Below are 72,089 nucleotides of genomic sequence, written 5' to 3'. Positions count from 1 at the left end.
ATCCACTCAGTGAATTAAAAATGACTGGTGACTTCTTTCCCTCTGATTATTAATAGGTCTGTATGATTAACTTCTACTATTCAATGAGGGAGCAATAACAGTTTAAAAGAAAAAAGTAAACTAGAGAGGTCTTTGTGTGATAACATATACATAATTCTAGACATTGTTACAATGTGAGTATACAATTAAGTCTCATTAAGTGCACTTGCATTGTGCATTTGCCTCCCCACTATCCACCTTCAGAAAATTTTCATCCCAAACTGAAGGTCTGTTCCCATTGAACAGTAACTCCTCATTCCCTCTTCTGTCAGGCCCTGGTAACCCCACTGTACTTCCCCCCCCTATTTTGGTTATGCTGGGTCTTCATCACTGCATGCCTGCTTTCTCTAGTTGTGGCAAATGGAGCTGGGCTACTCTCTAATTGCGGTGCATAACCTTCTCATTGCGATGGCTCCTCTTATGGCTCAGAGACTACAGGCGTGTACACTGCAGTTGTGGTCCCAGGGTTTAGTTGCCTCTGCATGTGGAATCTTCCTGGGCCAGGGATCAAACCCAAGTCCCCTGTATTGGTAAGCTGATTCTTTACCAATGAGCCGCCAGGGAGGCCCTCATTGTACTTTTCTTCTCTTTGCATTTGGCTGTTCTTGGTATCTCCTGTAAGTGGAATCATACAATAATTGTCTTTTGTATCTGTCTTAATGCACTTGGTATGTTTTAAAGGTATATTCATGTTGAAGCATAGATCAGAATTGAGTTGGTTTTTAATGCTAAATATTCGATAGTATGTCTATATCACACTGGTTTATCTATTCATTTTTCATGGGCATTAAGGCTATTTCCACTCTTTTGGCTATTGCAAATAATGTTCCTGTGAACATTGGTGTGTAAATATTTGTGGGGCCAGGTAAGTTGGGCTTCCCTTGTGGCTTATCTGGTAAAGAATCTGCCTGTAATGTGGGAGACCTGAGTTCAATCCCTGGGTTCGGAAGATCCCCTGGAGAAGGGAAAGGCTACCCACTCCAGTATTCTGGCCAGGAGAATTCCATGGACTGTATCGTCCATGGGGTTACAAAGAGTGGGACACGTCTGAGTAACTTCACTTTCAAGGTTAGTAGGAATGATACAAAGTTTGCTATTGTTTCCTGTGTCTCTTGCATTTGCAGGGAGATTCTTTACCACCAAGCCACCTGGGAGGCCCTAACTGTTATAGACCTCTGTGGCTCAGCTGGTAAAAAATCTGCCTGCAATGTGGGAGACCTGGGTTTGATCCTTGGGTTAGGAAGATCCCCTGAAGAAGGGAAAGGCAACACACTCCAATGTTCTGGCCTGGAGAACTGACAGTCCATGGGGTCACAAAGAGTTGGACAGGACTGATCGACTTTCACTTTTAACTGTTTTCCTGTAAGGTTAGTACAGTGAGGCTATGGTTATTTTTTGATGTTTCTGTGAGACAATTAGGGCTTGAATCTTCATATTCCATCATGTTCCCTTGCAAAAGAAACTTTTAACCAGGGTTGTTAAACTTTTGTTTTGTTTTTTTTTTTTTTTGTTCTTTTTGGCCTAGAAACAGTAAGGTTGTTACATTGTGATACAGAAAATAGTTTACCATACACCCTGTGGCTCAGCTGGTAAAGAATCCACCTACAATGCAGGAGTCCTGGATTTGATCCCTGGGTTGGGAAGATACCCTGGAGAAGAGAAAGGCTACCCACTCCAGTATTTTGGTCTAGAGAATTCCATAGACTATATAGTCCATGGCATCACAAAGAGTAGAACACAGCTGAGTGACGTTCACTTTAAAAAACATATTAAACTTTTATGATAATCATGGTACACAGATATAAATTTAAGAGCCTGTTTTCACAACAGAGATGCTCCCAGTATACTGAAATAATACCACACATTTTGCTTTTCAGCAATTGTGTGAAGTTGGTGGGTAAGGTATTATCTTGGTTATCACATATAAGGGAATTTAGGCTTGGCAACAAAATTGATCTACGTCACTCCTGAGTGGTGAACTGAAAACTTAAACCCATAATGTGTACAGATTTCTCCTTGTCAGCACATTTTCCACAGCCTCATCTAATTGGATTTGTCTGTTTGAATTTACAGACTCAGTGTTTAGTCAAAACTTTCCTGGCAATTCCAATGACAGCAGCCATAGGATATATTTAAGGACCATAGCCATTAATTATACAATTCTCTTAGTCTCTCTAGCCTGTTATACATTATGGAAACATAAATATTGGTGGTTCATAGTTTAAAATTAAATTCCAGTTCCTTACATGTGCTTAAAGTTAAGCATTTTCCTAAGTCTCTGCTCATTTTTAGCTATAAGTCAGCTCTCAAATTTAAACCAGGACTTGTACTATTGGCAGCTGGGTATAGTGGTTAGGTTTGGCTAAGAAAAAATGGATGTGGATGGATACAGCACAAGATGATTAAAATAAACTTAGTTAATAAAAGCCCCAATTAACCAATATGAGCTAGCATATACACTGTTGTGGTTTTTTTTTTTTTAACCTCACAATATGATTGTGTGTAAATATGCATCCAAATAAAATGATTTTTCTTTTATTTCAGTATTTTTTTACGTATTCAATGTATACTTTATTATTATTTTTTATTTATTTATTTTTTATTTTTTTTTTAAATTTTATTTTATTTTTAAACACATGTATACCTGTGGTGGATTCATTTTGATATTTGGCAAAACTAATACAATTATGTAAATTTTATTTCAGTATTTTAAGGCTGAGATCAAGTATACAAGGGCTAAACTCAGTGAGCTTGTATTCTCATGTTATTTGATGCCTCTTAGTTCCTGAAGCGTCGTTTACTTTGATTCTTCTTCTTTTTTTCTGGGTGCTCATTCTCAGAATCAATTGCTCTTATTCCTCTCACACAAAGAATTTGCTGATATTCTCCAGGTTCAATTTCGTTAGTCTTCTCATATTTCTTTTCATGATCTGCCTGATAATCTAATCTCATAGTCTCAACTCTGATCTTCATACTGAAGTTTATAAAATCTGTCCAGAAATCTAAAGCTATAGTTATTAATTTACTCATTTATTCATATCACATACTTATTTTTTTTGGCTTAAACAACTTATTTAAAAACTATTTATAATCCTTTTCAAACGTTTCCTTTTTAATATTTCCAACTAGATGTCCCTAAGAAATTTAAATTCAATATGTCCTACTGTGACTTCAGGGAGAAGTGGGTGGCAAAGGATAAGATAGTTGGATAGCATCACTGACTTAATGGACATGAGTTTTAGTAAACTCCTGGAGATAGTGGAGGACATGGAAGTCTTGCATGCTTCAGTCCATGGGGTTGCAAAGAGTCAGACACAATCTAGCCATGGAATAACAATTGTGATCTCATTTTGTGTGTGTGCTTAATCTTCCAGTCCTGTCTGACTCATTGCAACCCCAAGAACTGTAGCCCATTAGGCTCCTCTGTCCATGGGAGTGGGTGGCCATGTCTTCCTCCAGGGGATCTTCCCAACCCAGGGATCAAACCCAGGTGTCCTGCTGTACAGGTGGATTCTTTACTGTCTGAGCCACCAGGGAACAGTGACCTTATTCTCTGTACTTTTTTTTTTAATTTTATTTTATTTTTAAACTTTACAATATTGCATTGGTTTTGCCAAATATCAAAATGAATCCACCACAGGTATACATGTGTTCCCCATCCTGAACCCTCCTCCCTCGTCCCTCCCCACACCATCCCTCTGGGTCGTCCCAGTGCACCAGCCCCAAGCATCCAGTATCGTGCATCAAACCTGGACTGGGGACTCATTCCATATATGATATCATACATATTTCAATGCCATTCTCCCAAATCATCCCACCCTCTCCCTCTCCCACAGAGTCCAAAAGACTGTTCTATACATCAGTGTCTCTTTTGCTGTCTTGTATACAGGGGTATTGTTACCATCTTTCTAAATTCCATATATATGCATAAGTATACTGTATTGGTGTTTTTCTTTCTGGCTTACTTCACTCTGTATAATAGGCTCCAGTTTCATCCACCTCATTAGAACTGATTCAAATGTATTCTTTTTAATGGCTGAGTAATACTCCATTGTATATATGTACCACAGCTTTCTTATCCATTCATCTATTCTCTGTACTTTTAATTCACTTCTCTTGCAGTTTCCCTTATTTTTATTAAAGATAACCTCAAGAGCTGCTCAAACTAAAATCTTAAATTTCTATTTTCTTCCCACCCTCATTGAATTAATGATGTTATAACTCAAGCCTCCATTTCAGGGAATTTCATTCATAACTGGCCTTACTAGTAAAACAAAACAAAAACAACAATAATCCCCTTTATGGAAAAGATTTACTTAACATAACTAAACATTGAAATTAATTTGAATTTCCAAAGTACAAACAAGCTGAATCATGAAGGTGAATCCAAAATTCATACTTGAGTATTTAGAAGTTGTTTAGTGTCCAAAAGTTGTATTCAGTTCAGTTCAGTTCAGTTCAGTCGCTCAGTCCTGTCCGACTCTTTGCAACCCCATGGATGGCAGCACACCACACCTCCCTGTCCATCACCAACTCCCGGAGTTCACCCAAACCCATGTCCATTGTGTTGGCGATGCCATCTAGCCATCTCATCCTCTGTCGTCCCCTTCTCCTCCTGCCCCCAATCCCTCCCAGCATCAGAGTCTTCTCCAATGAGTCAACTCTTTTCATGAGGTGGCCATAGTATTGGAGTTTCAGCTTCAGCATTAGTCCTTCCAATGAACACCTAGGGCTGATCTCCTTTAGAATGGACTGGTTGGAACTCCTTGCAGTCCAAGGGACTCTCAAGAGGCTTCTCCAAGACCACAGTTCAAAAGCATCAATTCTTCGGCGCTCAGCTTTCTGCACAGTCCAACTCTCACATCCATACATGACCACTGGAAAAACCACAGCCTTGACTAGACGGGCCTTTGTTGGCAAAGTAATGTCTCTGCTTTTTAATGTGCTATCTAGGTTGGTCATAACTTTCCTTCCAATATCTTAAATCTTGGAGGTTTTATTCAGAAGTTCTCATAGAACATGTTAGGATAACTCAGTATAAACAAACAAATTAAACAAAACCCTATCTACCCAGAGGCAATGTGTTTGAACTTCCAGAACCAACTCTTAAGTGATTCTTCCTGAGGTCTCATTATATTGTTTTAAAATGGCACTGGAGAATGAATAAATGGGAACAATAAGATTTTACAAGAGTGAAAGCGTTTATGAAACCATATAACTGCCAAAGAACATATTTTAAAGCACCTTAAATGATTTGATTAATGAATAATTTAAAATGTCATTGTAGCTAACTACACCATGTTAAATGACCTTTACCCCTTGGATATCTGATAGAGATTCAGGTTTAAACAATATAAATTGAATTAAAAATTCCTATGCTCATCACAGAGTGATCCGTTTTATGAACTGATTAACTTTTTTCCCTTCTCCATAAATTTCTTTAAGTCTTTCCATAAAGAATGCATCATACAACAACTGTGAGAGATTAAGAAAGGAGTAACAAGATAAAACTTGTAATAACTCATACATGCCTATAGCAAAATTGCCTTGGTCCTTAAAGCTGGGTGTATAATTTCTGTATGTGTCAAACATTTTTGTATATGTTGCTTTACAGAGCTATTCTCTGTTCTCTGTATTTAGAATTTGATTTTCCTTTTCTATGTGTAAATTCTCTTTACTTTCCAACACCTAATTCATTGTGAAACATACCTGGATTCTCCTTTCATGGTGAATTCTTCAGCAATTCCATATGTTCTCTGCCATGAAATGACATGGCTGCTATTACTTGTATCAATATTCAAGTGCATTTACAACAGTTATAAACACTGATATTAACCTCATATTTTCACTAATATTCATTGCCAAAGAAAGATTCTGAATGTGCTTAATAAGTAGGAAGAGTGTGCAAAAGCTTAACTTGGGTTTCTGGATAGGTGGTATTAAACACTAGCTTTCTCTGTTCTTGTGACTAATATAGAGTCTGTAGTAAATAATAAATGATATTCATGTATATATTATAGTCATAAAATAAAGGGAAAATATGATGTACTTACATATAGTAGCCTTTCTTAACTGTTATTTTTAAATTGAAGGATATCTCACCCAATCTCACGATCTCACCAACAAATACTGTTTGTTCCTTGAGGTCAGAGACCATAACTTTAGCCATTTTATATTTCCTTCAAAATGCCTTGAATATAATAATTGCATAAAACTTGTGAGTCAGTTGAATAGAGTGTTCCACAATATTAATTTACTGCTCATAGAAACTGGTGTGGGAGTCATAAATTTTCATACTTTGAACTCTGTTTAGTTATAATTATGCTTTGATATTAGTCCATAAAGATATCTTTTGATTTAAAAATAACAGTTAAGAAAGGCTACTATACTTAAATATATCATATTATCTATTTATTTTATAAGACCATATATGTGTGCTGCTGCTAAGTCACTTCATTCGTGTCCAACTATGTGTGACTCCATAGATGTCAGCCCACCAGGCTCTGAGGCCCCTGGGATTCTCCAGGCAAGAACACTGGAGTGGGTTGCCATTTCCTTCTCCAATGCATGAACGTGAAAGTGAAGTCGCTCATCTGTGTCCCACTCTTAGCGACCCCATAGACCGCAGCCTACCAGGCTCCTCCATCCATGGGATTTTCCAGGCAAGAATACTGGAGTGGGGTGTGATTGCCTTCTCCCCATATATGTGTACTTATGTATAATTTCTTATTTATTACAGACACTATATTAGTTACAGGGACAAAGAAAACAAGTGTTGAATACCACCTACCCAGAAACCCTAGTTAACTTTTTTTACACTCTTTCTGGTTATCAAGTACATTCAGAACCTTCCTTTGGCAATGATTTCCCTAGATGAACATCTACTAGACTAGAAATGACTTCAGTTTAATTAAAGTCTCTATTGACAAAGTTGCTTCCCAAACAGGGTGATCCTTCTAGAACAAGCAATGATCAACCTGCTCATTTTAGTAGCTGGGGTTTTATTCCTTCTAGGGCTATCTATCAGTCATCTTACTTTTAACAAAGAAATCACCTCCAAATGGGCTACAACTCTCTTTTACAGTTCTAGAGGTTGAAAACATGGATATTTATTGCAGTTAAGGAACTGAGAATTTTAAAGAAGCAATTTGCCAAAGCTGGCTGATAAATGACCTCTTTCTCCTTCCAGTTTATTGTCAACATCGTGCTATGCTGGCTCTCCAAGACGCATGATGTGGTTCATATCTTCCTGCATGAGTTGCAGGGGCACAGCTCTCAATAAAGAGCGCTACTTGAATGACTGATTTTTATTTGTTTACCAAAGACTCTTCTATAATTCACCCAAGTGGGAAAAGACTATTTTAAACAGTTTCAAATAATAATAATTTAAAATACCTACCAATATATAAGCATTCTCCTTCTGGTCAAGGTAGATGGGCTTCATGGGTTTGCAACCTGTGCAAATTTTTAGAGGGCCTGCTCATGTTTTGGTGGCTTCCCAGGTGGTGCTAGTGATAAAGAACCTGACTGCCAGGGCAGAAGACACAAGAGATGCCAATTCAATTCTTGGGTTAGGAAGATCCCCTGGAGTAGGAAATGACATTCCACTCCAGTACTTTTACCTGAAGTATCCTATGGGCAGTAGAGCTTGGTGGGCTACAGTACACAGGGTCACAAAGAGTTAGACACGACTGAAGTGACTTAGCACAGCACACACAGCTCATGTTTTTATGTTATTTTTTTTTATTTTTTTTAAATTTTATTTTATTTTTAAACTTTACATAACTGTATTAGATTTGCCAAATATCAAAATGAATCTGCCACAGGTATACATGTGTTCCCCATCCTGAACCCTCTTCCCTCCTCCCTCCCCATTCCATCCCTCTGGGTCGTCCCAGTGCACCAGCCCCAAGCATCCAGTATCGTGCATGGAACCTGGACTGGCAACTGCCACTGTCTTGAAATTCTTAGCAATTTTTGAAAAAGGGTGCCTTGTAATTTCATTATGTAATGACTGTGGTTTCATGGTTGAGAGTAAGTCAAGAGGTTTTGACTCTTAATGATGACAAGTATAAACCAACTAATTAAATTTTCTATATTTCCAATTCCCTGAATTAGCAGTTGACATGCTATATTCTAGAAAATTGTATTGCAAACCTTGTTTTAGCAGTATAAACTCACATCCTTTTTTTGCCCCTTAATAAAGAGTTATGCAGAAGTCCAGTTCTCTCTTAAGCCAATAAAACTGGAACTGATTTTATACAAGTGAGGGCTGAAGCAGAGGGAAAGTCCAGTTTTCTCTGGCCATTGAGATGGGGAAGGTGGTTTGAAAACAGTGAAGCAACCCTAAAGAGCTCACATATCAACAAAACACAGTTTGAAAATCACAACAAAGGACAAAGTTATTGGAACAATTGCAGATAAATGAAAGTTTCTTAATATTCAAAAGAGGAACATTTTATTTAGAGGACTAAAGAAACACCTGAACTGAATGGAGCTTAAGAACTGTACTGTTCTGGGTCAATATTAAAAGATAAGTAAAACACAACAGGCTTTCAAGAAGTATACCATCTATTCGGTGTTAGAATTTTAAAATTCAAATAATCTTATCTTTATACATAAATATAGAATATAATAGAAAGTAAAATATAAAATTGGGGAAGCTACAGACTCTAAAATATTTGTATGGTAGTTTTGAATTTATTGAAGAAATATGACACATTTCTTAATATCAGTCTTTAAGCTATTGCTGTGACCTTATATACAGTTGTATAAAAAATGTTTTGTTACAACTGGGTGTATAATGCAGATCTATTTCACTTTATTGTAATTACAAATGGTTCAGACACAAGAATATTAACAGGAGCTCAACAAACTATTCCATCATGAACTGTCTTGGAATATTGATAAATAGTTCAGCATCCAAACTGAGCTTAGGAATCACTATTTCATTATATAAGTCCAAGGTGTGAATTTTATTAACAGAAACCACATCAGTTCAGTTCAGTTCAGTTCAGTTCAGTTCAGTTGCTTAGTCATGTCCGACTCTTTGTGACCCCATGAACTGCAGCACGCCAGGCCTCCCTGTCCATCACCAACTCCCGGAGTCCACCCAAACCCATGTCCTTGAGTTGCCCATTGAGTTGGTGATGCCATCCAACCATCTCATCCTCTCTCATCCCCTTATACTACTGCCCTCAATCTTTCCCAGCATCAGAGTCTTTTCAAATGAGTCAGCTCTTTGCATCAGGTGGCCAAAGTATTAGAGTTTCAGCTTCAACATCTGTCCTTCCAATAAATATTCAGAACTGACCTCCTTTAGGATGGATGGGTTGGATCTTCTTGCTGTCCAAGGGACTCTCAAGAGTCTTCTACAACACCACAGTTCAAAAGTATCAATTTTTCAGTGCTCAGCTTTCTTTATAGTCCAACTCTCACATCCATACATGACTACTGGAAAAACCATAGCCTTGACTGCTGCTGCTGCTAAGTAACTTCAGTCATGTCTGACTCTGTGCAACCCCATAGACGGCAGCCCATCAGGCTCCTCTATCCCTGGGATTCTCCAGGCAAGAATACTGGAGTGGGTTGCCATTTCCTTCTCCAATGCATTAATGCATGCTAAGTTGCTTCAGTTCTGTCCAAATCTGTTCGACCCTATGGACCGCAACCCTCCAGGCTCCACTGTCCACAGGATTCTGCAGGCAAGAATATTGGAGTAGGTTGCCATTTCCTTCTCCCATAGCCTTGACTAGATGAACCTTTGTTGGCAAAATAATGCCTCTGCTTTTGAATATATTGTCTAGGTTGGTCATAACTTTCCTTCCAAGGAGTAATTTTAATTTCATGGTTGCGTTCAAAATCTGCAGTGATTTTGGAGCCCAGAAAAATAAAGTCTGCCACTTTTTCCACTGTTTCCCCATCTATCTGCCATGAAGTGATGGGACCGGATGCCAAGATCTTAGTTTTCTGAATGTTGAGTTTTAAGCCAACTTTTTCACTCTCCTCTTTCATTTTCATCAAGAGGCTCTATAGTTCTTCTTCACTTTCTGCCATAAGGGTGGTGTCATTTGCATATCTGAGGTTATTGATATTTCTCCCTGCAATCTTGATTCCAGTTTGTGTTTCTTCCAGTCCAGCGTTTCTCATGTTGTACTCTGAATAAAAGTTAAATAAACAGGGTGACAATATACAGCCTTGACGTACTCCTTTTCCTATTTGGAACCAGTCTGTTGTTGCATGTCCAGTTCTAACTGTTGCTTCCTGACCTGCATACAAATTTCTCAAGAGGCAGATCAGGTGGTCTGGTATTCCCATGTCTTTCAGAATTTTCCACAGTTTATTGCAATCCACACAGTCAAAGGCTTTGGTATAGTCAATAAAGCAGAAATAGATGTTTTTCTGGAACTCTCTTGCTTTTTCCATGATCCAGCAGATGTTGGCAATTTGATCTCTGGTACCTCTGCCTTTTCTAAAACCAGCTTGAATATCTGGAAATTCACAGTTCACAAATTGTTGAAGCCTGGCTTGAAGAATTTTGAGCGTTACTTTACTAGCATGTGAGATAAGTGCACTATTGCAGTAGTTTAAACATTCTTCGGTATTGCCTTTCTTTGGGATTGGAATGAAAACTGACCTTTTCCAGTCCTGTGGCCACTGCTGAATTTTCCAATTTTGCTGACATATTGAGTGCAGCACTTTCACAGCATCATTTTTAGAATTTGAAATAGCTCAAATGTAATTCCATCACATCCACTAGTTTTGTTCATAGTGATGCTTCCTAAGGACCTCTTGACTTCACATTCCAGGATGTTTGGCTCTAGGTAAGTGATCACACCATCATGATTATCTGGGTCATGAAGATTTTTTTATACAGTTCTTCTGGGTATTCTTGCCATCTCTTCTTAATATCTTCTGTTACTGTTAGGTCCATACAATTTCTGTCCTTTATTGAGCCCATCTTTCCATGAACTGTTCCCTTGGTCTCTAATTTTCTTGATGAGATCTCTTGTCTTTACCATTCTGTTGTTTTCCTCTCTTTCTTTGCACTGATCAACTGAGGAAAGTTTTATTTTCTCTCCTTGCTATTCTTTGGAAGTCTGCATTCAGATGCTTATATCTTTCCTTTTCTCCTTTACTTTTTGCTTCCCGTCTTTTCACAGCTATTTGTAAGGCCTCCTCAGGCAGCCATTTTGCTTTCTTGCATTTCTTTTTCTTGGGGATGGCCTTGATCCCTGTCTCCTGTACAATGTCACGAACCTCCATGCATAGTTCATTAGGCACTCTGTCTATCAGATCTAGGCTCTTAAATCTATTTCTCACTTCCACTGTATAATCATAAGGGATTTGATTTAGGTCATACCTGAATGGTCTAGTGCTTTTCCCTACTTTCTTCAATTTAAGTCTGAATTTGGCAATAAGGAGTTCATGATCTGAGCCACAGTCCGGTCCTGGTCTTGTTTTTTCTGACTCATATGAAAGACTATAAAACTGACAAGGGTATATAGAAAAGGAATAACACAGACCTCTTGGAAACCCTCATCACTTTCAGTCAGGACCCTAGTGGTTGTAGTTTGAATAGACAGATGCACAGATTTTCACAAGCTGTCACTGATCAGTATTCTAAATACACATTTTTAAAGACAATACAATACATGGGGAGCACTTTTTCAATGTGCTTATCTTGGTTACCTAACCACTTATCTTGGTTACCTAAGTCGTGTTTCAACTTTGTTGAAACTCTTTACATTTATACTTGAGTCTAAATGATTGACTACACATTTTATGCGGAAAAATATTCAAAAGAATCTAAAGTGGATTCAAGGGTACACTTCAAAGTTCATGGTTTACTATTAAATTTCATTATTTACTAACTAGAGGTACAGCATTTTGATGATATCTGCAATTTATTTCCTCAAATACCCACTGCTCTTTTGTTGTTTGTTTCTTAATTGCTAACTCGTGTCCAATTCTTTGGGACCGTGTGGACTGCAGCACACCACGTTCCCCTGTCCTCCACTATCTCCTGGAGCTTGCACAGATTCAAATCCATTGGGTTGCTGCTACAATCTAACTATCTCTTCCTCTGCCGCCAGTTTTCCTGTTGGCCTCAGTCTTTCCCAGGATCAGGGTCTTTTCCAATGAGTTGGTTCTTCACATCAAGTGGCCAAGGTTTTTGAACTTCAACTTCAATATCAGTCTGTATTCAGTATCAGTCCAGTGAATGTTCAGTATTTACTATCTTTAGGATTTACTAGTGCTCTCCATGTTCTCCAAGGGACTCTCAAGAGTCTTCTCAGGCACCACAATTTGAAAGCATCAGTTCTTCAGCGCTCAGCCTTCTTTATGGTCCAGCTTTCATATCTGTTCAGGGTTACTAGAAAAACTATAGCTTTGACTATACAGACCTTTGTTGGCAAAATGATGTCTTTGCTTTTTAATACGTTTTCTAGGTTTGTCATACCTTTTCTTCCAAGGAGTGGACCTCTTTAAATTTCATGGCTGCAGTCACAGTCCACAGAGATTTTGGAGCCCAAGAAAATAATATCTGTCACTGCTTCCACTTTTTCTCCTTCTATTTGCCATGAAATGATGTGACCAGATGCCATGACCTTAGGTTTTTTTTTTTTTTTTCAAACAGTGATGGGTCCTAATACCTCAGTCATATATGGGGCTACAAGCTATTCAAAGGCTTTGGTGTAGTAAATAAAGCAGAAGTAGATGCTTTTCTGAACATCTCTTGCTTTTTCGGTGATCCAACAATGTTGGCCATTTGGTTCCTCTGCATCTTCTAAAACCAGCTTGAACATCTGGAAGTTCAAGGGTTCACATTCTGTTGAAGCCTGGCTTGGAGAATTTTGAGCATCACTTTGCTAGCATGTGAGATGAGTGCAATTGTGTGGTAGGTTGAGCATTCTTTGGCATTGTCTTTCTTTGGGATTGGAATGAAAACTGACCTTTTCCAGTCCTGTGGCCACTGCTGAGTTTTCCAAATTTGCTGGCATATTGAGTGCAGCACTTTCACAGCACCATTTTTTAGGATTTGAAACAGCTCTACAGGAAATCCATCCCCTCCACTAGCTTTGTTTGTAGTGATGCTTCCTAAGGCCCACTTGACTTTGCATTCCAGGATGTCTGGGTCTGGGTGAATGATCGCACCATGGTGGTTATCTGGGTCATGAAGATATTTTTTGTACAGTTCTTCTGTGTATTCTTGCCACCTCTTCTTAATATCTTCTACTTCTTTCAGGTCCATACAATTACTGTCCTTTATTGTGCCCATATTTGCATGAAATGTTCCCTTGGTATCTCTAATTTTCTTGAAAAGATCTCTACTCTTTCCCTTTCTATTGTTTTTCCTCTTTGCATTGATCATTGAGGTTGGCTTTCTTGTCTCTTCTGGCTATTCTTTGGAACTCTGCATCTAAATGGGTATATCTTTCCATTTCTTTTTTTTCTTTTACTTTTTTTTTTCATTTAATTTTATTTTATTTTTAAACTTTACATAATTGTATTAGTTTTGCCAAATATCAAAATGAATCCACCACAGGTATACATGTGTTCCCCATCCTGAACTCCTTTGCCTTTAACTTCTCTTCTTTTCTCAGCTATTTGTAAGGCCTCCTTAGACAACCATTTTGCCTTTTTGCGTTTCTTTATCTTGGGGATGGTCTTGATCACTCTCTTATACAATGTCATGAACCTCTGCCCATATTTCCTCAGGCACTCTATCAGATCCAATTATTTGAATCTATTTGTCACTTCCACTGTATAGTTGTAAGGGATTTGATTTAGGTTGTACCTGAATGGCCATGTGGGTTTCCCTACTTTCTTCAATTTAAGTCTGAATTTGGCAATAAGATGTTCATGATATGAGCCACAGTTAGTTCCTGGTCTTATTTTTGCTTACTGTATTGAGCTTCTCCATCTGTGACTTCAAAGAATATTATCAATCTGATTTCGGTATTGACCATCTGGTGATGTCCATGTGTAGAGTCTTCTCTTGTGTTGTTGGAAGAGAGTGTTTGCTCTGACCAGTGTGTTCTCTTGGGGAAACCATTAGCTTTTCCCCTGTTTCATTTTGTACTCCAAGGCCAACTTTGCCTGTTACTCCAGGTATCTCTTGACTTCCTACTTTTGCATTCCAGTCCTCTATGATGAAAATGACATCTGTTTCTGGATGCTAGCTCTAGAAGATCTTGTTGATAGATCTTAAACTTAGAACTTCAGCTTCTTCAGCATTACTGGTTTGGGCATAGATTTGGATTACTGTGATATTGAATGGTTTGCCTTGGAAACGAACAGAGATCATTCTGTCGTTTTTGAGGTTGCATCCAAGTACTCCATTTCAGACTCTATTGTTGACTATGAGGTCTACTCCATTTCTTCTAAGGGATTCTTGCTGACAGTAGTAGATATAAGTGTCATCTGAATGAAATGGCCCATTTCGGTCCATTTTAGTTCACTGATTCCTAAAATATTGATGTTCACTCTTGCCATCTTCTGTTTGCCCACTTCTAATTTACCTTGATTTATGGACCTAACATTCTAGTTTCCTAAGCAATATTGCTCTTACAGCATTTGACTTTACTTCCATCACCAGTTGCATCCACAACTGGGCATTGTTTTGGCTTTGGCTTAGTCTCGTCATTCTTTCTGTAGTTATTTCTCCACTCTTCTCCAGGAGCATAATGGGCACCTATGACCTGGGGAGTTCATCTTTCAGTGTCCTATCTTTTTGCCTTTTCATTCTGTTCATGGGGTTCTCAAGGCAAGAATACTGAAGTGGTTTGCCATTTCCTTCTCCAGTGGACCATGTCTTGTCAGAACTCTCCACCATGACCTGTCTGAATTGGGTGGCCCTGTCTGGCTCATAGTTTCATTGAGTTAGACAAGGCTGTGGCCTGTGTGATCAGTTTGTTTAGTTTTCTCTGATTGTGGTTTCCATTCTGTTGGTCCTCAATGGATAAGGATTAGAGGCTTATGGATGCTTTCTGTTGGGAGAGACTGACTGTATGGGAAACTGTGTCTTGTTCTGATGGGCAGAGCCATGCTCAGTAGTCTTTAATCCAATTTTCTTTTGATGGGCAGGATTGTTTTCCCTCCCTGTTTTTTGACCTGAGATCAGACTATGGTGGAGGTAATGAGAACAATGGCGATCTTCAAAAAGTCCCACTGCCATACTCAGTGCCCCCAACCCAGCAGGCCACCGTTGACCCACAACTCTGTCAGAGACTCCTGGACACTCATGGGCCAATCTGGATCAGTCTCTTTTGGGGTCACTGCTCCTTTCTCCCGGGTTCTGGTGTGCACAAGTTGTCTGGTCTGGATTCCAGGGCCACACTTAAGAGATAACCCCCTGTGTGGATTAAAATAAAGGAAAATCTGTATATTTGTAGTTGTAGCTGGGAAGAATGAAGTATTCAAATGAACTTGGACGATACTACCCAAGGATTATGGGCTTCAGCCAGAATTGATATATTATGGATTTCCAAAGAGATGTTGGCTTCCCTCATAGCTCAATCAGTAAAGAATCTCTCTGTAATGCAGGAGACCCGGGTTTGATTCCTGGGTTAGGGAAAATCCCCTGGAGAAGGAAATGACAACCCACTCCAGTATTCTTGCCTGGAGAATCCCATGGACAGAGGATCCTGGCAGGCTACAGTCCATGGGGTCGCAAGAGTCAGACACAACTTAGTGATGAAACCACCATCTCAGTCCCTTTGCCAGATTCCCAGGTTGGGAAATCTGTTGTGGGTCCTAGAACTTAACAGTGTGAGAATTTCACTGGTAAAATTGTTCTGCAGTTTGTGGGTCATCTGCTTGGTGGCTCTATGGTGGGGTTAATGGCAACCTCTTCCAAGGGGGTTATGCCACGGCTCTGCTGCACCTAGAGACCCTGCCCCTGCAGCAGGATACTGCTGAGCTGTACCTTTGCAGGAGACTCCAACACAGGTCTGGCTCAGTCTCTGTGGGGTCTCTGGGTGTACAAGGTTTTGTTTGGGGCCTCTGAGCATCTCTGGCAGGTACGGGGTTTCATGATTTCGCCACTCCTACCATCTTGCTGGGACTTCTCCTTTGCTCTTGGACTTGGGATATCTTTTCTTGGTGGGATCCAACATTCCCCTTTCGATGATTCTTCAGTAGCAAGTTGAAATTTTGGAGTTCTTGCAGGAGAGGATGAGTGCACATCCTTCGACTCTACCATCTTGTAGTTATAAGAGATTATCTCTTATTACAACATCTAGTAATTGTATATTAATATATAGTTTGTTTTATAATTAGTACGTCTTATTAATATATTATGATATATTCTATTAATGGGTTCTATCTATCTATCTATCTATCTACGTATGGGTCCCCTTTCAGATGTTAACTTTCCTGTATTTACAAACATTCATTGTTTTCAAATGCATATTTGAACTTTATTCAAATATATATTTAATTTTGTTTACTATTACTTTTCCCATTAAAAAAAAAAAATATATATATATATATACTCAAAGCATTCTTCAAATACGTAACATCTGTGATATTTTTTATAGCACCTGAATGGATTGATACAGGAAATTATTTTAGAGAGCATTTTAATGAGCCCAAGCTAGTCTGTTGGATGATGCGGACAAGTGACAGCCTCATCCTCATTAGTCCAGCTGACACTGAGGCAACTTACAAACATGTGGGGGAGGCTGTCATAGGTTGTCTAGTCTCAACCACTTCATTGCTGTTGTTGTTTTAATCACTAAGTTGTGTCTCTTTTGTAACTCCGTGGACTATGGCCCACCAGGCTCCTCTGTCCATGGAATTTCCAGGCAAGAATACTAAAGAGGATTGCCATTTCCTTCTCCAGGGCATCTTCCTGACCTAGGGACAGAGCCCACGTCTCTTGCATTGGCAGGCAGATTGTTTATCACTGAGCCACCTGGGAAGTCTGAGCTACTTCATTAGCTGACAGCAACTGTATGAGCACATCTCAAAGAAATTAGCTAAGTCCACCAAAGGCAGAATCTCAAGCTAAACAAAATAACTACTATTTTAAACTACTCTTTACTTAAGGTGACTTTCTATTATGTGGGAAAATCTAACTGATGTATGGTTATTCTCTGCAGATCATTCTGTTTTCAACTGAGAAAAACTATATCCAGAGTTGCTGATGTAATGGGTAAGTTCAGAGTAAAGCAAGGGTTCTGAAATTTTTGTTTCTGATATTAAAGTGAGTATATATTTCAGCCACAATGTTTTCAAAGTTACTATATTTTTCTTAAAAAGAATACCTTTCTTTGGTAAAATATTTGCAGTTCAAGATTTGACATGACTTCTTTTTATTTACATTTTTAATTTTAAAATTAAATTAGACAATATAAAATTCTACATCTTGTCAAATGTGTAACATTGCAAAATAAAACATAAATTTACCCAATTAAAAACATACATCCTATCCTAATTTTTTATATATGTTTAGGAAAGCCTGGAATTGGCTATAATTGGACTTAACTATTTAAGAACCGGCATTTAGTTGAAATAAAACATCATGCTTCATAAAATAAGTAAATCACAATCTGTAGTGGTGTATCAACATCTTCAGCTATAACATCTCAAAATAGCTAACTCATTTTGAAGAGATATTTGTGATTCTCTAGTAAATGTATGCTTTCCATTGTTGTTGTTTTGTTTTTTCATAGCCCATAGTTTCATCACTTGCCTATGGTGAACAGAAAATGTCAACAGATATTTGGTGCAAGTTAAAAATTTGCCTTTAACTTTTTTGAGACATGGAAATTCAGAAATCAAACTTTCATTGAACATCAACATTTGTATCAAGTATATGCATTGCTCTGTATATGCTCTATGTCAGGACTACTCAATCTCTATTTCCCACACTTTGTCATGCTTCTTACTGACCTCACTGACTGATGGCCTGGTACCTTGTTGCAGGTCAGCATCTGGGCCATGAGCAGCAGTAAAATTAGCCCTGAAGTGGCCAGATAAGGAAGTAGCAATGCAGACTTTTCCCTCTAGTGACACAGACCAAAGGGCATTGGCTGTTCCTGGTTACTCATGTCTAACTGCACCTTCATTTTGACCAACATGGAGTTAATGTTTGTGTCAGTTTGACTAATCTGTCCACAGGGTTTCTTCCTGACTTTAAGCCTTTGACCTACCTCTTCTTAGAGGATTTACTTTACTTTCTATTGTAATTCTATCCCAGCCTCTTTGAGATGTAAATCTTCTCATAGACTCTTGCCAGTTTTACAGCCCAGGAATATTTTTGTCAAAGACCTGGGAGCCATTTCTTTGAAATGTAATCATCAAGAAAGACAGCGCCCCTACCTCTCAGTCCCTGTGGGAGAATAGGATCCTAACTTCCAATAAGAGACAATTAGCAGCCACAGATGCCACCTGCTCCCTAATTCCCTCCAGTACTTTTTCACTAGTTTGTGAATGCTTAGAAACATTCCTGCCTAGTGTTTTCAGTGGAGTTGAGTTCAACCGCTCTTCCTTATTGCAATAATCCTGAAGAAAGTCTTCTTTGCCTATTTAAATCTGTATGGTGCAGTTTTTCATAGATAATTTATAAGCAATTGTGCAACTCTCTGCCTTAAAAAGGAAGCCTTATGTGTCTTGCCACTGGAAACTTCTGGGAAAAGTGATAGGTTATTGCTGGTCATGATGAAATTCAGCTATTGGTTAACTTTGTTCATTCACTGTACATTGACCTTATATCACTAAAGGAGAATTTGGAATGAATTGGAATACTAGTGACATTCTACCAAAACCTCCTTTGCTTATTTAATGCAACCACTAATAAAACTGCTTTATTAAAAGGCGAAAAGTCCAGGATAAATGCTGGGAGGAAAGGTATAAACCAGAAACTGTATGTGTGTATGTTTGTGTGCACTCAGTCATGTCAAACTGTTTGTGACCCCATGGAATATAGCCTGCCAGGCTCCTCTGTCCATGGGATTATCTCGGCAAGAATACTGGAGTGGGTTGCCATTTTCTCATTCAGGGGATCTTCCTGACCCAGGGATCAAACCTGTGTCTCTTGCATCTTCTCCACTGGCAGGTGGATGTTTTACCACTATGCCACCAGGAAAGCCCAAACCAGAATAGGCCCAAGCAAACTTCCTAGTGTGAGAAAGAAATCCTGGGAATGAGACATTGACAGTATATTTCTGTTTTATAAAAAGTTCTTATTTGTTCCATTTTAACATACCACGTCTGAGTAATTTCATATGATATTTGTCTTTGTCAAGCTTCCTTCACTTAGTATGATAATCACCAAACATATTGGTTGTTGTCCTTATTGTTGTCCATTCATGTTGCTACAAATGACATTATTTCATTCTTTTTATGGCTGACTAATATTCCATTGTTTATACATATCACATCTTTATTCATTCATCTAGCAATCGACATTTAGCATGTTCAAGCTCTTTCTTTAAGTTACTTTATCTCAAGTTCCTCCTTGATTACTAATAAAATCATAAAAACCTTACATTAAGTGATTGGCAGAAGTTTTGAAACTGTAATTTCATTTCCTAAGTATGTTCATATATGTTGTCATTGTCCAGTCCCCCAGTCATGCCCAACTCTTTGCAACCTCATGGACCACAGCATGCCAGGCCTCTCTGTCCCTCACCATCTCCTGAAGTTTTCTCAAGTTCATGTCCATTGCATCAATGATGCTATCCAGCTATTTCATCCTCTGATGCCTTCTTCTCCTTCTGCCCTCAATCTTTTCTAGCATCAGGGACTTATCCAATGAGTCAGCTGTTTGCATCAGATTGCCAAAATACTGAAGTTTCAGCTTCAGCATCAGTCCTTCAAATTAATATTCAGGGTTGATTTCCCTTAAGATTGATTGGTTTGATCTCCTTGATGTCCAAAGAACTCTCAAGAGTCTTCTCCAGCACCACAGTTAAAAGATGTCAATTCTTCAGTGCTCCACTTTCATTATGGTCCAGCTCTCACAACCATACATGACTACTGGGAAGACCATTGTCTTGAGTACTTGGACCTTTGTCAGAAGAATAGTGTCTCTACTTTTTAACACATTGTCTAGGCTTGTCATAGCTTTCCTGCCAAGAGGCAAATGTCATCTCATTTCATGGCTGCAGTCACCATCTGCAGTGAATTTGCATATATATTGCACATGAAACTGTAGAGTTTAGTGACATTGGTTTAGTGACATTTGTAAGGAATATCTCTTATCCTGTTCTTGTGATACAATTATAGGGTTTTCTAGTCTATTCCAACTGGACAAGGGAGTAATTTCTGAAATTGTCATTAAGCTCTGAGCTTGAGTAAGTTTGTCCTGTATTGTACATATGTGTATTGGGGATGGGGGTGGGAGTTAAAGGTATATATAAATATACCTTTTTTTGTTTTGTTTTTCCTTTAAAATCTGAGGCCAGTTAACCAACTACCAATGCTGGATTCAAGTCCTACATTAGCCATTTAATAGCTTGTTAAATTGGGTAAGTTAAGTTTTCATTTAACAACAAGAACTCTATTTCATTGCTGGTGAGGACACAAAGTGGCACAGCTACTTTAGAAGACAGTTCAGCAGTTTCTTACAAAGCCAAGTGTACTCTTATCATATGATCCAGCAATCAAGCTCCTTGGTGTTTACCTACCCAAATGAATTGAAAGCTTATGTCCACAAAAAAGCCTAAACAGGGATATTTATAGCAGCTTTATTCATAATTGTCAAAACTTGGAAGCAACCAAGATGTCCTTCTGTTGAGGGGTGGACAAATACCCTGTACTACATTCAGACAATGGAATTTTATGCAGTGTTGAAAAGAAATTAGCTGTTAAGTCATGAATACACTTGGAGGAAACTTAAATGAATTTTACTCATTGAAAGAAGCCAATCTGTAAAGGCCACATACTGTATGATTCCAGTTATATGACATTCTAAAAAGGCAAAACTATGGAGGAGGTAAAAAGATCAATGGTTGCTAGGGACCAGAGAAGAGGGAGGGATGAATAAGCAGAATACAGAGGATTTTCAGTGTAGTGAAGCTGTGCTATTCTATAATACTTCAATGGTGTGTACATGGTTTTATACAGTTTTCAAAATTCTTATAATTTACAATACCAAGGGTGAATTATGGACATTTAGTGTCTGGGGATATATGGGAACTCTATACTTCTTGCCAAATTTTTCTGTGACTCTAAAATTGCTCAAAAAAGTTTATTTGTTTTTAAAGTTACTTAACCTCTTCCAATTTCAATTTCATTAAGTGTGAAATGTGTGTTATCATATTTACTTCATAAAGTAAGGCTGAATCAGTTTGCAGGCATCATTTGCCAACACTAGTATCTGTCATATAAAGAGTATCAATATGCTAGCTGCTGTTAGTGGTGGTGTACCCTTAAGATTTATCATTACTAAAGCTTTTTTTTTTAATTTCTATAATCTTAATGGTTTATCCATATTTAATCTATGAGATCAACTGAACAGAGATTCTTAGATCCTATCCACTTGAAGAAACACGGGAGCATTCAAATAACTTCTATAGAATCATAGGGTCAGAACTATTTCCTAGAAACATCTATTTTTTGGTACAGATTTTGTCTAAGGACACATTTACACATTCAAAATTACAAGCATTATATGAAGAATCTAAAAAAAGGTACACATGAACTTATCTACAAAACAGAGTAAAGTTAAAGGTATAAAAAACAAACAAATTTGCCAGAGGATAAGGGAGGCATAAATTGGGAGATTGGAATTGACATCTAAACACTCCTACATATAAAATCACTGATTCAGTGGACATGAACTTGGGCAAACTGCTGGCATGCTGCAGTTCATGGGGTGTCGAAGAGTCAGATGTGGCGACTGAACAACAACAAGAATGTATAAAAATTATTAGCAATAAGGACTTATTGTATAGCACAGGGAACTCTATTCAATGCTCTGTAACAGCCTTCATGCAAGAAAAATCTTGGAAAAAAATGAGTGAATTTATGTATATGTGTCACTGATTCATTTTGCTGTACACCTGAAACTAACACAAGATTGTAAATCAACTATACTCCAACAAAAACTGAAAGAAATGACAAACAACTCTCACTTTGAACAGTACAGTGTGACTAGAAAACTCATGAATACCAGAAACATATAAACTAGAAATACCCAAACTGAGGAACCCAAAGAGCTTGAGTTTATGTTGTTTATATCTTTGGATGTGTGCTCTATTAGATGTTTGAACTGAGAAAATTTTTTTTATTTATTTTTAATTTTAGGCAATTATTGGGGTTCTCTGGTGGCTCAGTGGTAAAGACTCTGCCTCCTAGTCCAGGAGGCATGGACTTAATCCCTGGGTTGGGAAGATCCCCTGCAGTAGCAAATGGCAACCCATTCCAGGATGCTTGCCTAGAAAATCCCATGAACAGAGAGCCTGGAGGGCTACAGTCCATGGGGTTGCATAGAGTTGTACATGATTTAGCAACTAAAGAATAACAAAAGCAATTATATTAATAAGTATTCCTATGTTAATGTTTTATATGACTTTTAAATTGAAATATAGCTGATTACCAATGTGGGAATAGTTTTAAGTGGACTGCCAAAGGACTCAGTCATTCATATACATGTATCCATCCTCCCCAAACTCTCTTCCCATCTATACTGCCACATAACATTGAGCAGAATTCCCTGTTCTATACAGGAGGACCTTGTTGGTAATCCATTTTCAAAATAGCAGTGTGTACAATGTTGATCGTGTGAAATGGAAGTATCTCCTGCCATATCAGTAAACAATAAATGTCACACCCACCAGCAATTTCTGGCCTCCAAACATGAATAAGGTCTCCCCAAACTGGGATCCAATGGGTGCTACCACCCCCCCACCCACACACCCCCCACCCGCCCCTTGCCCATGGTGATTGCTGAGGAGCTGGGGAAATGCAAGGAGCAGCCATCTACCACTCCTTAAGGTGAACAAGGAAACTGGATTTGGCCACAGATAGCTGAGGTATATATGAAAGTAATGAATTCACTGAGTCTAGAGGCTTGCGTCTTCTCATATAGAGAATGCTAAATTCCTTAACTTGATACCCGATTTATAATGCTCAGATTGCCGGCTCCCTTTGTTGCAAATTTATATAAAGCCCAACTTCCCCTCCTGCCTCCTTAGAACAGTTTTCTCAGAGCTACTGAGATGCTGTCTTCCAGGCTTGGAGTCCTAAACATTCTCACCAAATAAAATAACTCTCTACTTTTAGGTTGTGACTGTATTTTTTAGTTGACAATGGCAAACTCCCTATCTATCTCTTCCCCCCTGGCAATCATAAGTTCATTCTCTAAGGCTACGAGTTGAACTGAGAAAATTTTAAAACCCAAAACACATAAGCACACAATCCATTAGTTTTAAAACATATAATATCATCATGCCATGAGTCTCAAGAAAAGTACATTGTATGTTCCTGCGAGATTGAGTGAAAAGGGCAAATATCTTAGTATTATTATGGAGATACATAGGCTTGGATGCTTAGATACCAAGGTAAGGGTCTTGGAACACCCAGCATCCCCAGATGACACTTTGCAAACATCCACAGCATAGTGAATACCACGAGGCCACTTCATGAATGGTGGTCCCAGTTCCTCTACTCGATGGCTGCACAGTCTCCCTGCTCTTTTGGTCTCTTTCCCACTTTATGCCAATCATTTATCAGTTTGATTATCAATCTCATGTGTGATAGCTTCTGAATTTCTGTCTCCTGCAAGTCTATTGGTACCTTTCCTGCAGGTCTATCTTCCCTTGGATTTAAATGGAAGAGAACAAGCTATAGAATCTAAGAGCTTTCAGCCTATGCCCAACTCCTGGTTCAGGTTCAGAGCAGAATCTCGGATGAAGAGCAACTTGGGTCTCAGCTAAAGGCAGAGTCCGAGAACCTTGAGCTGTGAGCAGGCTTCAGAAGTCACAGAGGTGGTTAAGGCCAAACAGTAGGAAGAAGGTGGCTGCTTTGATGTGACCAAGTGAAAGCAGGCCACCGAACTGGGTGCGGAGTTGAGAAGGGCAGGGCAATGTATGAGCCAGCTGAGACTTATCCAGAGGCTTCATGAATAATCAACAATGTGGAGAAACATGGGTTGGCTGCTTAATACATTTTATATAATGTAATTTCCTTTGTTTTTAGAACATCATGAATGTTGGTGAAATGCCCTTTCACTTCACATTTAAGCTATAAAATGTCACCACCATTTCCCGTTTATTAGATGATATGTTTCTTCAAAACTTTTGGTTTCACAAATACCATGCGCTATGGTTGCATAAGGTCAGAATTATTTTCTACCTGTGTATGTGCAGTGTGACAAACTAAATCCATTTTTGGTCCTTAGGAAAATAGAGCCACAGCCTAATAGGTTAGACTTTCTGTACATAACATTTCTTCAAACCGATCCTTATACTGAGTGATGTGATATGTATTAAAAACCTCCCCATCATAGGCTTTCACACACAAGTTGGCATAACATATACTCATTAATTACTAGACATCCTTCACTATAATTCTGCATTACTCACAAATGTTTATTGAACCCTTATTAGGCACAGATCACTGGATTGGTTGCTGAATATTTAAAAAAAAAGGCTATAAAATGTAGCCTACTGCTTTAGGTGAGAAAACACAAGCATTCGTAAACATATGTGGGTGGATACAAAGTAATTACAGCGATATAAGGTATATGCTAACTGTCAGAGGCTACTGACCAGAAATACAGCAGCCTGGAGGACCTCATCAGGTAAAGAGTCTGCCTGCAATGCAGGAGATACAGGAAACTCGGTTTGATCCCTGGGTTGGGAAGATCCCCTGGAGGAGGAAATGGTACTCTGCTCCAGTATTTTTGCCCGGGAAATCTCCATGGACAGAGAAGCCTGAAGGACTACATTCCACAGGGTCCCAAAGACTTGGACACAAGTGGGCACATGGCATCTACATCTACACCTAAAGGACCTATGGTAGAAATCTGTTTTTTGCAGTTTTCCTTGGGGAATGCACCTCTTCCCCACTCAGTTCGTGTGAAAATCGGCTTCCTGATGCAACAATGCAAATGGAATTGTTTTTGTGCGGGTTATAGGCTGGTATGATGAACTTGTGGAGATCTTTCTGCCCATCATTGCCTCTCAGTTAAGGAGAGCCTTCTAAGAATAGAATTAAGAGTAAGGAATCCAGGGTTGAAAGGTACAGAGAGAGGTATTCCTGGATCCAACTGGGCCTAGAGTCTCTTCCACTCATGGACTTTTCCAGGGATGTCAGCTGATAAATCAGTCCCTTTTATCCTTAAACTGGTTTGAATCGGATTTATGATACAAGCCACTGAAAGAGCACTGATTTCCATAGGAGGAATAGTCACTTGAGGATTGAACTGGTCCAAGAGGACTTTTTGGAATGATTAGAACAGAAACCTGAGTGCTGTTTAAGATGCAATGAAGATGAAACATTTTAAAAGGACATTTGAGATGGCACATGGTAAGGGAAAAATATGTAGTGGGACGTTTTAAGTCCAAATTTATGTAACAGAGACCTAATGTAGGAAAACAGTTTTACAAGAGAAAGGACTTAATTTACCGGTGGTAGCAGCTGGAAAATGTTTTAGGGGCACTCAAAGCCAAACAATGGAATTCAGAACTGAAATTGAAAGAAGCGTAAAATGGAGGATGTGTGTGTGCATGCCATTTCTCAGTCATTTCTTTGTGACCCTCTTGACTGTAGCCTGCCAGGCTCTCCTGTCCATGGAGTTTTTCAGGCAAGAATATTGAAGTAGGTTGCCGTTTCCTCCAGGTTGAGATTCCTCCAGGATATCTTCCCAACCCAGGGTTTGAACCTGTGTCTTCTGCTTGGCAGACAGAGTCTTTTACCACTGAGTCAACAGAGAAGCCCTAAATGGAGGACATATATAGAGAGATAGATAGATAGATAGATGAAGACTAGGTTATTGTCCTGCCACTGGGCCTATACAATTGTATCAGTGATACCATGAATCATGAATTGCAGGCAATTGCCCAAATCCCCATCCTGACATTATTGGTTTTGTTTCATCCTTATTTTAACATAGTAACACATTCAAATTTTATAGTAAAAATGCTGTGTTTTTTTTCCTCTTGTGTGTTCTGTTTTTGCTTCTTTTCATCCCAGGCTTCTAGCAGTTAAAAAAAAAATAAAATCTTTAAAATGTTTCATCTTACTTTTCTATATTACGTCCACATTTCTGCATAATATGTTTCTGGTGTTAAAGTATATTAATCGCTTAGTACTGTCCAGCTCTTTGTGACGCTGTGGGCCATAACCTTCCAGGCTCCTCTGTCCATGGAATTCTCCAGAGAAGAATACTGGAGTGGTTAGCCATTCTCCTCTCCAGGGGATCTTCCCCACCCAGGAATCAATCCCAGGTCTCTTGCATTTCAGGGGAGTTCTTTACCATCTGAGCCACCAGGGAAGCCCATGTTTCTGGTGTCTCATCTTAAATGGTAAGTGTCAGATATTGTTGTCCTCCTTTTAAGTTATTTGAGGATAGCTCCTTACTACCTACCTCTATCCAAAATTCAGGTAGAATTTTAATCTGTGGTCTAATTATGAGCCAGTATTTCCTTGGACTACGTAAATATTTAGACTCTGTCAGTGTTATTCCCCAATAAGTCACATAGGCTTATAATTAAAATTAAATTTTTCTAATAATATAAGTTTCACTTATATGTTCATTCCAACCTGTCAAATACTTTTTTGGTGGTTTAGTCACTAAGTAGCATTCAACTCTTTTGTAACCCCATGAACTGTAGCCCACCAGGGTCCTCTATCCATGAGATTTTCCAGGCAAGAATACTGGAGTGGACTGCCATTTTCTTCTTCAGGGGATCTTCCTGGCTCAGAGATTGAACCCAGGTCTTCTGCACTGTAGGCAGATTCTTTACCAACTGAGCTACCAGGGAATGAATATTATTTTCCAAATGCTCAAATATATCTGACAACTTTTCAGTTTCCTTTCTTGATCTTTCTAGTACAGGGGTCACCAACCTTCAGGATCTAATGTCTGATGATCTGAGGTGGAGCTGATGTAATAATAATAGAAATAAAGGGCACAATAAATGTAATGCCCTTGAATCATCCTGAAACCATTCCCCCCACTTCATCCATTCCAGTCCATGGAAAAATTGTCTTCCACAAAATCAGTCCCTCATGCCAAAAATGTTTGGGGACCACAGTTCTAGAGCTTTCTATCTTTCTTTTTAATCTCAACTTGAAGGAAGGTCCCTGTCTTCTATCCTGTTTTCAGACTACCTGATACCTACAATTGTTGAATTTTTGGGGGCTTTGATGGAATCAGTTCACTCTGAGATTGTCCCTTTCTTTTCTCTAAGTCAGTTGACGTCAAAAAAGAAAACAATTTGAAATTCCATTGGGGTTTGTACATATTGACTTTCACTTTTTGGAAAATTCCTTTCTGTATTTCAGCACTGAATAGGATAGGAGGTCACCACATGTGGTCAAAACTACCTTGATTATCTGGAAACTCCCCCATTCACTTTCATCTCCTTTGTTCCGGCCACCATATCTATGAATTTTATGTTCCATAGTCTCTTTGGAATATTAAAAGATATTTTTCAAAGAATCTTTGAACATTTTTAAAAAGGTTCTTTTTTCTTTTACAGTCACTTCTTTGTATTTAATGTTATCCCCAAATGGAATTTTTTTTTGCCCCTTAAATTCACCACTTACAATCCCCCATGTTCCTTCATTTCCTAAATTTTTATTAAGGATTATAAATAACTCAGAAATGATTTTCATGTCCCCAAGATTCTGCTAAAAGATTTTAGTGATATCCCTGACTTGCTTTATAGTCATATTTAAGGGTGCATCAGTCACTTTGAAAACTGATTATAGAATGATACTTAGACTTTAAGAATATCTTTAAAATCAGTGGTCTGTGAATATACACAGGTATCTTAATAAGTTAATAGGCACTTGCTTAGGAAACTTTCCTACCAGAGGACTCTAGTATACTATGACTTTAGCTCTTGCCAGTTTGAAAAAGGAAAATTTTGTGCAATTATGGGTTCAAAAGTATTTTTTGCAGTCTCCTTGGTGGTCTCTACCAAATAGATTTACTACCAGTCAGGTAGAAATGGCAGCCCCAATTTAATACCATAATTATTGATTTCACCCACAGACCTGCTATGGGCCAGAAGTACAAGTTTTAGGTCAGTTGTTCCATAATCCTTCCATTTTCGGTCCTCTAATAAAAACAAAAACAAAAAGAAATATATATATATATATATATATATATATATAACTTCCTATCTAATTTAGATATGAAAAACATTCATAGATATATATCTTAGTTTTTCTTGCTAATGGCTTTTAAACTTTATCAATGATATTACTGTTGTTTTCTAGTCCCTAAATTGTGTCCAACTCTTTGCCATCCCATGGACTATAACCCTCCAGGCTCCTCTGTCCCTGGGATTTCCCATGTTTTTTTCACTTTCTAAAACTGTGAAATCTTGCTAGTGCTTTGAAATTTACATAAACTCTGTCTGGCTAGTATCATTGTGGAACTGAGCCGGGACCCCAAGGGAAACTTCCTGGAACAGACACCTCCCCTTCCACCCACACCATGCCCTCCACTTGCCTCTTGTTTGTAGAAAAACTACTCTCCCAGGACTCCCCTGTGTCACAAATGATTAGAATAATGTGAACATGTAGTAACAAAAATTAGCATTTGGGCCAAGAGAACTGGTAACATTTTAACAATAGATCAGTCATATAGTAGAGGCACAGACTCTTTTGTTCCTCTCTGTAAGACATAAAAAACTGTGTCAGGAGCATGTTCTTGAGTTGTTTTGCAAATATTGAAACCTCCACCAGATGGAGAAGTAACTGAATAATGACCACATACTCATAGCCCCTAGACCAACTAGATCCTGATTGTTGGTGATGTTAACCCCTAAGACATCACCATCAACCAGTCAGAGATTCCTGCCCAAGATGAGCACACAACCTGCAGCTTTTCCCCTCACATTGCCTTTAAAAACATGTCTCTGAAATCCATCCAGGAGTCTGAGTCTTTTGAGCATTAGTCAACCATGCTCCTTGCTTGACCTTGAAATAACCACTGCACTGTCTTTCACTACCACCCCATGATGTCAGGAGGTTGGCTTTACTCCAGAAGTGGGTGGGCAGACCTATTTGGTTCAGCGACATTTGGAGCGCTACTATCAGGGACTGGTGGTATAGAGGGGGAGATATAGTTAATCCTCATTATCTATAAATTGTGTATTTACAATTTTCCCTACTTGCTAAAATTGATATGTAACCTCCAAACCCATATTTTGAGCACTTTCAGATATGTTCAGGGCAGTTAAAAAACAACAAAAAAAGAGTTGCTAAAATCCACCTTCCCAGCTGATGTGGAAGAAGGGTACTTGCTGGTTTCTAGTTTCAACTCTCATACTTTAAAGAAGTGTCTTTTTGAGGTCTATTTAGTGCTGCATTTTATGCATCTTTTGTTTGTGTCATTGATTTATCTGTTTAAAATCACCCCCAAGCATAGTATTAAAGTGCTGTCTAATTTTCCTAAGTGCAAGAAGACTGTGATGTGCCTTCTTGAGAAAATATGTGTGTTAGATAAGCTTTATTCTGGCATGAGGTATGTGGCTCTTGGCCCTGAGTTCAATGTTAATGAGTCAGCAATATTTATTAAATGAAGTGTCTTTAAACAGAAATATGCATAAAACAAGGTTATACACAAGGTTGATGAAAATGTTGTGACAGAGTCTCACAGCAACCTAAATCTGCTTTTTCCCTAGAAGCAATGAGCAGTATTTGCTAAATAGTAACTTTATAAGTGACACAGACAGTAATGAAACTGCCTGCAATGCAACAGACTTGGGTTTGATCCCTGAGTCAGGAAGATCCCCTGGAGAAGGGAATGGCTACCCATCCCAATATTTTTGCCTAGAGGATTCAGTGTATAGAGGAACCTGGTGGATTACAGTATTTCATGGGATCACAAAGAGTAGAACATGACTGAGTAATTAAGTATGCACATACGCAATTTCATAAAATATTTCTGTCATGAATAAAGAGAATAGTCTATATGAACATACTCATCTCATGGATGCTTTGCTTTGTATCTAATTTGGTCCTTCCCCCTCCACCCCCAAAGCCTTAATACCTGTTAGATTTTGGCAGCCTTCTTTCTCATTCCCACCACTGCTCATGGTTTTTTCCCCCGGAATTTTCAATTAGCTAATACTACCCTAATGACTCTCCCACAATAAAAAAAAAAAAAAAAAAAAAGAATCGTTGGTATTTTTACTGGAATCATATTAAATGTATAAACTAATTTAGGGAGAATAAGCATAGTGGGAATCCTAGCTCTCTTCCTCTAAGCATGCCACTTGCTCTTTGGTTGAAATATCATATGTGAGATCTTTTCTCTGTTTCCCTCACATGGGGAAATAGGTTCTTGGTTTACAGAACCCACTTCCCTGTCGGTGAGACAATCTATTGGGAATGAAGAATTTGTGTTTATTTCCTGTCCCTACTCCATCCACATTTAGCATGGACTTCAAGATTCTTCTCTCGGGTAGAGTAGCGGGGTGGGGGAATGGGGGTCATGGTTCAAAGCCAGTGAATCCTAGACTCTGAAGAAAAGGACTTCTCCCTGCCCAAAGGGAATCCTGGCTGTGTGGTCTCTCTGACTCTAACTAGAATGATGGGGGCCGTGTATGATCTCCAGCTTGTTCAGGCATTTGGGTGTTTGAAATTCCTTCTCTCTGTGAGAAGGTAGTTAGAGCAGATTCAGGGATGTGGAAAAGGAGCTAAGATGCTGATAACCAGCTCAGGGGAAACCTTGCTGAATTCAAGTGGCCCGAACCAGGGTCCAAATCTCAGGTCAGCCTCTGATCTTGATCTAGTCATTTCCCTTCCTCTGAGATTTATCTTCTTCATCTGTACAATGAAATAATGGTGTATGTCCTTACAGAGTTGTGAGGCTCAAGTAGAGGAGATATGTGAGAGCTTGTGGTAAATTTATAAACATTGGAGGGGATGAAATTTACTTGAGATGATTAGTCACCTACTAAATGCATAGGGTCATTGTAAAAGACACTGATGCTGGGGAAGATTGAGGAGGGCAGTAGGAGAAGAAGGAGACAGAATGAGATGGTTAGATAGCATCACCAACTCAACAGATACAAGTTTGAACAAAACTCTGCTCAAAATTTAATCTTTGGGTAAAAGCTATAGCAAAGATTTACCATTTCAAGTCAAGGGAGGAGAAATAGGCTGCCTTCATCTAATGTTTACTGTTATCTTAAGATTCAGAATACATGACTTAAACATTATATTATCTTTTATCCTTGTCTACATTTATGGACAGAGTACATCAGCTTATTTAACTTATATGCAGAGTGCATCATGCAAAATGTGGGGCTGGATGAAGCACAAGCTGGAATAAAGATTCCTGGGAAAAATATCAATAACTTCAGATATTCAGATGACACCAACTTTATGGCAGAAAGCAAAGAGGAACTGAAGAGCCTCTTGATGAAAGGTAAAGAAGAAAGTAAAAAAGTTGGCCTAAAACTCAACCTTCAGAAAACTAAGATCATAGCATCTGGTCCCATCACTTCATGGCAAATAGATAGGGAAACAATGGAAACAGTGAGAAACTTTATTTTGGGGGGCTCTAAAATCACTGTAGATGGTGACCACAGCCACAAAATTAAAAGTCACTTGCTCTTTGGAAGAGAAGTTATGACCAACCTAGACAGCATATTAAAAAGCAGAGACATTAGTTTGCCAACAAAGGTCCATCTAGTCAAAGCTATGGTTTTGCCAGTAGGCAAATGGATGTAATGTTTGGACCATAAAGAGAGCTGATGAGCAAAGAATTAATGCTTTTGAAATGTGGTGTTGGATACAACTCCTGGGAGTCCCTTTGAATGCAAGGAGAGAAAACCGGTCCATCCTAAATGAAATCAGTCCTGAATAGTCATTGGAAGGACTGATGCTGAAGCTGAAGGTCCAATACTTTGGCCACCTGATATGAAGAACTGACTCATTGGAAAAGACCTTGATGCTGGGAAAGATTGAAGGCAGGAGGAGAAGGGGACAACAGAGGATGAGATGGTTGGATGGCATCACTGACTCAATGGACATGAGTTTGAACAACCTCCAGGAGTTGGTGATGGACTGGGAAGCCTGGAGGGCTGCAGTTTATGGGATCGCAAGGAGTTGTACGTAACTGAGAAACTGAACTGAACGTTTATGAACATAAAAAACAGGAGACAAGACTTTTTTTTGTTAAATCTGTATTTGATTCTTATTTATGACATTAATGTATTCATAATCTTAAAATCATCTTTATTATTAGCTTTAAAACTTTCTCTTGTTTTCATGCTCCTAGTAAATATAGCAATATGTTAACTCCTAAACCCCAGATTCCATGTTGTTTACCTGCTTCAATGAAAGATTCTATTATTTACTTGGTAAAACCAATTGAATCTTTATAATATTTCTGTCATTTAAAAAATTATTTATTTTAATTAGAGGCTAATTACTTTACAATATTGTATTGGTTTTGCCATACATCAACAGGAAACCGCCACGGGTGTACACGTGTTCCCCATTCTGAACCCCCTCCCACCTCCCTACCCATCCCATCCCTCTGGGTCATCCTAGTGCACCAGCCCCAGGCTTCCTGTATCCTGCATCAAACCTGGACTGGCGATTCATTTCTTATATGATATTATACATGTTTCAATGCCATTCTCCCAAATCATCCCCCCCTCCCTCTCCCACAGAGTCCAAAAGACTGTTCTATACAACTGTGTCTCTTTTGCGGTCTCGCATACAGGGTTATAGTTTAGTTTTAGATATATATAATACCATAGTGAATTCAAATACAATATGAGTTGATGTTAGTCCTTCACAAACCAAAATGCATCTTACTACCATAATTCATCAACAATATCAAAACGATAATTTCAGTTAAAATAAAAGGTTATAACTTACGGTTTCACATTATTTTACTAACCTCTGATTTTTTTCTCTCTAAAAAAATAAAAATACAACTGCAGCAAAAAATAAAAAATAAAAAATACTACAGGCTAATACATGAATAATAAGTTTGTGATTCAAAAAACCATCTGGTATTTTTTTATATTTAACTTTAAATATATATCTCAACACATTCAAAACAGTCTTTAAACAAAACTTAAAAAAAAGTTTATGTATAAATATTGATTAAATGGCTTGCAAACTATCTAGGCCTTGGAAAATTAACCTCTCAGGCCCATTATCAATAATTAAAAGACAAACCCTATCTTGCCTCTGCATTTCTACTTTGGTTGCAAAAATTACTCTTCTCCCCTTAAATAAAAATATGCCTAGTTTTTGAAGCAGAAAAATTACTTTATTTCCACTTCAGTGCAGCTTCTTTTTTAGAGGTTGAAACACCTGCTATGCATACATTATATAAAGAACATACCAATCATTTAGAAAGAAAGTTTGAATATAAATGTCTGACATTACTGAAATCTCTTTCATAATGTGCTTATGTATCACTTTCATTGTTTTACTATTTTACTACTGTAGAAGCAAGCAGGCGTGTGTGTGTGTGTGTAATTATTGGGCCAGAGTCAAAACCCGTGGTTAACATAAATAACTGAGGTTATTTAAATCACACCATTTATTTATCTGTGTTAACACTATGGATCTTCTCCTATTTATAATAGGGTTGCTGCTGTGCTGTGTTAGCCTCTCAGGTGTGTCTGACTCTGCTACCCCATGGACTAAGGTCTGATAAACCTATGCTAAATCATTACTGTCATGTCGGACTCTTTCTGACCTTATGGAGTGTAGTTTGCCAGGCTCCTCTATCCATGAGATTCTCCAGGCAAGAATACAGGAGTGGGTTGCCATTTCCTCCTCAAGAGGATCTTCCCAATGCAGGGAATGAACCCATATCTCTTATGTCTACTTGCATTAGCAGATGGTTTTATTACCACTACTGCCACCTGGGAAGCCCCTGATAAACTCATGTGCTAAGTTGCTTCAGTCATGTCTGACTCTTTGCAATGACATGAACTGTAGCCCTCTAGGCTCCTCTGTCCATGGCATTCTCCAGGTAAGAATACTGGAGTGGGTTGCCATTTCCTTCTCCAGGCGATCTTCCTGACCCAGGGATCGAACATATGTATCTTATGTCTCTCGAACTGGCAAGCGGGTTCTTTACCACTAGTGCCACCTAGGAAGCCCCTGATAGACCCACAGTAATTTAAAATTATTAGTAAATAAAAAATATACCTAACCTACTCCACATCATAGCTTAGCCTGCTGCTGCTGCTAAGTTGCTTCAGTCGTGTCCGACTCTGTGCGACCCCAGAGACAGCAGCCCACGAGGATCCCCTGTTCCTGGGATTCTCCAGGCAAGAACACTGGAGTAGGTTGCCATTTCCTTCTCCAATGCATGAAAGTGAAAAATGAAAGTGAAGTCGCTCACTCATGTTCGACTCTTCGCAACCCCACGGAGTGCAGCCCACCAAGCTCCTCCATCCATGGGATTTTCCAGTCAAGAGTACTAGAGTGGGGTGTCATCACCTACTCCGATAGCTTAGGCTATCCTACCTTAAACAAGCTCAGAATACTGAGATTAGCATATAGTTGGGTATCAACACCTAACACAAAGCGTATTTTATAACAAAATGTTAAGTATTGTGGGCTTCTGTAGTGGCTCAGTGGTAAGGAATTGCCCGCCAGGGAGACAGGTGTTCCATCCTGGGTGGGAAAGATCACCTGGAGAAGAAAATGGTAATCCACTTCAGTATTCTTGCCTGGAAAATCCCATGAACAGAGGAGCCTGGTGGGCTACAGTCCATGGGGTTGCAAAAGAGTAGGACATGACTTAGTGACTAAATAACAGTTAAGTAGTTCATGTAATTTATTGAGTACTGTGCTGAAAGTGAAAAACAGAATGGTTGTCTGACTGCAAAGTAGTGGTAAGTTGTGGTAAGTGGCAAGTATTAGTTGTGTACTCTCATGACTACGTGGCTGAGTGTGAACCATGACTCCTGCGGATGCCCAAAATCACAAGAGAGGACTGGACTCCACACAGCTAACCAGGGTAAAGATAAAAATGCAAAATTTGGAACATAGTTTATACTGAATGCATATTGCTTTTGCTCCATCATAAAGTAAAAAAAAAAAGAAAAAAAAAGTAGTAAATAGAATCATAGTTAAGGACAGTCTGTGTTTGACAACAATTCTACAGAAATAAAAATAAGTATTTACAGCCTTTGTGTTTCTACTGCATTTTATTTGCTTTGGAGTATCTACATTTATACACCAGTACTTTTCAAATTGCCTTTCCTCCTTAGAGCAGGAGGCAGAGATTGCTCTAGGCACTTTAAGGATATGCAGATGTATTCTATAAACTTCAACTAAAATAGAAAGATTGGCTAGAAAGAAATAAGTTGTAGAGAAGGCAAATTTTCATTCATTGCTAAATGTTTGTTAATTACTGTTGTGATCACGAGGTCTCCAACAGTTTATTCATCCTAACCAGTTCTTTATAATTCATATTTATATATGTCCTGGTCTTTCTCATCTTTTTTGTCTTTTCATTTTTTAAAAATCAAACACATTTGAGAGTGTAAATGCATAAATATATTCCCCAGTGGCTGACCAGTAAAGAATCCATCTGCCAATGCAGGAGACTTGCAGGAGACAAAGGTTTGATCCCTGGGTTTGGAAGATCTCCTGGAAAAGGAAATGTCAACTCATTTCAGTATTCTTCCCTGGGAAATCCCATTGACAGAGGAGTCTGGCATCCCTCTAGTGATGCCTTGTAGATGTGTGATATTCTGGAACAATCAGCACTGCAACTTTAAAGCTGAATGAGAAGGTGTTTTTTTGTTTTTGTTTTTGTTTTACAAGTTGGAACAGTTACGGAGTGGTAGAAAATTAGGACCCAAAGCTCCATCAAAGGCTCTCAGTATAAAAGATGGGACTCTTTACTTTGGAAATCAATTCTCGTAAACTGTCTGTTCTCAAATACCCTTGAACATCTCCAGATATCTCAACAGCACCCAAAAGCTAGGTGGCAGATGACTGATCAGAAGATCAACAAGCTCGCAGGTAGTTTCACAACGGATCTCTTGGCTGCTTCTTCCAGATTTCCATTCTGAGGAATTTTTAAGTAAAAATTTTGAAGATTCACTGGGGAACTCAAAAAAAAAAAAAAAAAAAAAAAAAAAAAGAGAGAGAGAGAGAAAGTCTTTAAATTTAGCTGATATATAACATTTTTTTTTTAAAGCTTATCTGAAATTTGTTGTGGCTGCTCTTTACCAAGGCTGGTTATGCTCTTGGGGATGCAGTCTCTTTTGTGTACAGAACAGTTTCTTATTTTAATTTCCTACATAATTTAAAACTTGATGAATTGATTTCATTAGCACATTAAATCTGCATAGCACTTACATTGCCCATTTCTCTTAACACAAACTAAAGTAAAAAAAAAAAAAAAAAATATATATATATATATATATATATATATATATATATCCTCTGTTGTTTGAGATTTCATTTGGGTAGATTGGGTTCTGACTGATTGCCTGCTTTTCATTACCTCATCACAAGTTGCATTGATTAAGATTAAAGTAGCTGCACTTCTTACATCTTCTCAACATCTTATTTAAAGCTTATTTCAAACTTTTATTCATTTTAGAAATTGTGCATTATACATACTTGAAGATAGTTTCCAAAAATTCTTTCAGCCTATAATGTATTCACAAGCTCTTGATTTTCACCTTGGCCACCCTGATGCTTTTCATCTAGGGCAATTTTTAAACATCAGCTGTTTTTTTTTTTTTTTTTTTTTACCATCAAGTGATAGTTGCAAAAGAGCTGATGAAAGGAAAGATCCAAAGTCCATCTCTAAAATAAAGAGGTAGTTTCCCTGCTGCATGACCTATATTGTACTTGTAGACAAATTAGGTCTCCATTTAAATGTGTATCTGTCAAAGGGGGCAAGTAATAAGTGAATTATCATAGTCAAAGATCTCCTCTTCAAATTAAAGTTAAGGGACTTCCCTGGTGGCCCAGTGGTTAAGACTCTGCCTTGCCATGAGGAGGACACAGGTTTGATCCCTCATCAGGAAACTAAGTTCCAGCATGCCTTGGAGCAAGTAAGCCAGCACTCCACAACTACTGAAGCCCATGCACCTCTGAGCCTGTGTGCCAGAACTAGGGTCTGAGCTTTCTCAGTGAAAGACCCACATGATACAATGAAGATCCCATGTGCCACAACTAAGACTCTTAATGCAGCCAAATAAATCATTTTTTTTTAATTAAAGTTAAGATATGACTTCATTACTGATTTGGGGGACTAGATTCTGATGTTTTGAACAAACATTGTGTTTAAAATATCTAAGGGACTATGATTTTTATTATGGTTATTGGAAAGAAAAGGAGAAATTGTAAGCAATCATATAATAACATTAAAATCATGATATGAAATAATCATGAAAAATCCAGGCTATGATGTCATATATTAAAGAAAACAGCCATGTCACAGCAATCTGAATAATTTCAATTTCTAATTTTCATGTGTCTTGTGAACTAATTATTAACGATAAATTGGATTTATCTTGCATTTATATTGTGCTGGGCTAAGAACTTAACCTAATTTGAACTATTTAGTCATCAAAACCTCGTAAAGCATTGGATTTTTATTAGCATTTGACAGAGGTGTTCTGGTAGCAGAACATAAGGGGTCTGGGAAGCAGTTCCTTTTTTACAAATTTAATGTTGTGGTGACATTTGGAGACACACATTTGATTCTGTATTCCATATTATTGTAACATCAATAAGATGTTAGATTTTTGAAGGTTTAGATCAGTTTTAGTGAAAATGCATTTTCTTTGAGAAGAGAACTAACAATAGAGTAAATGTTGACTATATCTATTCTTTGAGAATTGCTCCTCCCCATCCCCAAATGCTCTGTTGACTTGAAGGAGGGACAGTTGTGTTAGATGTGTTTTTGAATGTTAGTCAAATTTTTATCCACTATGTTGGGTTAGGATTGGGGTGTTTCTCTTACTGGGCTTCCCAGGTGGCACTAGTGGGAGAGTCATTTCCTAGGCAGGTTGATAAGAAGTCCAGGGTCCCCAAGGAGGAGAAAGGGGTCTGGGGCTCTCAAGGAGGAGATAGGGGTCTGGAATTCTCAAGGAGGAAGAAAGGACAAACGTCTTTATTTTCCTCTACATTCCTTAGTCACTTAAAATGTTTTTTCTTTAACTGATGATTACACAACAGACAACTCAGTTTAAACTCTGGAGCTGAATCATTTGAAAAGACTATGATGCTGGGAAAGAGGAGAAGGGCAAGAGGAGAAGGGGACAACAAAGAATGAGATGGTTGGATGGCATCACCGACTCAATGGACATGAGTTTGAGTAAACTCTGGGAGTTAGTGGTTGACAGAGAGGCCTGGCATGCTGCAGTCCATGGGGTCACTAAGAGTTAGACATGACTGAGTGACTGAAATTAACTGAACTGAACTGAAGGATTACATAACAACTATATATCTTGCTTGAGGACAGTTTCTCCTTCCTGAAACTTTCTGGCTAATCCTCTTATCTTAAAATGTTAATTATGGGAGTGGGTGTAGGTAAGATCTTTACAACCTTGAGACATTCTTTTGATTTAGTGTAAAAGCCAATTAGAAAAGTATTTAATTCCCTCACTAACTGGACATGGAACAACAGACTGGTTTCAAATAGGAAAAGGAGTACATCAAGGCTGTATATTGTCACCCAGCTTATTTAACTTATATGCAGAGTACATCATGAGAAACGCTGTGCTGGAAGAAGCACCAGCTGGAATCAAGATTACAGGGAGAAATATCAATAACCTCAGATATGCAGATGACACCACCCATATGGCAGAAAGGGAAGAGGAACTAAAAAGCCTCTTGATGAAAGTGAAAGAAGAGAGTGAAAAAGTTGGCTTAAAGCTCAACATTCAGAAAATGAAGATCATGGCATCTGGTCCCATCACTTTATGGGAAATAGATGGGGAAACAGTGGAAACAGCATCAGACTTTAATTTTGGGGGCTCCAAAATCACTGCAGATGGTGATTGCAGCCATGAAATTAAAAGACACTTACTCCTTGGAAGAAAAGTTATGACCAACCTAGATAGCATATTGAAAAGCAGAGACATTGCTTTGCCAACAAAGGTCTGTCTAGTCAAGGCTATGGTTTTTCCTGTGGTCATGTATGGATGTGAGAGTTGGACTGTGAAGAAGGCTGAGCACCAAAGAATTGATGCTTTTGAACTGTGGTGTTGGAGAAGACTCTTGAGAGTCCCTTGGACTAACCAGTCCATCCTAAAGGAGATCAGTCCTGGGTGTTCATTGGAAGGAAGGATGCTGAAGCTGAAACTCCAGTACTTTGGCCACCTCATGTGAAGAGTTGACTCATTGGAAAAGACCCTGATGCTGGGAGAGATTGGGAGCAGGAGGAGAAGGGGACCACAGAGGATGAGATGGCTGGATGGCATCACTGACTCGATGGACATGAGTCTGAGTGAACTCTGGTAGTTGGTGATGGACAGGCAGGCCTGGCGTGCTGCGATTCATGGGGTCGCAAAGAATCGGACACAACTGAGCGACTGAACTGAACTGAAAGACTAGCGAGTGGGTCACTCTCTGCCCCCCTTCTGATGTCTATGTCAGAAGCATTCTCTGTCCCTTTTCGTACTTTAATAAAACTCTGGTACACACAAGGTCTTGAGTGATCAAGCCTGGTCCCTGGTCCCGAAGCTAAATGTCCTTCAGAGATCAAGAATCCGACATCATCTACTGTAAGCTGTCAATCTACCTGGCAATTCAGGAGACATAAAAGATGTGGGTTCAGTCCCTGGATTGGGAAAATCCCCTGGAGGAGGGCATGGCAACTCATTCCAGTATTCTTGCCTGGAGAATCCCATGAACAGAGGAGTCTGGGGGCTCCACTGGGGGCTACTGGAGAATCCCAGTCCACAGGGTCACATAGAGTCAGACACAACTTAAGCAACTTAGCATGCACACATGCTTCTTTTTCATCCAAAGATCCTTAATCTTCAGTTCAGTTCAGTTCAGTCGCTCAGTCGTGTCCAACTCTTTGTGACCCCATGGACTGCAGCATGACAGGCTTCCATGTCTATCAACTCCTGGAGCTTGCTCAAACTCGTGTCCATTGAGTTGGTGATGCTATCCAACCATCTCATCTTCTCTCGTCCCCTTCTCCTCCTGCCTTCAATCTTTCCCAGCATCAGGATTTTTCCAATGAGTCAGTTCTTTGCATCAGGTGGCCAAAGTATTGGAGCTTCAGCTTCAGCATCAGTCTTTCCAATGAATATTCAGAACTGGTTTCCTTTAGGATGGACTGGTTTGATCTCCTTGCAGTCCAAGGGACTCTCAAGAGTCTTCTCCAACACTATAGTTTAAAAGCATCAATTCTTTGGTGCTCAGCTTTCTTTATAGTCCAACTCTCACATCCATACATGACAACTGGAAAAACCATAGCCTTGAATAGATGGACCTGTATTGACTAAGTAATGTCTCTGCTTTTTAATATGCTGTCTAGGTTGGTCATTAGAGAACACTCCAGTGTTCTTGCCTGGAGAATCCCAGGGATGGCGGAGCCTGGTGGGCTGCTGTCTATGGGGTCACTCAGAGTCGGACACGACTGAAGCGACTTAGCAGCAGGTTGGTCATACTTTTCTTCCAAGAAGTAAGTGTCTTTTAATTTCATAGCCTCAGTCACCCTCTGCAGTGATTTTGGAGCCCAAAGAAATAAAATCTATCACTGTTTCCACTGTTTTCCCATAAATTTGCCATGAAATATTGGAACCAGAGGCCATGATCTTAGTTTTCTGAATGTTGAGCTTTAATCCAACTTTTTCACTCTCCTCCTTCACTTTCATCAAGAGGCACTTTAATTCTTCTTCACTTTCTGTCATAAGGGTGGTGTCATCTGCATATCTACCGCTAAGTCACTTCAGTCGTGTCCTACTCTGTGTGACCCCATAGACGGCAGCCCACCAGGCTCCCCCATCCCTTGGATTCTCCAGGCAAGAACACTGAAGTGGGTTGCCATTTCCTTCTCCAATGCATGAAAGGAAAAATGAAAGTGAAGTCGCTCAGTCGTGTCCGACCCTCAGCGACCCCATGGATTGCAGCCTACCAGGCTCCTCCGTCCGTGGGATTTTCCAGGCAAGAGTACTGGAGTGGGGTGCCATTACCTTCTCCATATCTGAGATCTGCATATCTGAGATTATTGATATTTCTCCCGGCAATCTTGATTCCAGCTTTTGCTTCATCCAGGCCAGCATTTCTCATGATGTTCTCTGCATATAAATTAAATAAGCAGGGTGACAATATGCAACCTTGACATACTCTTTTTCCTATTTGGAACCAGTCTGTTGTTCCATGTCCAGTTTTAACTGTTGCTTCCTGACCTTCATACAAATTTCTCCAAGTTGGAACAATTGATATGTCAGTAGAATCATGATGGATGCAGGTTCAGGAGTTTATAGGCATATGTGAGAAGCACCAAGCACAGGAGAGATGAGTTTACAAGGCTTTAATACAGGTGTTGTGTCTGATAGTGAAAAGACTAACAGAGCCACTCACTGTGGAAATTCATTAATACTAAAAACACCATCAGAAAAACATTATGCCAGAACCTCTTTTTCTTCAAAAGCAATCATCTCCATTTTGATTCTTGACCCAGGATTGTCAATCGCACATTTGCTGAGTATCACACCAGGCAATATGTAAGCAAATCGTCTGCTCACAAGCATAATCAGTTTACTTTAGTAATGAAGACATATTTTTATACACTATTTTATTGTCCTTCAAAATCTTTTAGACAAAATTTTCTGCATAAAGGTGTTTAATACAAGTCATGTGATAAGTATGTCTAGTGCAAAGGTAGCCAGTGTTTTGTTTTGTTTTCTAGAACACTTTGTTCTTTGCTTGTTATCCCATTTAAGAGATGGTCAGATCACAAAATATTTGCAACTGCTTTATTGTGAGCTTCAGTGCCAAAGATCATGTCATGTGAACATTTAATTTAAGACCAGGCACACAGTAGGGATTGCTGGTGTCCAGGATCAGAGTGTACATTTATGTCATTTAAAGGAGACCCTCAGTAGGACTCTGCAACTAATATATATATTTTTTTATTTAAGATTTTTTTTAATGTGGACCAATTTTAAAGTTTTTATTAATTTGTTACAACACTACTTCTATTTATATACTGGCATTTTGGCTGCAAGGCATGTGGGATCTTAGCTTCCTGACCAGGGATCAAACCCACAGATGCTGCATTGGAAGGAAGTCTTAACCACTGAACCACCAGGGAAATCCCTGGGCCTGAGCCTGGAATGAATCATTAGCCAAGCTGCTTTAATGGTGACAATTGTTATTCCTCAAAGGAAAGTTAATCAGGAAAGACACCCAAATTACGTTGAAAACTTACACTGTTTTCCAGGATGTATGTGGATTACATTTTAACTATATCTTTGACATTTTAGTTCAGAGATCCTTAAGAAGTTATATAAAATGCTAATGTTGATGAATCAAGTAATTGCAGCATGAATCACAACCATGTTTGACTTCAGAACCCATTCTGTTTCACTGATCCATATTTTACTATTTTATTAACTCATTTCTAATAGAGAAATAGAATATTGGAAATGTTATTATACAAATATTCTCTCTGTATATGATAAATAACAACACATATTCATGTAGGTTTCATTATACCTGAATCCTATGCTTAATAATTTCATCATGCAACCATTATGTAAAATCTACATTCATTCATCTATCTTACCTTTCTATTATTATTTTTATTTTTTAATTAAATTTATTTATTTTAATTAGAGACTAATTACTTTACAATATTGTATTGGATTTGCCATACATCAACATGAATCCACCACGGGTGTACACGTGTTCCCCATCCTGAACCCCCCCTCCCACCTCCCTCCCCATACCATCCCTCTGGGTCATCCCAGTGCACCAGCCCCAAGCATCCTGTATCCTGCACAGAACCTGGACTGGTGATTCGTTTCTTATATGATATTATACATGTTTCAATGCCATTCTCCCAAATCATCACCCCCCCCTCCCTCTCCCACAGAGTCCAAAAGACTATTCTATACATCTGTGTCTCTTTTGCTGTCTCCCATACAGGGTTATCATTACCATCTTTCTAAATTTCCTATATATGCGTTAGTATACTGTATTGGTGTTTTTCTTTCTGGCTTACTTCACTCTGTATAATCGGCTCCAGTTTCATCCACCTCATTAGAACTGGATTACTTTTTAAATAATCATGTATATGTCAAGCTAGTACTGAAAAGGAAAAAAAAAAGAAAAGTTATTTTAATTCTGAACACTGCATTAACCCAGCATGCCATTGCGCCCCCTGTAATCCTCTTTCGTGCACCCCATATGCCTTTTCTGATCTTTGAATACCCATTTAAGTTAAAAGGTAATTTCATGCATAGATGAGATGGATGCCTCTTCAGAGAAGTTAAAAATTAGGGTGATTATTAATTCTGGCCTAAATACTCACACTGTATTTCTTGGAGAAATCTGAGCCAATACCTTAGTTCTCATAAGGTTGAAGTTCAATCAGGGCAAAAAATTGATCATATACATATTCAATCACTAAATCTACATCTTGACAGAATAATGATTTAGATTTCACATTTCACACATGGCATTGCATTCCAAGTATACTAAATTTATTTGAGAAACCTTGTGCTCTGTAATTTAACATCAGTGTTAGCTAGTAATTGGAACTAAAAAAGATTTAACATGCTATCTTTTAGTTTTACTTTTTCAGGGCAAATTATTTACACCTCTTGTCTCCAATTATGTAGGCTGACTTCTAAGGGCACAGTAGTTTTTCAGGAGCTGCCTCTGGGAAAAGGGAATAAATGAAAAGATAAACTTGGTTTGGAAACTATCTTGTTGGAACACATGGCTAATACAAAAATTAAACTCCGATTTTAAAAAATATTTTATGTCATTAAGGAAAACAAACATTTTGTGAAATAAACATTCTTATGAAGACCTAAAATCCTTGTGTTTTATATTCCATTGTCATGTTGAACTTGTAGAAACCTGAAGATTAAACTTGTCTTACATAGCTGGAAAACAAACACAATCCTTCAGGGTTTTTCTTTTACCCTTGAAATAGGAAGCTGATTTTTCAAACAGAGGTATGAAGAAATTAAACATGACCCAATGCAGGAGAGTGATAAAAAGATAAACAAAATCCTTTTTGCTGTACCAATTTTGCATTGAGTGATTCAAAGGAGAAACATTAGAAAGCAGAACTTGGTTGCTATGAAATTACAATCATTTTAGCAAGAGAAAGAGATGCTGTGAGTTTATAATTATAATTTAAAAAAACTTAAATGTTTTTTATTGACGTGCTTAAATCTTTACATAATTAAGATTAATGATGGCATGACTTTTTTCCTTGGGAAAAAAAAAGATCTAAACATATGTGATTATTAGCATTTACTAATTGTCTTAGAAATTTAAGTATGTATTTACTGATGATGTGTTACAGTATAGAGTTTTCCGTAGTATTGATGTATTTATAAAATTACCATTTTTGTCCAATTGATGTAGCTACTGATGTAGCCAGAACAGCTGGGTTGCAAAAGAAATGAGATAAAACAAGGTGCTGGCACACTCAGATAAACATTTTTTTGGTCAAGAAGAGCATAAAAAGAAAAGGAAATTATATGGAATTTGTGCAAAGATAATCTTTTTTTGGACAGTTAAGGATAATTGTAAAACTATCTGCTTTCTAGAGCACATATTTGTTTTCAGTGTCCAATAAAGCTGAAATTCAATCTTGTTGATGACTTTACTTACCCACTGTTGTTGCTGTTGTCTGGTCACTCAGTTGTGTCTAACTCCTTGTAACCCCATGGACTGCAGCATGCAAAACTTCCCTGTCCTTCACCATCTCTTGGAGCTTGCTCAAACTCATGTCCATTGAGTCAGTGATGCCATCTAGCCATCTCATCCTCTGTCATCCCCTTCTCCTCCTGCCTTCAATCTTTCCCATCATCAGGGTCTGTTCTAATGCATTGGCTCTTCACATCAAGTGGTCAATGTATTGGAGCTTCAGCTTCAGCATCAGTCCTTCCAATGAATATTCAGGATTGATTTCCCTTAGGGCTGAGTGGTTTGATCTCCTCGTAGTTCAAGGGACTTTCAGGAGTATTCTCCAGCATCACAGTTTAAAGGCATCAATTCTTTGGCACTCAGCCTTTTTTATGGTCCAACTCTCACCTCCATACACAACTACTGGAAAAACCATACCTTGACTATATGGACCTTCATCGCAAATTGATGCCTCTAATTTTTAATACACTGTCTAGGTTTGTCATAGCTTTTGTTTCAAGGTGCAAGTGTCTTTTAATTTCATGGCTGCAGTCATCATCTGCAGTGATTTTAGACTCCTATAAAATAATGCCTAAAAATATAAACATACTTCGTATAATTTTCAAATAATGTCAAGACCATCATAAGGAACTTGGGAAACATTTAAAGCCAGCACTCCATCTACTTGCTATTTCCTGTATTTATGCACCTGGGAAAAGTTTTATCCTGACTAAAGATTATTGGACAGTAGTAAAAATGTTAATATAATAAAATGGAAACTGGAATCCCCAAACATTTATATCCATATAGAGATATGTTGTCAGTGAATATGTGAAATAGGCAAGAATGGATAATTCTGAAAATAGTGTTCAGGGAGACTGAAGTGAAAGAGAAAATCACTTAGTCATGTCCAACCCTTGGAAACTCCATGGACTATATAGTCCATGGAATACTCTAGGCCAGAATACTGAAGTAGGTAGCCTTTCCCTTCTCCAGGGTATCTTTCCAATTCAGGAATCAAACCAGGGTCCCCTGCATTGCAGGCGGGTTCTTTACCAGCTGAGCTACAAGGGAAGCCCAAGAATACTGGAGTGGGTAGCCTATTCCTTCTCCAGGGGATCTTCCCAACTCAGGAATTGAACCAGGGTTTCCTGCATTGCAGGTGGATTCTTTACCAACTGAGCTATCAGGGTGACTAGTGATGAAAATTAGCAGCCTGTTTTAAAGCAGGTAACAAATACTCTACTCTCATACTCAGTTTTCGTTGGTTTGCTTTAGGGTATGTCTGTTTTCTCCCTTGTTTTTATTGGCTATATGCAAATTACCAAACCATTTTGTCAGCATGGGATATGGAAAGTGGAAAGCTGGGCCTGCTATGATAATAATCTCTGTAGGCTTTTATTAGCAGGAAAATTAGGCAAGCATAAGTTATAAACGCTGAAGGATATGACAGCTCTCCCTGGGATAAGTGATAGACAGACTAAGATTTGAAGGATCATAAACCATGTTCCCATACTTAAAAAATCAAAATCGACAAAAATGAGAGTTTCTAGTACTATTAATTAAGGATGTTTTTTCCATTTAGGTGTATGCTTAAATATTTCACAAGAGTATGTGGAGACTATTCTTTGAGAAAAAAATAAAAGATTAAAATATTATTCAAGTTTTATATCTTTGATTTTAATTCTAGGGCTTTGCTTCAAACAAACAAAAAGAAAGATGAAAGTTAGGAAATTAATGTGTGAGGTAGTGAATTTTATTTTGCATTTATATGACACTGAAACAATATATACAACAACTTGAAGCAACTGGGAATAGAGAATTGGTTTGGAGGAAACATTGATGCAGATACAGAAATGGGTGTAAATGCTCAAGACTTTAGACTTGAAGACTGGATCCTGCATCCTCTCTTGCAATGGACATGGAAAGAAACAGAAAGCCAAGGCTACAACTTCACTTGGGCCTCACCATGCATTGCCCCTACTCTGTACAAGTTTCCAAAGCCAACATTCTTTTTTGCTAATTTAGCCTCAGCTGTATACTCAGAGCTTTTGACTTTCTGTGAAATAAAGCACTTCACATAAACATAACCAGAACATTGAAAAGGTTTACAGAAGGACACATGGAAAATCTTTAAGGCTTAACTCTATTTGTAATAACTACAGCTTATCAAGCACATGCTGTTATGGTAGATATGAAGAGAAGCAGGTCTTGGATTTGATGAATCCATAAATCTTCAGTATTTAGCATTCCATATTATACATATTAATACAAAGAAACGTGGAAAAAGACATCGTCTTAGTGAAGCTATCTTTCTATTTGGAAGAGTAAGTATATATGATTCTAAAAATATGACACATATAAAAAAGGATAAGTTAAACTCAGGGTTTAATATGAATTACAGGATTTCAGGGGGCTTCCAGGTGGAACAATTGGTAAGAATCCACCTGCCACTGCAGGAGATGTAACAGGGTTCTATCGCTGAATTGGGAAGATCCATGGAAAAGGGCATGGCACAGCACTCCAGTATTCTTGCAAGGAGAATCCCATGGACAGAGGAGCCTGAAAGACTACAGTCCACAGAGTTGCAAAAAGTTGGATATGATTTAGTATGCATGTATGCATAGGACTTCAGAGGACAGGTGTTTGCACATTAAAATCATTGAAAGAGGCTCTATAGAAAAAATTAAGTGGACCTTCAAAAATAAGCTGTTTTAAAGAAATGATAGAGGTAAACACAGTTCAGTTCAGTTGCTCAGTCATGTCCTACTGTTTGTGACCCCATGGACTGCAGCACACCAGTCTTCCCTGTCCATCACCAACTCTTAGAGCTTACTCAAACTCATGTCCATAGAGTCAGTGATTCCATGCAACCATCTCATCCTCTGTCATCACCTTCTCCTCCTGTCTTCAACTGTTCCCAGCATCAGGGTCTTTTCTAGTGAATCAGTTCATCACATCAAGTGGCAAAAGTATTGGAGTTTCAGCTTCAGCATCAGTCTTTCCAATGAATATTCAGGACTGATTTCCTTTGGGATGGACTGGTTGATCTCCTTACAGTCCAAGGATCTCCCAAGACTATTCTCCAACACCACAGTCCAAAAGCATCAATTTTTCTGTGCTCAGCATTCTTTATAGTCCAACTCTCATATCCATACAAGACTACTGGAAAAACCATAGCTTTGACTAGACAGACACTTTGTTGGCAAAGTAATGTCTCTGCTTTTTAATATGTTGTCTAGGTTGATCATAACTTTTCTTCCAAAGAGCAAGTGTCTTTTAACTTCATGGCTACAATCACCATCTGCACTGATTTTGAAGCCCTCCAAAATTAAGTCATCCACTGTTGCTACTGTTTCCCTATCTATTTGCCATGAAGTGATAGGACCGGATGCCATGATCTTAGTTTTCTGAATGTTGAGTTTTAAGCCAACTTTTTCACTCTCCTCTTTCACTTTCATCAGTAGGGTCTTTAGTTCTTCTTGGCTTTCTGCCATAAGGGTGGTGTCATCTACATATTTGAGATTATTGATATTTCTCCTGGCAATCTTGATTCCAGCTTGTGCTTCATCCAGCCCGGCATTTAAAATGATGTACTCTGCATATAAGTTAAATAAGCAGGGTGACAATATGCAACCTCTAAGTACTCCTTTCCCAATTAGGAACCAGAGATTGTTCCATGTCCAGTTCTAACTGTTACTTCTCAACCTGCATACAGATTTCTCAGGAGGCAGGTCAGGAGGTCTAGTATTCCCATCTCTTTCAGAATTTTCCACAGTTTATTGTGATCCACATGGTCAAAGGCTTTGGCATAGTCAATAAAGCAGAAGTAGATGTTTTCTTGGAACTCTTTGCTTTTTCCATGACCCAACAGATGTTGGCAATTTGATCTCTGGTTCCTCTTCCTTTTCTAAAAACAGCCTGTATATATGGAAGTTCACGTTTCATGTACTGTTGAAGCCTGGCTTGGAGAATTTTGAGCATTATTTTGGTAGCATGTGAGATGAGCACAGTTTTGAGGTAGTTTGAGCATTCTTTGGCATTGCCTTTCTTTGGGATTGGAATGAAAACTGACCTTTTCTAGTCCTGTGGCCACTGCTGAGTTATCCAAGTTTGCTGGCATATTGAGTGCAGCACTTTCACAGCATCATCTTTTAGGATTTGAAATAGGTCCACTGCAATTCCATCACATCCTCTAGGTTTATTGATAGTGATGATTCCTAAGGCCCACTTGACTTCCCATTCCAGGATGTTTGGCTCTAGGTGAGTGATCTGGGTGATAAAGATCATTTTTGTATAATTCTTGTGTGTATTCTTGCCACCTCTTCTTAATATCTTCTTCTGTTAGGTCCATATAATTTCTGTCCTTTATTGTGCACATCTTTGCATGAAATGCTCCCTTAGTATCTCTAATTTTCTTGAGAGATCTCTTCTCTTTCTCATTATTTTGTTTTCCTCTATTTCTTTGCACTGATCTCTGAGGAAGGTTTTCTTATCTCTCCTTGCTATTCTTTGTAATTCCGCATTTAAATAGGTATATCTTTCCTTTTCTACTTTCCCTTTAACTTCTCTTATTTTCTCAGCTATTTGTAAGGCCCCCTCAGACAACCATTTTTCCTTTTTGCATTTATTTTTCTTGAGGATGGTCTTGATCACTGCCTTCTGTACAATGTCACAAACCTCCATCCATAATTCTTCAAGCACTCTGTATCTCAGATATAATGCTTAGACTCTATTTCTGACTTCTACTGTATAATCATAAGAGATTTGACTTAGGTCATACCAGAATGTTCTGGTGGTTTTCCCTACTTTCTTCAATTTACGTCTGAATGTGGCAATAAGGTGTTCATGATCTGAGCCATAATCAGCTTCCAGTCTATTTTTTGCTGACTGTATAGAGCTTCTCCATCTTAGGCTTCAAAGAATATAATCAATCTGATTTCTGTATTGACCATCTGGTGATGTCCATGTGTAGAGTTTTCTCTTGTGTTATTGGAAGAAGGTATTTACTATGACCAGTGTGTTCTTTTGGAATACTCTGTTAGCCTTTGCCCTGCTTCATTTTGCACCCCAAGACCAAATTTTCCTGTTACTCCAGGTATCTCTTGACTTCCTACTTTTGCATTCCAATCCCCTATAATGAAAAGGACATCTTTTCTGGATGTTAGTTCTAAAGGGTTTTTAGATCTTCATAGATCTAAATAGACCAGTAATACATTTGTCAGGGCATAGACTTGGATTACTGTAATATTGAATGGTTTGCCTTGGAAATGAACAGAGAGCTTTCTGTCGTTTTTGAGATTGCATCCAATACTGCATTTTGGACTCTTTTGTTGACTGTGATGACTATTCCATTTCTTCTAAGGGATTCTTGCCCATAGTAGTAGATATAATGGTCATCTGAGTTAAATTCACCCATTATAGTTCATTTAATTCACTGATTTTTAAAATGTTGATGTTCACTCTTGTCATCTCTTGTTTAACCACTTCCAATTTGCCTTGATTCATGGACCTGCCATTCTAGGTTCCTATGCAATATTGCTCTTTACAGCATCAAACTTTACTTCCATCACCAGTCACATCGACAACTAGGTGTTGTTTTTGCTTTGGCGAGGTGAGCACAGGGAGCATCAAAAAGGTGTTTCAGAGCTTAGTATAATCTTGTGATTGGATCAAGGTACCAAATAGTAATCAATTAAATTATGAGAGAGGAAGAATGAGGCTGGTGCCCAACAGCCACTTTCCATATTCACACCTGTCCACCCACTGAGTCTCCTCTTTTTCCTTTGACCTCCCATCTTATGCCTCATACAGTTTTAGCATTTCAGCTTACCATGGGTACATATTTCAGAATCACCACTTTGTTGTTTCCAAGTTTGTAAGCAATTTTGGTTTAGTGTTTCTAAAGTGTTACCTGGCAGTTTACTGCTGATTTGGTCTTTTGTGAACATCCACAGATATGAAGAGGGTGGTCTTTGAAAACCATTTTGATATCAGATAGTTAGGTTAGAGGTTTCATAGAATATTTATGGAATAAAAGAGTGATTTGTAGACTCTTTTCTTAATAGCAAAGCCAACTCAAGCTACAAGAAGAGTCTATTTTAATTGAGCTGGTTATATCAGTAATTACAGGCTTCCCATGAAGGTCAGTGGTAAAGAATCCCCCTGCTCTTGCAAGAGATGCAAGTTCAGTCCCTAGGTTGATAAGATTCCCTGGAGAAGTAAATGGAAACCCACTCTAGTATTCTTGCTTGGGAAATCCAATGGACAGATTAAACTGGCAGGCTACAGTCCATGGGGTTGTAAGGAATTGGACACTACTTAGTGACTAAACAACAACAGCAACAAACAACATGCAAATAATTAAAGCTTATTCTGAAAGAGTTTTCTGCCTTCTTGTAGTAAGACAACCTCAAATAAGAAACACTACAGATTTTCAAACAGAGGCAAAGGAAGCAGGGCACATGATAGCTTAAATAAAAAGGTTCTTAACTGGAAATAGCGAGTAGGCTTACTTCAGCAAATCTCTAGGGAACACTAGAATGGAGGTAGAAGAAATATTTAACATCCTTCTTTCAACATTTGGTTTGATATTTAGAACTCTGAAAGTGTGCCAACCAGCTAAATATTGGAGAAAGCAGTGGAGGACACAAATATATTTTGATAAGAATTAGCTGAACAGAAAAAAATAAAATAATCTTTGTGTTCAGAGATTTTCAAGTTTAACTGTTTGTTGAGGCCCAAAGACAAGTTTTATTTTGCTTTAAGTCAATGGTGCTCAGAGTTCTATCCCTGAAAATTGTGGTCTACCTTCTCTCAGAAGACATAGCAAAAGCCAGGAGGAGCAAGACGTGTATCCGCTGTATAATATTTCTAGGCAGTTGCAACAGGAATCACCTTTCAGGGAGCATCACTGTAGAACATGAAAATATAAAATTCTGTACCCAAATAAAATATGCTGCCCCCCCCTTTTGTTGTTTTATGTCTATCGAGTTGGTTTATTCCTCTCCCTTGGTTCTTGTCTCATCACAACAAAAAATTGTAACAATCGATCAAAGGGCTTAAAACAAGAGGAGTTACAGCTCAGTTACAGCTCAAACAGACAAATCTTTTGTTAAATAGACACTCCCAAGACATGGGAGCAGGCCAACTCCAAAGGCGTAGTTGATGTAAGGATATGTCTTGGCTTCCAGTCTGCTCCTTTTGATTGTGCCCTGTGCAAAATAGGGCTTGTACTGATCACCAGTCAAGAAACGGAATGCAAATAAACATACTCTCAAGGCCAATTGACAGTTGGCAAGTTGCATAACAACAGGTTCTGTTGTTCATGGCTTCCCATAATTCAGCCTGTTACGATCAGATGTATATATGTATAGACTATTTATGAACCCTTAAAGGGCTCCTTGCTGCCTAAGCTTACTTGAGGAAGCCCCTGTGGTTAGTTTGTACCCAACTAACTGCGTGCCTAGGGCGCATGTGCAGGAGTTGGAAAAGTCTCTGTGGTTATTTGGTAGCCTATCTGTGAGCTCTCCTGGGCTATCTGGAATGGGATTTAGAGATCAGCTTGCATCCTTTTCTGAAAGGCCATCCCTCATTGCTCATGCCTAACTTCATATTTAACATTTCTAAATCCTCAGAAACTAAGTCTGAATGCTTCATTGAAAACGTGCATTCATCTTATTTTTCTAAAATTTATTAAAATAACAGAAAGGAAGAAGTAAAACAGAGTTGTGAAATCAGCATATGGCTCAGAGAATAATACAGAGATTTTAAACAAATAAATGAAATTAAAATAAGGTAAAAGAATATTGACTGAAAACGAAGACAAAAGAGAAAAGACAGCCATAGTTTGAATATGTTCAGATATGGGAAGTTTGTTCAGAAGAGGGAAATAAAATTGAGGGAACTTCTGGATGAAGCAGAAGCAAATGCCCTGTGTTGCGGTTGTGAGTTGTTGTTCAGTCGCTGTCATGTCTGACTCTTTGTGGCACCATGGACTGCAGCACACCAGACATCCTTGTCTATCACCATCTCCTGGAGTTTGTTCAAACTCATGTCCATTGAGTTGGTGGTGCCACGCAACCATCTCAGTTGTGGAAAGTGAGGCCAAAATCATAGGGGTTAATGAAAAACTTGTAAAATGGAGTATTTATCTCCATCTATTCTATTTCCTACTTGAATGTTCCATAAATATAAAAGCCCCTCAGAAAAATGTCTAGCTCTCTATCTAATTACAGACCTTCTATAACCTTATTCTAAAATGTAAGGTGGTAAACAAAAGGCATAAATATTTTAGAATATGGAAAAGAAAAACTAGAAAGAATGAATGGGAAATTTCACTTTAGTGTTATTAGAAAAAAATTGAGGAAGAGTATATAACTAGGGGAAGAAAAGATTAATTATATCTTGAGAGTGATTGAAGATACTGCATCCATGAAACAAAGATAGCACTGTTCAACATGAAGTAAAGAACAATAGCAACAAACAACAATTTTTTTTTCAGTTCACTAAAATGACCAATTACAATAAACAAAGAGTTGGAAAAGGAAGCCAATAAAAACTCCTAGATTTAGGCAGGAAAAAAAAAAAAAGAGAGAAAGAGAGAGAAAAAAGGATGAGAAATACAGACAGTAAAAGATCAGAGACATAAGGGATCAAATAAAGAGATTCAATATCAGACTTAAGATATTTATTAAAGCAGAGAATTAGAAAGCAGAGGAGAAAAGAATATCAAGCATTAATAGAAGATTCCCCCCCTCCAATGATGAATAAGAATATGTGCCTCTGATGGAAATGGCCTATTGACTGTTCAAATTAGTTATTGAAACAATAACAAAAACTCCTAGTCAATACGTAGCACTGAGAAATTTCCAACAACTTAGTGACCAACAGATTTACACAAGCCAAAGAGAAAACCAAAGACTTCTAAGTAGTGACAAAAATAATTTTTCATCAGGTGTTTCATCAGTAACACCAGAGGTTAGAAGAGAGCAGAGCGAAGCCTCTCAAGATCCCTGGAGAAATTACTTGACCTATATTTCTATATCCCTCCAAACAACTGATCTGGTATGAGGACAGAAAAAGAATGAACATTTTATAATGAAAATGGTGATACAGGACAAAGGGACACACTCAGGAACATAGATGTTTCAATTTGTGTAAATTGAGGTTTCTTGGTAAAAATGGGGTATTAATGGTAGATGATACATGGCTGAGTATTCTGGAAATCTTGGGCATTTATTAAAGAAACATGTGTGCTTGCATGCTTGCTAAGTTATTTCAGTCCCATCAGACTCTTTGCGACACCCGTGAGCTGTAGCCCGCCAGGCTCCTCTGTCCATGGGATTCTCCATGCAAGAATACTGGAGTGGGTGGCTGTACTCTCCTCCAGGGGATTTTCCTAACCCAGAGGTAGAAACTGTGTCTCCTGTAACTCCTGCATTGCAGGCAGATTCTTTACCTCTGAGCCACCGGGAGAAGCCCAGAGAAATGTGGGGGCTAAACAAAGTTGAGATATAACATAAACTTGGTGTCATAAATGTTCTCCATGATGACACAGGAGTTATGACACTGGATACAAAAACGTAACCAGCAAAATTCTTGCTCCCCATAGAATCAACTCATAGTCCTAGAAAAAGTGAGAGTTTTCCATTGGCAGGACTGTAGTCCACCAGGCTCCTCTGTCCGTGTTGATTCTCCAGGCAAGAATACTGGAGTGTGTTGCCATGCCTTCCTCCAGAGGATCTTCCCAACCTAGGGAATGACCCTAGGTCTCCCACATTATGAGTGGTTTCTTTACCATTTGAGCCACCATGGAAGCTCAGGAATCCTGGAGTGGTAGCCTATCTATTCTCCAGAAAATCTTCTCGACCCAGGAATCGAACTGGGGTCTCCTGCATTGCAGGCAGATTCTTTACCAGCTAAGCTACCAGGAAAGCAGAATCATGTCATGGACATGGTCTCATAAACATATCTATAACTTTAGTATGGAACAAAAACTGTACAGAAATGGATAGGATAGAAATGAGAGCACAACCAACTGAGTATGAGCTGTAATTGGGAGAAGGTTATGGGGGATGTAGCAAATAGAAATACAAATGTTTCCTTTTTGAAAATGAGAATTCAAGAGGCATCATCTGTGCTAGAGGGGACAAGACTGCAGTTATAATCCTGAAAGGATGTCAGTGGGCAACTGGGCATGGTGACATAAGTATAGAGAAAATTTAGGTGTAAATGAGCAATTGAAGTGCAAGAGTGAGGGAAGTGACTAACACCTAACATTTTCTGAGAACTTTTTTAGGGGGAGTCTGGTCTTTTATAACAGAAAGTTTTCCTGGGTAAAATGCTGAGCAGTGATGTGCATAAGACATCAATCACTGTTTTGCAGAAAAATAACCAAAGTTCAAGGAGATTAAGTAACCTGCCAAGTATATGCAGCTATAAACAGATATGACTGGGGTTTGAATGCATTCATGCTGCCTCCAAGGCCCAGGTTCAATTCACTGTACCATGCTCTTTCCACCAGAGATCGCTTCTTAGGTAAAAAGTGCCAGGGTGTAAATCAAGACCTTCTGATTCCAAAACTGGCTCACTTGCTGTTTCACAGTTCTCACTGTAAATCAAGTTCTGTTGTGTGAGAGTAAAAGAAGAAAAGACTGCACAAGGATAAAAAAAAAAAAAAGTCCATTTGTGTTAGCAAGACTCTAAAGTGTAGTCTGAAAAAATATCACTGCTATTATAACTATGGGAAATCATAAAGGCAAAGCCAACCATTAACTACCAGAAAAAACTGACTTACACAATGAATCTTCCAAACTGTAAGACAAGACAGATGTTGGGTCAGAGAAAGAAATTAGACAGTATTTCCTTTAAAAAATCTATCTTGTATTAATGTGGATTAATGAGTAAAACATTATAGCTTTGTGTTTACAAAAAAAAACTGTATGAAAATTTTATATTTTTTTATTAATTTGGGTAACCTAATACTTTTTATTTGTAAAAATATATTGAAATTACTTGAATAATTTCCAATTTTACTCTTTTATAATTATCTTTTAAGAGTAAATTTCTAAAAATATGTCTCCTATTTCTCCATTATAATATCAAGAAAAACTTAAAAATTCAGTTGTTTATTTTGTGATACCTGGGATTATATGGTGCCCAAACTGTATCAAGCTCTTTATTAATGTTTAAATGTCCAAATTTCTATAACTTTTGGACAATGAAAATGATTACATCCATATTTTTTAAAATAAATATCATTCAAAGAAATTCATATGTTGGTTTGACTATGACTGTTGTGCTTCAAATACTTTCAAATCTTTACAAATCAGATCTAGAATGCAGCTTACTTTGCTAAAAGCACTCTGTCAGTATCTTAGCTGCAGGTAACAGATATGCTATTTCACAAGATTTCCTTGTAGCATATCTATATTCAGATAAGAGTTTAGGGGAATAAAGTGCTGAAATATAGTCAATTCCATCATCATAAATCATTACAAAATGTTATCTATTATGATCATTTAAAATTTGTTATCTACTTACCTTTAAATATATAATAAAAATCAAGAGAAAAAATTTTGATCACTTAATGTTCAGTCTACAAAAATTCACTTTTATGTATACTGTTAAATATTGAGAAGTGGATTTTAAAATAAAGTTACACTAACAGTTTTGGTGTTACATAAGTTAGACTGAATTTGGAATGGATACTATAATATTAATTGATTATTACTACATGTTATGTAATGTTGAGCTCCAATTTGAATAGGAAGTCTGGAAAATGAAAATATCACTATAGGAAAATAAAAATGCCTTTCAGGTGATTGGAAATAGCATTTCAGGAGCCAAGAATTAATTTGGGGACACGAGTTTGAAATACCAATGGCATCACCACGTGACAATGTCTGTATATTTCAGGCAAGACGCTAAAAGAAAGTGAAGTCTCCCAGTCATGTCCAGCTCTTTGCAACACCATGGACTATGGCCTTCCAGGCTCTTCCATCCATGGGATTTTCCAGGAAAAAATACTGGAGTGGGTTGCAATTTCTTTCTCCAGGATATCTTCCCAACCCAGGGCTCGAACCCAGGTCTCCTACATTGCAGGCAGACTCCTTACTGTTTAAGCCACCAGTGAAGTCCACACAATAAGAAGGATATAAAAAATCAGCTTTCCTCTCCATCTCAACATGGTGGTAAAAAGGAATGGCAAACATGGCAGTGGAGAGCAATTAAACACAAAGACATACCTGGGGAAACGCCTTCTTTTTGACAATTCTGGAAGTGGAAGGAGTTCAAAGGTGAACATTCTAGATCTTATATGTGTTCAGCTATCTGATAATTGTCACTATCTAACCCAGTATTGAAGAAGGAAATGGCAACCCACTCCAGTATTCTTGCGTGGAGAATCCCAGGGACAGAGGAGCCTGGTGGGCTGCTGTCTATGGGGTTGCATAGAGTCGGACATGACTGAAGTGACTTAGCAGCAGCAGTAGAAACCCAGTATATACAATAAAAATGACACATGATAAATATAATATCTCAAATATAATATTAGAGTGGATTGATCACACAGGTGCAACCAGTTAATCACTGAAAAGAAAACAGAGACCAACTTGATTCCATACAGAAACCAAAGTAAATAATAAGAAAGGCAGAAATTATGAAAGCAAAGCTTAACAGTTTAATTATGTATAAGTGCAAAGCTTCTGTATGATGCAATATACTATAAGAAATGGTAAACAGGAAACAATAAATTCTTAAAAATAATTGCAATATGTTAATATCTGAGATACAAAGAGTTAACCAAAATATTTAAAGACCTCTTAAAATACATAAATAAAAGATAACTTTCTAGTGGAAAAATTGAGCTATGAGTGGCCAGATAATGGATAATAGAAAAACTTATTGTGACTCAGTTCAGTTCAGTCACTCAGTCATGTCCGACTCTTTGCAACCTCATGAATGGCAGTACACCAGGCCTCCCTGTCCATCACCATCTCCTGGAGTTCACTCAAACTCACATCCATCGAGTTGGTGATGCCACCCAGCCATATGATCCTCTATCGTCTAGCCATCCAAATTTTTAATATATTTGCTGGTCCAAGAAATGCCAATACAATATCAATGGAGCAAAACAAGAAATGTCTCAAAAGTTTATGACCCAGAGGGATGGTATGGTGAGGGAGGTGGGAGGCGGGTTCAGGATGGGAAACAAGTGTACACCCGTGGTGGATTCATGTTGATGTATGGCAAAACCAATACAATATTGTAAAGTAATTAGCCTCCAAATAAAATAATAAATTTAAATTAAAAAAAAAGAAAATACATAGTACTTTGAAATAATGGTTGAAGTTTAAATTGATATAAACCTTCTGATGAACATCTAGCTGGAAAAAGTTTCAGTTCAATTCAGTTGAGTTGCTCGGTTGTATCTGACTCTTTGTAACTCCATAGACTGCAACATGCCAGACTTCCCTGTCCATCACCAATTCCTGGAGCTTACTCAAACTCATGTCCATAGAGTCAGTGATGCCATCCAACCATCTCATCCTCTGTCGTCCCCTTCTCCTCCTGCCTTCAATCTTTCACAGCATCAGGGTCTTTTCAAATGAGTCAGTTCTGTGCCCAGGTAGCCAAAGTATTGGAGTTTCAGCTTCAGCATCAGTTCTTCCAATGAATATTCAGGACTGATTTCCTTTAGCATGAATCTCCTTGCAGTCTAAGGGACTCTCAAGAGTCTTCTCCAACACCACAGTTAAAAAGCATCAATTCTTTGTTGCTAAGCCTTCTTTATAGTCCAACTTTCATATCCATACATGACTACTGGAAAAACCACAGCTTTGACTAGACGGACCTTTGTTGGCAATGTCCCTGCTTTTTAATATGCTGTCAAGGTTGGTCATAGCTTTTCTTAATTTCATGGCTGCAGTCACCATCTTCAGTGATTTTGGAGCTCATAAAAATAAAGTGTGTCACTGTTTCCGTTGTTTCCCAATCTATTTTCCATGAAGAGATGGGACTGGATGCCATGATCTTAGCTTTCTGAATGTTGAGTTTTAAGCCAACTTTTTCACTCTCCACTTTCATCAAGAGGCTCTCTAGTTCTTTGTCACTTTCTGCTGTAAGTGTGGTGTCATCTGCATATCTGCAGTTATTGATAATTCTTCTGGGAATTTTGATTCCAGCTTGTGCTTCATCCAGTCTAGAATTTCTTATGATGTACTCTGTATATAGGTTAAATAAGCAGGGTGAAAATATACAGGCTTAACATACTCCTTTCCTGATTTGGAACCATTCTGTTGTTCCATGTTCAGTTCTAACTGATGCTTCTTGACCTGCATGCAGATTTTTCTGTATAAGGTATTATAAGGTATTCCATTTCTTAAGAATTTTCCAGAGTTTGTTGTGATCCACACAGTCAAAGGCTTTCAGTTCAGTTGGGTTCAGTCGCTCAGTAATGTTCAACTCTTTGCAACAGAATGGACTTCAGCACTCCATGCCTTCCTGTTCATCACCAGTTCCCGGAATCTACTCAAACTCATGTCCATTTAATTGGTGATGCCATCTAACCATCCCATCCTCTGTCATCCCCTTCTCCTCCTGCCTTCAATTGTTCCCATCATCAGAGACTTTTCCAGTGAGTCAGTTCTAAAGTATTGGAGATTCAGCTTCAGCATCAGTTCTTCCAATGAATATTCAGGACTGATTTCCTTTAGGATGGACTGGTTGGGTCTCCTTGCAGTCCAAGGGACTCTCAAGAGTCTTCTCCAACACCACAGTTCAAAAGCATCAATTCTTTGGTGCTCAGCTTTCTTTATAGTCCAACTCTCACATCCATACGTGACTACTGGCAAAACCATAGCTTTGACTAGATGGACCTTTGTTGGCAAAGTAGTGTCTCTGCTTTTTAATATGCTCTCTAGGTTGGTCAAAACTTTTTTTCCAAGGACTAAGCATCTTTTAATTTCATGGCTGCAGTCATCATCTGCAGTGATTTTGGAGCACCCTCCCCCCAAAATAGTCTGCCACTGTTTCCACTTTTTCCCCACTATTTGCTTGAAGTGATGGGACTGGATGCCACGGTCTTAGTTTTCTGAATGTTGAGCTGAATGTTAAGCCAACTTTTTCACTCTCCTGTTTCATTTTCAATAGGAGACCCTTTAGTTCTTCTTCAATTTTCGCCATAAGGGTGGTTTCATCTGCATATCTGAGGTTATTGATATTTCTCCCAGCAATCTTGATTCCTGCTTATGCTTCATCCAGCCCAGTGTTTCTCATTATGTACTCTGCATATAAGTTAAATAAGCAGAGTGACAATATACAGCCTTGACATACTCCTTTCTCTATTTGGAACCACTTTTTGTTCCATGTCAAGTTATAACTGTTGCTTCCTGACCTACCTACAGATTTCTCAAGAGGCAGGTGGTCTGATATTCCCATCTCTTTCAGAAGTTACCACAGTTTGTTGTGATCCATACATTTAAAGGCTTTGTCATAGTCAGTAAAGCAGAAATATAAGTTTTTTCTGGAACTTTCTTGCTTTTTTGATGGTCCAGCAGATTTTGGCAATTTGATCTCTGGTTCCTCTGCCTTTTCTAAATCCAGTTTGAACATCTGGAGGTGCATGGTTCATGTACTGTTGAAGGCTGGCTTGGAGAATTTTGAGCATTACTTTGCTAGTGAGTGAGATGAGTGCAACTGTGTGGTAGTTTGAGCATTCTTTGGCATTTCCTTTCTTTGGGACTGGAATGAAAACAGACCTTTTCCAGTCCTGTGACCACTTCTGAGGTTTCCAAATTTGCTGGCATATTGAATGCAGCACTTTCAAAGCATCATCTTTTAAGATTTAAAGTAGCTCAACTGGAATTCTATCACCTCCGCTTGCTTTTTTTTTTTTTGCAGTGATGCTTTCTAAGGCTCACTTGACTTCCAATTTCAGGATGTTTGGCTCCATTTCACTGAGTCATGAAGGCATTTTTTGTATAGCACTTGTGAGTATTCTTGCCACCTCTTCTTTATATCTTCTGCTTCTGTTAGGTCCATACCATTTCTGTACTTTATTGTGCCCATCTTTACATGAAATCTTCCCTTTATACCTCTAATTTAACTCTGCTTTTAAATGGTTATATCTTTCCTTTTTTCCTTTGCCTTTTGTGTCTCTTCTTTTCTCAGCTACTTGTAAGGCCTCCTCAGGCATCCACATTACCTTTTTGCATTTCTTTTTTGGGGGGATGATCTTAATCACTGCCTCCTGTGCAATGTCACAAACCTCTGGCCATCGGTCTCTAGGCACTTTTTGTATCAGATCTAAATCTTGAATCTATTTGTCACTTCCACTGTATAATTGTAAGGGATTTGATTTAGGTCATACCTGAATGGTCTAGTAGTTTCCCCTACTTTCTTCCATTTAAGTCTGAATGTTGCAATAAGGAGTCATGATCTGAATCACAGTCAGCTCCCACTCATATTTTTGCTGATTATATAAGGTTTCTCCATCTTTGGCTGCAAAGCATATAATCAATCTGATTTTGGTATCGAGCATCTGCTGATGTCCATGTGTAGAGTCTTCTCCTGTGTTGTTGGAAGAAGGTGTTTGCTATGACCAATGTGTTCTCTTGGGCAACTCTGTTAGCCTTTGACCTGCTTCATTTTGTCCTCCAAGGCCAACTTTGCCTGTTACTCCATGTGTTTCTTGACTTCCTACTTTGCATTCCAGTCCCCTTTAATGAAAAATACTTCATCTTTGTGTGTTAGTTCTAGAAGGTCTTGTAGCTCTCTATAGAAGCATTCAACTTCCACTTCTTCAGCATTACTGGTCAGGGCATAGACTTGGATTACTATGATATTGAGTGGTTTGCCTTGGAAATGAAGAGAGATCATTCTGTCATTTTTGAGATAGCATCCAAGTACTGCATTTTGGACTCTTTTGTTGACTATGATTGCTGGTCCATTTCTTTTAAGGGATTCTTGCCCACAGTAGTAGATATAATGGTCATCTGAGTTAAATTCACCCATTCCACTCCATTTTAGGTCACAAATTATTAAAAGTTCATGTTCACTCTTGCCATCTCCTGTTTGACCACTTTCAATTTGCCTTGATTCATGGACCTAACATTCCAGGTTCCTATGCAATATTGTTCTTTATATTATTGGACTTTTCTTCCATCACCTGTCACATCAACAACTGAGTGTTGTTTTTGCTTTGGCTCCATCTCTTCATTCTTTATGGAGTTATTTCTCTACTGATTTCAAGTAGCATATGGGACACCTACTGACCTGGGGAGTTTATCTTTCAGTGTCCTATCTTTTTGCCTTTCCATATTGTTCATGGGGTTCTCAAGGCAAGAAACCTGAAGTGGATTGCCATTCTCTTCTCCAGTGGACCACGTTCTGTCAGAACTCTCCACCATGACCCGTCCGTCTTGGGTGACCCTACATAGCATGGCTTATAGTTTCATTGAGTTAGACAAGGCTATGGTCCATGTGATAAGATTGGTTAATTTTTTGTGATTGTGGTTTTCATTCTATCTGCCTTCTGCTGGAGGTGATAAGAGGCTTACAAAAGCTTCCTGATGGGAGAGACTGACTGAGGGTAAACTGGTTCCTGTTCTGATGGACAGGGCCATGTTCAGTAAATCTTAAATTCAATTAAATTTTCTGGTTTTGGTCAGGGCTGTGTTCCCTCCCTGTTGTTTGACCTGAGACCAAACTATGGTGGAGGTAATGAAGGTAATGGCGACCTCCTTCAAAAGGTCCCATGCACGTACTGCTGCACTCAGTGCCCCCAACCCTGCAGCAGGCCACTACTAATCCATGCCTCTGCAGGAGACTCCTGGACACTCACGGGCAAGTCTGGGTTAGTCTCTTGTGGGGTCACTGCTCCTTTCTCCTGGGTCCTGGTGTGCACAAGATTTTGTCTGTGCCCTCCAAGAGTCCGTTTCCCCAGTATTGTGTAAGTTCTGATGGCTCTATGGTGGGGTTAATGGTGACCACCTCCTAGAGGGTTTGTGCCACACATCTACTTCATCCAGAGCCCCTGTCCCTGAGGCAGGCGACTGCTGACCCGTACCTCTGCAGAAGATGCCAACACAGGTCTGGCTCAGTCTCTGTGGGATCTCTGATTCCTGGTGCACACAAAGTTTTGTTTGATGCCTCAGAGCATCTCTGGCAGAAATGGGGTTTGTTTCTAAATCTGGTTTCGCCCCTCCTACCATCTTGCTTCTACTTTTCCCTTGTATGTGGGGTATTTTTTTTTTTTTTTTGTAGGATCCAACATTCTCCTTTCAATGGTTGTTCAGCAGTGAGCTGTAATTTTGGAGGTCTTTCAGGAGAAGATGAGCACATGTTCTCTACTCTGTTATCTTGGAGCCAACTCAATTTACACTCTATTGAACTAGCACATTGGAGATATCTTAAAAAGCCTTAGCTACTAGTATGATAATCACAATACTTTATGAAATGACAGAAATCAGAAAGCAGTTAATGTCCAGAATAAAGTGATTGATAAAGTGAAAGTGAAGTCGCTCAGTCCTTTCTGACTCTTTGTGACCCCATGGACTGTAGCCTACCAAGCTCCTCTGTCCATGGGCTTTTCCAGGCAATAGTACTGGAGTGGATTGCCATTTCCTTCTCCAGAGGATCTTCCCGACCCAGGGATCAAACCCGGTTTTCCCACATTGCAGACAGATGCTTTACCATCTGAGCCACCAGGGATATAGAAAGTGATTGATAAATAATAGTAATCTCTTAAGTGGAATACTAATAAGCCATTAATATAATAGTACACATGTAGCAGACATCTGTTGTAGCTGCTGGAACCACTTAAGTTTGACTTTTTTTTTACCCCCTGAGTATTCATACTAATTAAACTTTGTGAACTACCACCCTCTTCACCACCACACATGTAATGAACAGTGTCCTGATGGGAAGTGTCAAGATACCCTACACTTCTCTGGATCTTGAGTCGAGGAACACAGACACTGTTAAGTTAGAACTGATTAATCCTAATAGGTGAACTGAACATTGACTGTCACTTGGTTAGTGTTAGGTATCTGTCCTTTGACTTCATCCAGTTTCTTTTTGTAATATGACACAGTTCTTTTATTTCTCTCTTACTTCCATGTGCCAGTACATACATTTAACTTTATTTGCTTGCTTAAAGCAACCAACTTTGGCTTCTGTGTTTTGCAACTAGAGGACTTGGTATAATTTTATATATATATGAAAGTGGAAGTGTGAGTTGCTCAGTCCTATCTGATTCTTTGCGACCCCATGGACTGTAGCCTGCCAGGCTCCTCTGTCCATCGGATTCTCCAGGCAAGAATACTGGAGTGCACTTCCATTCCCTTCTCCAGGGGATCTTCCTGACCCATGAATCCAACGTGGATCAATACATGCACATACACACACACACATTTTGCAAGCAGCTCAGATAGTAAGGAATCCTTCTGCCAATGAAGGAGACACAGGTCCTTAGGCTTCATAGAGTCAGACTCGACTGCGCATGCACACATATATGCTTTACACGTGTGTGTGTGCCCTCTGTGAGGGTGGCCCCCATAATCAAGGTTTCAATAAGGCTAAATTCCTCTCCCTGAAGGTAGGGAATCCCTCTTCTAAGAGGGAGCTTGGGTTCCTGTTCCACGCTTTTGTGATTATTGCTAGAGTTCATCTCCCCTCTGTGTAAATAAGATCCTGCTTTCCACACTGGTTGTCAGCTGGAAGCTTCTTTTTGTGCCCAGAGATCATCCATGTGATTTCCTGTCCCATGGTATCTCACAAACCTCAGACATCATGACAGTTTACTTCTTCAAGACTAAGATAGTCTGGGTTTACTATACTAAGGAGGGTGGGGGTCTTATATAATATTACCCAGTCATAGGAGTGACCATCCATTCTATTGGCAGAATCAACTCAGAGGTTCCACCACACTTAAGGTGAGAGGTTTTCTCAAGGACATAACACCTAGGGGTCCCTACGCAAACGTCTACCACAATGGGTGACTCAAAAATGGCATGTTTTCAAATTTTACAAGCTCTGCTTTTGAGATAACCAAATTGATGGATAAGAATGTGTGTGTGTGTGTGTGTGTGTGTGTACGTGCGTGTGTGTGTGTGCTCAGTCACTCAGTTGTGTTTGACTCTGCCATCTCATGGACTGTAGCACACAAGGCTCCTCTGTCCATGTAATTTTCCAGGCAAGAATAGAGGAACTGGGTTGCCAAGCCCTTCTCCAGAGGATCTCTGGGACCCAAGGATGGAACCCGAGTCTCCTGCATCTCCTGTATCGACAGATGGGTTCCTTACCACTGCACCACCTGGGAAGCTGGATAGGGTGAACAAAATCCAATTTATTCATATTAGATTCAGTCTGGCAATTTGACCAAGCTGATCACAATGAACAAATCAAATATTTTCAGGTAATTTGAACATGTCATTGTAGAAACACACGTGGGAAATCCAACTTAATCTAAAATACTAAATTTAGAGAGTGGTTAGAAGTGTGGATAATCTTGATAAGATGATATTAACTCTATATTATTCTCCCTAAGGTAGAAAAAAAATGTTTGAAGCGTTCAGAAAGTACTTAAGTGTGCAATAAAAAATGTCCTTCAAGAAAAAAAAAAAAAAAACTGAGGTATTTTTGGAAGTAGTTTTTAGAAAGACAAGATTTAATCAATCTAAATTGAGGCTAGAGGGGAGATTTTGGTAAAAATAATACAGGATATTCATATCCACCCTATATTTATATTTCCCCTAGCTAAAAATCAATTTAGCCAAAATGATCATTTATTTATACATGAAGAAGGCTATGACATCAAGACAAATATAAGTCCTAACCTCCTGTTTCACTTTTCTAAAAAGTAAGCACAAAATATAAAATTAGAACAGAAATTAAAAAACAATACTATTTAATAAAAAGTATAACAATTTTTGATGGATATATTATACCTTAAGGACTTTTATGTAAAACAGTATTGATTACTGAAATCTAACCAAAATGTAATAAAGCAAGGATAAATTAAGGTATATTCAAAGAAAAAGGAAGCTTTGGTATATTAACTTTGGTGCCTGTAATTCTTCTAACCAAAGCTTTATATGGTGGCTCTAGGAAAAACAACTAGACTTTCTAATATTTCCTTAGTTATCATTTTTTCAATGAAAAAATTCTAACAGTACATTCTCATATAGCTGGCTTTTTAATATTTATTTTATTTAGTGTATACAGTTTGTCAGCAATTTGACCTATTAATTACTCCAACTTGTGATTCTTTTCTACTAATTTTATTTAAGTAGGTAAACATGTAAGCTTTTAAATCAATATATTTGTCATTTGCATGCTAAGGATACACTTAGTAATATCAAGTAATTTTGCATTACTATCTTGGTGTGTTTTTCCACTGAAAAATCTACTGTGAAGCTGAGTAAATGCTTTGCTTCTCTGACTAAGACTAGGAAGAGAATTTTAATAGAAAACATAAAAATTGATATTATTGAGGGGGCACATAATATGGATAGCTGGAAATAGTTGCTTTTATGATATGCTGTTGTTCTTAGAAAATGATTTTTGAGGATGAATTGAGTACAAATGAGTGACTACTTATATTTAAGATAAAGTACAATGTGTTCAGCCTCTTCAAAATGAAAAAAGATGGACATATTCACATTATACTGTACAAATAGTCCATATATATCTACTAACACTGAATTTTTATTTTCTTTCAGATAATGTAAGAACAATTAACAAATGTATGAACAAGGATTCAAGGCAGCAGGAAGGGGTCTACACTTTAAGTTTCCTTTAGATATTATATGTAGAAATGCCCAGCATGGTAGAAATGATTCCAACCTATAATGGCTGGTAAAAAGTGTGCAAGTGACAATGCTGAACTTTCTGAAAGGACACAAAATGTATTTGGTGAAAGGTTTAGTTAGGCTTCAGGCACCCATGTGAAATGCTTAAGAAAGCAGAAGTTCAGTATGGAAATGACTATCATCCAGGAAAAGAGAACAAAAATTTATATGAATCATTCTGAAATGAACTATGTGAAAAGAAATTTTCAGGAAATTTAAAAGGTAGAATTCTCAAAGTATCTTTTTCATATTATCTATATGGCTTCAGCTTCACTTAAGAAGGTTTTTGGGTTGACCAAATGCCTCTGTCCAACATTAAGAGCTTTGCCAGGACAAGGGACTTAGAGTGTCCAAACCAGAAAAGTTCATGGCCAAGGCAGGACTCTTTGGTTACCTTAGCCACAGTTCTCACTATTTAAGCAAAGTAACCAGGAGTTTTATAAAAACAACAACAACTACAACAACAAAAGAAACATATCCAAGCTTCTACCAACAGATTCTACTTGAATTGATCTGGGATGGGAGTCAGGTTTGTTATGTTTGCTTATGTATTACTTTTCTACTGTGGCTAAAAGAGACGACTGCAAGCTTAGCAGTTTAAAATGATACAAAGCTATTATCTCGTGGTGCTGTGCATCAGAAGTGCAGGTACAGTGTGACTTGGCTGGTCCTTCTGGCAGAGCTCACAAGGCCAAAGCAATATGCCAGCAAGTATGTCTTCATATCTGGAAGTTCTGTTGAAAAACTCCTTGCTCATGAAGGTTGTGTCAATTCAATTCCCTGCAGATGTGAACTGAGGTGCTTGTGTCCTTGAAGGCTATAAACTGTGGACTGTTCCCAGATTCTAGAGTCCACCCATATTCCCTGCCTTGTGATGCATTTACTCCATCGCCAAATCTCATAAGACTGAACTGCATTTTTCCCATTCTCAGAGCTCTCTGACTTTCCCCCTTTCTCACCTTCTTCCCTCCACCTTGTCACCCTCTGACTCTCCTCTTTCCTCTTCCAATCAGGAGGCCCAAGTAATTATACTGGACCCACTTATATAATCCAAGATCATCTTCTTCTGTTCACCTCCTTTTACAGAAGTACCTAGATGAGTACTTGATAGGCTAACCAAGGGATTGAAATTTTGTGGGGGTATATTTTTGGCATTCTGTCTGCTTATTGCATTTTGTTTTGGTTCTCTGAGTAATTCTATATATGCAGTGAGAATTGAAAAACCTTGTAGAAATGCTTCCCATTGGACTTCCCTGATTGCTCAGTGGAAAAGGATCCACTTGATAAAGAAGGAGACATGGGTTCGATCCCTAGTCTGGGAAAATCCCAAATGCTTTGGAGCAACTAAACCTGTGCACCGCAACTACTGAGCCAGTGCTCAGAGCCCGGGAACTGCAAGTACTGAGCCCTTGTGCCAAAAATACTGAGCCTGTGAACCCTAGAGCCCGTGCTTAGAACCAAGAAAAGCCACCACAGTGAGAAGCCCACACCCCTCAATAAGAGAATAGCCCCCACTCACAACAACTAGAGTAAAGCCTGCATGACCACAAAGACACAGCACAGCCAATAAATAGATAACTAAACACATCCCTCCTATGCTCCTGCTAGGTTCCAAATCCTTCCCTCCCTCTACAAGAGCCAAGTATACTTAGTTCAGTTCAGTCACTCAGTCGTGTGTGACACTTTGCAACCCCATGGACTGCAGCACACCAGGCTTCCCTGTCCATCACCAACATCACCAACTCCTAGAGCTTGCTCAAACTCATGTCCATCAAGTCAGTGATGCCATCCAACCATCTCATCCTCTGTCATCCCCTTCTCTTCCTGCCTTCAATCTTTCCCAGCTGAAGCTGAAGCTCCAATACTTTGGCCGCCTGATGCAAAGAAGTGACTCATTGGAAAAGTGTACCTAACATGAAAAGAAATAAAGTTCTCTTTGGAACATCTGGTTTCCACTCTGATGCATGAAGAGCTTGAAAGCTTTTTACATTCTTATAACTGCTATAATAAGTTTGCAGGAACACACTGGCTTCCAATAACACAAATAATGCATTTTCTTGCATTTCTGGAGGTCAAAAGTTCAAACTCAGTCTTATGGAGTTTAAGGCAAGGTGCATGACTTATCTATTTGGTCCAGAAATTTTTACCTGGGAAAATAAGCAATTAACAATTTTGCTTTTATTCAGGAAGTTCTTACAAGCTATTTTCCCCCAAGCAAACAGTTACCACCTTTGGGCAACCGAATCTCCCAACAGACAATAGGTTGCTAACCTGGCCAAACACTTGATTATTGAAAAACATTTGTACTTATCAAGAACCACATCTCACTGTATCCATTAATTTTAAATTATTATGCCAAAATCTTTGCCCAAATGAAATTACTGTCCCTCTTTGAAAGACCTGAAATAATGCTTTATATTGGACCTCCAAATCCTATGAATATCCTTCCCTGAATATACCCTTCTGAGACAATGCACAGACTCTCATTGCAGTAGCACCAGTAAACTTATGTTTACTTGATTAACAGAATATTCTGTCACTCTTTTGATGGTGTCGGTAGTTGATACTTGTTTTATGGCTTGACAACTTTGAGCTATTTTATACCCTCTCAAAGTGTATTTGCTGTATTTTACTACTTAAAGAAGAAACAGACTCTCAGTGAAGGCAAGTGATTTGTACTGTAGCCCATATGTAAATAGTGTAGAGTCATGGTCTCATCCATGGTTTGACTCAAAGTTCTCAAATTTGTTCAGTCATTTTCATCCCTACTCATTTTTCATTTCTCTATATAGATGAGCTTCTTTAAAATCCACCCACTTGTATGCAATAGCTATTGTATTGTATTGTTTTCATCGGTACCTTTCATTTTCATCATTCTCTGAGCATCATTCCCACATTTTCAACTGCCTGCAGGGCTTTTCCATTTGAATGGCTTTCCATCATCTGATATCATTTAACTGACACTGTTTAAACTAAACTCATCTACACCAAAAAAGTAATTCTCTAGACTTTATTATTGTACAGAAATTTGACAGTGGTTTGAAAAATCTTAAGCATACATTTCTTGTCTCTCCATTAACATTGTAAATGTCCTGAGGAAAAGAATCTTACATGATAACTTCTCAGTAGTGTCCTCCTGTCTGCTAAGCATAGTGGCAAGTGTAAGGCATTCAGTGAAAGTGAGAATGAGGGAGGGTATCTAAATTGAACAGTGAAAAATGATGAAGCTATATGTCATTTTAATTACTACATTAAATTAGGTTCAGTGTGACATTTAAAATTACAGTTCAATTTGATTCAATGATCATGAACTAGCATCATCAAGGGTGCTCAGAAAAAAAAAGCCAGGGGTACATATAAAGGATAATTATTATACCCTGACCCATAGGCAAGCTGCTTTTAGGTTTCCAGTCTCATAAAATGAGTCCTTGAAGTGAAATGAGGGAGGAGCTGACAAAAAGGAGACAGAAAGTTTGGTGTCTCTCTTTATTCTTTTTGCTGTGTCTCAACTGAAACAGTCTACAAAAGAGGGATATTTCAATATTCAAGGAAATTTGTAGGGAAAGCACATCTTATTTTATTTAAAATTAATTTTTATTGGAATATGTTTGCTTTACAGTGTTGTGTTAGTTTCTACTGGACAGCAAATTGAATCAGTTAATACTTATATGTATATCCCTTCCATTTTGGACTTCCTTCCCATTCACGTGACAGTGGATTAAGTAGAGTTCTCAGTGGTGTATGATATGTTCTCATTAGTTATATTTTTTTTATATAGTATCAATAATATATCTCTAGATCGTATTTGCAAAGCAGAAATAGAGAAACAGACATGGAGAACAATGTAGGAGACAGAGAATGAGATGGTTGGATGGCATCCTTGACTTAATGGACATGAGTTTGAGCAAACTCCAGGGAAGCCTTGGTGGTGCAGTTCATGGGGTTGCAGTCAGATATGACTTGGAGGCAAAAAAATGACAACAAGCCTCTTCTCAAAAGTCCCTAAACTTCTCCATTATTCTTATTCACAGAAAATTACCTTGCTTCCTATTTCACTGTGATAATTGAGTGATGGGAAGAGAACTTCTATATTCTCTGACCACCAAGGTCACCCATTTGCCCACAGGCTGAGTATCAGTTCAGTTCAGTTCAGTCACTCAGTTGTGTCCGACTCTTTGTGACCCCATGAATCCCAGCATACCAGGCCTCCTTGACTATCACCAACTCCTGGAGAATACTCAAACTCATGTCCATCGAGTCGGTGATGCCATCCAATCATCTCATCCTCTGTAGTCCCCTTCTCCTCCTGCCCCCAATCCCTCCCAGCATCAGAGTCTTTTCCAATGAGTCAACTCTTCGCATAAGGTGGCCAAAGTATTGGAGTTTCAGCTTCAGCATCAGTCCTTCCAAAGAACACCCAGGACTGATCTCCTTTAGAATGGACTGGTTGGATCTCCTTGTAGTCCAAGGGACTCTCAAGAGTTTTATCCAATACCAGAGTTCAAAAGCATCAATTCTTCAGCTCTCAGCTTTCTTTACAGTCCAACTCTCACATCCATACATGACCACTGGAAAAATCATAGCCTTGACTAGACAGACCTTTGTTGGCAAAGTAATGTCTCTGCTTTTTAATATGCTGTCTAGTTTGGTCATAACTTTCCTTCCAAGGAGTAAGTGTCTTTTAATTTCATGGATGAAATCACCATCTGCAGTGATTTTGGAGCCCCAAAAATAAAGTCAGCCATTGTTTCCACTGTTTCCCCATCTATTTCCCACGAAGTGATGGGACCAGATGCCATGATCTTAGTTTTCTGAATGTTGAGCTTTAAGGCAACATTTTCATTGTCCTCCTTCACTTTCATCAAGAGGCTCTTTAGTTCTTCCCTTTCTGCCATAAGGGTGGTGTCATCTGCATATCTGAGGTTATTGATATTTCTCCCAGCAATCTTGATTCCAGCTTGTTGCTTCTTCCAGCCCAGCGTTTCTTATGATGTACTCTGCATATAAGTTAAATAAGCAGGGTGACAATATACAGCCTTGATGTACTCCTTTTCCTATTTGGAACCAGTCTGTTGTTCCATGTCCAGTTCTAACTGTTGCTTCCTGACCTGCATACAAGTTTCTCAAGAGGCAGATCAGGTGGTCGGGTATTACCATCTCTTTCAGAATTTTCCACAGTTAATTGTGACCCACTCAGTCAAAGGATTTGGCATA

The sequence above is a fragment of the Bubalus bubalis genome, chromosome 1 (assembly GCF_019923935.1).
Source record: "Bubalus bubalis isolate 160015118507 breed Murrah chromosome 1, NDDB_SH_1, whole genome shotgun sequence".
Classification (NCBI taxonomy): domain Eukaryota; kingdom Metazoa; phylum Chordata; class Mammalia; order Artiodactyla; family Bovidae; genus Bubalus; species Bubalus bubalis.
The sequence above is the reverse complement of the archived record's forward strand: the minus strand, read 5'-3'. Positions refer to the sequence as shown.